General features: G+C 43.8%; 5 protein-coding genes and 1 pseudogene across 7 annotated transcripts; 3 read left to right on the top strand and 3 right to left on the bottom strand.

The window, feature by feature from the left end:
- The first annotated feature begins 6192 nt into the window (after positions 1 to 6192).
- On the top strand, positions 6193 to 8116 carry LOC133893115 (NAC domain-containing protein 46-like). Its single transcript, XM_062334079.1, has 3 exons — positions 6193 to 6578; positions 6669 to 6946; positions 7130 to 8116. The coding sequence occupies exons 1-3, from the start codon at positions 6386 to 6388 to the stop codon at positions 7652 to 7654; spliced, it is 996 nt and encodes a 331-aa protein (XP_062190063.1). The 5' UTR covers positions 6193 to 6385; the 3' UTR covers positions 7655 to 8116.
- A 14004-nt stretch (positions 8117 to 22120) lies between these two features.
- On the top strand, positions 22121 to 23764 carry LOC133893666 (thioredoxin-like 1-1, chloroplastic). Its single transcript, XM_062334754.1, has 4 exons — positions 22121 to 22455; positions 22713 to 22889; positions 22984 to 23148; positions 23238 to 23764. Exons 1-4 carry the CDS (start codon positions 22237 to 22239, stop codon positions 23505 to 23507), a joined length of 831 nt encoding a protein of 276 aa, XP_062190738.1. The 5' UTR covers positions 22121 to 22236; the 3' UTR covers positions 23508 to 23764.
- An 18389-nt stretch (positions 23765 to 42153) lies between these two features.
- LOC133892847 (WUSCHEL-related homeobox 11-like) lies at positions 42154 to 44563 on the top strand. The gene is made up of 3 exons (XM_062333814.1): positions 42154 to 43014; positions 43965 to 44140; positions 44255 to 44563. The coding sequence occupies exons 1-3, from the start codon at positions 42426 to 42428 to the stop codon at positions 44267 to 44269; spliced, it is 780 nt and encodes a 259-aa protein (XP_062189798.1). The 5' UTR covers positions 42154 to 42425; the 3' UTR covers positions 44270 to 44563.
- Positions 44564 to 46155: 1592 nt separating this feature from the next.
- Positions 46156 to 50139, bottom strand: LOC133892743 (cyclic dof factor 1-like). Its single transcript, XM_062333685.1, has 2 exons — positions 49962 to 50139; positions 46156 to 47784 (listed from the first exon to the last, which is right to left on the bottom strand). The coding sequence occupies exons 1-2, from the start codon at positions 50043 to 50045 to the stop codon at positions 46423 to 46425; spliced, it is 1446 nt and encodes a 481-aa protein (XP_062189669.1). The 5' UTR covers positions 50046 to 50139; the 3' UTR covers positions 46156 to 46422.
- An 8030-nt stretch (positions 50140 to 58169) lies between these two features.
- On the bottom strand, positions 58170 to 60756 carry LOC133893493 (myb-related protein 1-like). Of its 3 annotated transcripts, XM_062334523.1 has the most exons (7): positions 60463 to 60743; positions 60159 to 60366; positions 59986 to 60062; positions 59847 to 59904; positions 59675 to 59762; positions 59528 to 59597; positions 58170 to 59093 (listed from the first exon to the last, which is right to left on the bottom strand). In XM_062334523.1, exons 2-7 carry the CDS (start codon positions 60364 to 60366, stop codon positions 58560 to 58562), a joined length of 1035 nt encoding a protein of 344 aa, XP_062190507.1. In that variant the 5' UTR covers positions 60463 to 60743; the 3' UTR covers positions 58170 to 58559. The 3 variants fall into 3 exon arrangements, with proteins under 3 accessions (XP_062190507.1, XP_062190506.1, XP_062190505.1); XM_062334522.1 differs by having other exon boundaries at positions 59986 to 60375; positions 60463 to 60756; XM_062334521.1 differs by having other exon boundaries at positions 59986 to 60366; positions 60463 to 60746.
- Positions 60757 to 63501: 2745 nt separating this feature from the next.
- On the bottom strand, positions 63502 to 64997 carry LOC133893494 (nuclear pore complex protein NUP214-like; annotated as a pseudogene).
- Between the last annotated feature and the right edge of the window lie 5872 nt (positions 64998 to 70869).

Below are 70869 nucleotides of genomic sequence, written 5' to 3'. Positions count from 1 at the left end.
ATCCCCTCCTGCCCTGCGACGATCATGCCAAACCACAGAAAGTCGTAATTTTAAATTGGCCGGGCTTTGGAGTAAAACATTTCCACGGAATCTTCTTTGGACCGGGTTTTAAATGTCATATTGAAAAAATTAATACTTCAAAACTTTGGTTCCAATTTATGTATGATCTTGAGAGGGGAATAGCAGCTGATATGGAGCACTTTTTAATGGCGATGGCACGTTCACTGTTGCTGTCAAATAATGATAAGGAAGCCTTCCCTGCGCTTCCGAACCGATAATGTGGGGACGGTGACTCCGAACAGGTCCAACAACACCATCCAGAGATTCTCTTGCAGCTTCTAGTATAGTTATAAACGTAAGACTATAATTATCATAAAAACAGAAAACCTTTGATACAGCCCCGATCCCCTCATAGCTCCCAACAGGATGACTCGGGGGCGACCCAACCTCGCCGTTCAAAGCCCCGACCTCACATTCTAGTGTGGTGGCGGCCAACGACGGAGCCAAGTAGCCTCTGTCACCGCATCCCTTCCTCTTCTCTTCTCTCCTCTCCACCCCTTCCTTCTCTCCTTGAGGTGTTGGTCTTGCATTGCACCAACGCGTTACCGTTTCTGCTTGGTGTGCCTCTTCTCCAGCGGGTTCTTCGTGCTGGGGCTGGATCCGGGTGCACCGATAGGACGGCGAGGTTCTTCGTGCTGGCACCAGGTTACGTGCGAGGGAGGCCATCTTCGTCTCTGTGACGGTCGGCCCCTTCTCGGTGCCACCGATTCCCTCGTGTTGTCGGCAGGATGTACGCGACGCTGATGAGGTCCGTGCGTGGGCGAGCAAATGTGGTGGCGGTGGAGGTGCTCATGTGCCATGTGGGGCGACCGAGTTTGCCGCATTGCTGGTAGATTCCTGCACAGGGGCGCTTTCCATCTTCGTGGCGATCGTCTTCTTTGCATTGCTGTCATGATCCGTGAGCCGCTTGCATGGTGCGAGGGTGGCCGGATCCACTAGGCCACCGATAGGTTCCGCGCTTGGGCATCGTAGAGCTGGGGCTGAGGAAGTCCTACTCATCGTTGGAGAGTGATGGTGCCGTGTGCGTGTCACGTTGCGCCGCACCAGCCTCAACAACAACTATAAGTGCACCAGCAGGCAGGTACAACAAGTTGAAGGCCACGTGCGACAAGCCGGTCGCGCCCAAGAAGCAGTAGTAGCGGCCGAAGCACCACGTCCATGAGTGCTCCATCAACATTGCAATGCTCTAGCTGTTGCTGTTGCTGCTGAAACTTCTTGCTCATTTCTTCTAGTCGCAAGATGATGGTGATGGCGTCAGAATTTTATTCCAAGTTATGGCACCCTTGCAGCCCTAATTGCTGCTCCTCTCCAGTGCCTCGTGGGATTGTGGCTGTTGGTCCTCCCCTTCTCGTGTTGCCCACATATGGGCCTCCCTCCATTGCTTGCGCTCCTCTCCTTGCTGGATATGTCTCCTTTTCCCAGATCTGGCAAATAGGAAGCCCAGTGGTGGGGCGATGGCTCTGGGATGGCACCTGTAGGTGGGGAAGGCGACCGTTTTCTCGGTGGATGAGTTGGGGGCTTCGTGTGAAAGTTCTGCTCGGCTTTCTACCGACGCCGATGAAGGTGACACCTTCATGCACCACTCCCCTCACTGGAGACGTTGTCGAGAACCCCTTGCCCTTGCACGCACACACGAGGGTTTGGACTCTTCGAGTGAAAACCCAGTTTCGGGCATCTGAATAGGCAATGATGACATCCTTGGAGGCTTCACTTTGGAGGTCCTTCCCTTGCTTGGTTTCGAGCGGCAATTGGCTTTGGCACAGTCTAGGACATTCTTGGCGACGAACTTCAGCACCTTTGGAGGCTTGAAGTTTTTTCTTCGATGGGTTGTTTCCACAAATTGAGATGCTCTCCACCTCACTCGGCACTTGGCTGATGCGCGCTGGGCTAGCTGTGCAGTGATAAAGTTGGAGTTGCTACGTCATCAGGGTTCGACGGAGCTCGGCAACGATGACACGGTGCACGGTTGTTCCCGCGGCGATATCAGTGGTGAACTTTGGGATGTGGGTGTGGCGAGTTTGAGGTAGTTGTGATGTTTTATCGTAGGAAGTCGGAGCTGCTCTCATGCTTGATAATGATAACCTACGATGGACCCAGTCAGTTTGTGGAGTCCAATTAGTTGGTGGTGTGCCTTTTTTGGCAGTTGTTCCGGAGAGAATGTTTGGTGAATATGGGATTTTGCTAGTTTTTCATCGAATTAATCGTGCAATTGTGAGATTTTTTAGCCTGATTTTACTTATAAACTAAATTAATTCTCTTCTTCTAAAAAAAAATGGACAATGCTCTTGCCGTCCTTTTGAAAAAAATTTATCATAAAGACTGGTTAATCGTACAAGTATTTGAAACAGCTTGTTAATTTCTCAGCAGATGGACTGTGCCCACTGGTTTCTGAATTGCGGTGTGTGAGGAAATTTCTGGGTTGCATGCTAATGAACTGAAAATGTCAATACTTATTACTTTAGACACAAAACATACATAGATGACCATTTCTATTACTATTACTATAAATATTTTCAGTTCTAGAGAAGCGGCTCATCGATGAAGAAATTTCGAGGTCATTGCCTGTTTCAAACTCTAGCTAGGTTACTCATGATATACTAATGTGTTGCAGAAGTATTGTCATAGATTTTCCACTATAGTCAGAAATACTGCGTAGGTTCTGACTGGAGCTGACAAGGGTTACAACAAATGCCAACCTTCCACGTGTGACGCAAGAACTTTGCAGCGTCACATAACAGAACTGATGACTGAATTTTCCTTAGCGCCTACTTCATCTGAAGTTAGAAGATAAGAGTATTGTTGGAGTTTATATATGGATGACACTTTCTTCAAGATTTGGTCTTTGCATAATAAAAATATAGGGTGCTTCCGTCTGATCCGTAAACTAATCGCAGAATTAAATATAAGCCTACTTTTGGATTCATTAAATTGTCAATACTATATATCACCCTAGGGTGGTATATGTACCTGTCCTATCTGAACATCTCTTAGTACTTCACCGTTAAGAATATTGTGTATCATCATGTATAATAATACTAGTACAACACAACAATTAGAGTGCTCTATTGTTAAGATTTAGCTGCGAGTCAATCACCGCGTATTGTCTGTTTATTCAGATTATATATTTGTGCGACTAATATGTTTATGAACAACTAGCTAGGTCTACTTAAACAAAAGCGTAGTGAGGTTGATGACTAGAGGAGTGAATAGGTGTATCAATAAATTTTTTAAAATTAATGATATTCTCATATTTAGACCATCTAACGTCATTTAAAATTTAAACGGAAGTAAAAATAGAGAGAAATTTTAACAAGAGAAAATTAAGGCAATACAATTTCACAGATGATATATGAAACATAGGTTCCATTTAAGATCAATCTATATCTTATCACTCGAAAGATCACAACTAACAAAGAAACAAGAAGAGATGAACACCGAGCAACGAAACTCTCTAAATTAATTATCTAAAAGCAAGAGAATTTAAGACCTCATCACACAAGCGTGTGTATGCAAATTTTATATCTCTAGCAATAAGAAAAAATGACCTCATAAGGTGCTAAAATTTAAGCCTAAAAACCAAAACGAAAATCAAATCCGAAAATCGAAAAACTTGCAAACTTGCAAGGGAACCAAAAGAGGAAAATTAGAAGGAGGTGAGCACAATAACATAAAAAAAAACTTTATTGCAACAGATGTTAGACCTATTTTAGTTAGATTATAAAGATTTTCCCCCATAAAACTCTCACCTAATATATAGTCTAAACACTCATTTTTCTCTCATCTAAAATCTATTACTAGGCTCTCTCAAATAGCTAGTTCAAGGGTTTCTCTAGTCCTATCCATCTATTTATAAGACTAAAAAACTTAAACCCTAAGTTTCTTAACTTGTTGCCAAAATATTTTTCTTTTGTAGTACACTCTTGCCTACCATGAGAGTATTTTAGTTCGTTTTTTGCTCTATCCATCGGAAGGCTACGACTTTTTCACGACTTACCTTTGCCTCGACGCAAGCTTCGCGATAATGCCATATGACCCCAGTACTCCCGCGGTTTTGAGGGCGAACGGCGAAACCCTAGCACGCTTGTCAAAGCGTGACTTACTGCCTTGTTTACCCCTTAATCAAGCGCTCCGATTTGACTTGTGTACTCTATTTTACGATCCTGATCGTCGGCAAGTCTCTTCCGCTCTCGATCCCTTGATCGCCTTGTCACTTGCACCACTATCCCCTTTGCTTGACTTTGTTAACACGCCATCTTCATTCAACTTTCATATTTTAATTGACCTCCACGTGTATCACTAGGATCACCCTTGACTCTGCCCGGTCTACTTGATTGTCCGTCAACAAGCACCCCGCTTGACCCTGGTCATCAACCGTCGACCGCCAAGTTGCATCCATTACATACACACCCATAAGATAAGAGCACATGTTTCTCCAAATCATCTTAGGTTAGCTCAATATCAAAATCTTCAATTGAAATCCAATTCAATTCAGAGCACAACGCAACAGTTTTCTGAGCACTAGATGTTTTGGCCTGAACACCGAAACATTCGGTGTGTGCACTATTCTCAACCCGAAGCACTACCACCAGAACATCCGGTCTAGTTCACATATAACACATCGGAACTTCCGGTGTCAAGATTTCCAATTTTTCTAATAACACCATCCGGTGTAGCCACCGTACTCACCAGACCTTCCAATGTATTTATCTCTAATTTCGCTCGAAATATTGCTCTCTACAAGAAATAGTCCAGTAAGTATACACTGCCACACCATAACTTTCGGTAAACATTTGATGTTTTCTGTGTGTGTAATTTTTCTGCGTATAGAGAAAAATTTGCTAATTCCAAACACTGCTAACTCAAATTAGTCATTAAAAAAAACATGCTAACCGAGTTTAAAATAAATTAACTGTTATCAATATCCCATCGCATACAAATTAAAATATTTCTTTACTTGTTTCTTAAAAAGCATGTCTTTCATTACTGAACATTTCGATTCTTTTTTTTTTTTCCTGTAGGGGCATGCAGCAGTACTGTCAATGATAGGACAAGGAGGCTTGGTGAGAAAAGGATATGAACTTTTGGCCTTATAGATGCATGCCTCATCGGCGCGCGATTAGACAGCCGAAACGATAGCTCCCAAATAAAAAATTTCCAGGCTTGTGGTTTGGCCTGTGCAAAAAATCAACTACACGTTAAAATTAAGCTCGCTGACTGACTGTAGGAGAAAAAAAAAATTCTAGCGCTGCTGAATCATTGCCAGCGCGCACACACACACAAAAAAGCAACGAGCTAGATAGAATATGTTGAGATAGATGCAGTGACACGATTCGATTCAGTTCAAGTCATTCCCTCTGGTGCTGAATTTTCCTCGCCGCGAAGATAAGCACTAGCAGCCTGTTTGGTTCTCGCCTCCCTCAAGGAGTAAGGTAGAGTTGAGCCACCTCTCAAAAATTTAGCTTATGTTTAGTTTAAAATTAAAATGTAATCGTGTCCTGAAAAAATTGGTTAACTAATTTTTTTTCTATAGTAAGTTAGATATATAATATTTTGACATTCAAAATGACCATCCTAATTTTTTATTGGCCAAAATTTTGATTTGTTTTAAAACCAAACACTATTTGGTATAGTTAAATTTTAACATGACTCTAGTTTTAACATGATCAAATTTTAATTGCTTCCTGAGGCGATAACCAAACAGCCCAAAGCCTCTGAAAATCAAGCCCGAACGAGCTGAGGCGAACTCTTTAGAAAACTAGTCTTGTTTTTTCCAACCGTAAGCAGAGCAGGCTGGTGTATGTGCGGAGTGGCATGAATTCTTTTTCCAAAGGAAGCCCTTTCAAAGCTGCCGTCCAACCCAGCTGTGTGAAATGTCAAACTCGCTAATTAAAAAGGATCCACTATATACAGCATTAGATGGAGTGTGTGTATGTATGTGTATATATACAGTACCTCTATTAACAAGTTAATTAATCAGTAGCATTAGGACAGGCAGGCAGTTACTCCGGCAGGCCTAATTGCAGTAACAAGTGAGAGCTAGCGGCCGGTAAGTTGCTACGGCTGCTACAGTAGAAGCTTGTGCCTTCCCCCGCACGCCACTCGAACCTTATATAAGAGACCCCTCGCCTCCTCCCCGTTCTCTTCTCCTAAACCCATCCCCCTCTCCGTTCACACCTCATCGATCGAGCTCCCTCCCTCCCTCTTCTCCCTGCAGATTAGTAGTTGTACTTCTCTTTCTAGCTAGCTAGTTCCATTGCTGCAGGTTCTTCAACTTGGAGCCTCATCAGCTTGGAGTTGAAGCAAGGGAAGCGATCGAGCTGCAGCCATGTCGGAGGTGTCGGTGATCAACCAGGGCGAGGAGGAGCCGCGGCTGGACCTGCCGCCCGGGTTCCGGTTCCACCCCACCGACGAGGAGGTGGTGTCCCACTACCTCACCCCCAAGGCCCTCGACCGCCTCTTCTCCTGCGTCGTCATCGCCGACGTGGACCTCAACAAGATCGAGCCGTGGGATCTCCCAAGTAAGAATCCTTTAAATGAATTCCCCACCTTGAGTTCTGAATTCTTGATTTGGGAGAGGCGAATTAACGACGGTGGGATGCCCGGCGCAGGCAAGGCGAAGATGGGGGAGAAGGAGTGGTACTTCTTCTGCCACAAGGATCGCAAGTATCCGACGGGGACGCGCACCAACCGCGCCACGGCGACAGGGTACTGGAAGGCCACGGGCAAGGACAAGGAGATCTTCCGCAGCGGCGGCGTCCTCGTCGGCATGAAGAAGACGCTCGTCTTCTACCTCGGCCGCGCCCCCCGCGGCGAGAAGACGCCATGGGTCATGCACGAGTACCGCCTCGAGGGCAAGCTGCCGCCTCAACTCCCCCGCGCGGCAAAGGTAAATTCTTCTTTAATTTTCCATCTCCTTTTGATTGGCTCATCATGATCTGTCTGTACCGGATGATGATGAGCTGCCGGCCTCATAGCTGGGCGGCTGGACCACGCGACGCGCTCACATGTCAAGCTCTCATTTTTTTCCCCTCTTCCCTCCCTGATGTTCTTTTCAACGTGTTGCGTGCAGGATGAATGGGCCGTGTGTCGCGTGTTCGACAAAAGCTTGGCGGCCAAGGCTGGCCAAACGGCGCCGGCCGGCGACGGCATGGAGCGGAGCAACTCGCTCGCGTTCCTCGACGACTTCTTCGAAACTACCGCCGAGCTGCCGCCGCTCATGGACTCGCCGTTCGCCGACGACCTCATCGACTTCAAGGGCGCCGCCGCCGGAACCTCCAGCTCCGGCGCCGTGGCGGGCATGAGCAGCGGCTACCAAGTGAAGGCGGAGCAGCCAGGTGCGCAGAAACAGTCGCAGATGCTCCAGGACCCCTGCTACTTCTCCCTGCCGGCGGCGAACAACCCAGGCGGCGGGTACTCGCACCAGGCCGGGGACCAGGCGATACGGAGGCACTGCAAGGCGGAGGAGCCAACGCTGCTGAGCCCGTCGCGCGCCGAGACGGGGCTCGCCGGCACGGACATGTCGTCGAAGCTGTACCTGGAGCTGGACGACCTGTGCCCGGACGGCCTGATGGACTACTCCAACATGTGGAACTAGCTGAAATCAAGCTAGCTAGGCCTCGCCGGAGTTGGAGCTAGCTGCTAGGCATACACCACTACTAGTTTGATTTGGTTATATTAATTGCTGCAGCTCGACCGATTAGTTGATTTATTAACTTACAGTTGAGGTTTGGGTTCATTAGCTGACGCGATCGATGGATCGAGTTTGTTGATGCGTGGATGCATGGTCTTAGGGGAATTGAAGGCCGCGCTAAGCTTGCTGACGATCAGGTCTGTTCAACTTGTGCAGACCAGAGTCGATGATGGCCTCCAGCAGGTGAATTGGTTCCTTAATCTTAGGGTGTTACCGCATCTTGGTTGGTTGTTTGGTTGGTTGGTGTGTACATAGCCATGTGATTGGCATGCATGTTACTACAGATTATTACTAGTGATTTAACTAGGCGAGTGATCAGATATAATATACTCCTATACTCTACTCCATTAAGCGTTGATCGGTTCATCCGATTGTGTGTCCGGCCGGCTAGCTCGATCGAGCGTAATGATATAATTGTACTCCCTTGTAAATGTACCATTAATTGTATTCCCCGTGCTAGACATGCGATGATTTAACCTTCAATAATTCCCCATAATTTGCACTGATTACTCATGTTTATGTCTTGGCGCAACTCTAGTGGGTTGATTAGACGACGAGCGTCGTCCATGATCCCTTGCGAAAACGGCCAAGAAGCATGGGGCCTCGTCAGTTCTCGTTCACAGATCAACCCCGCCAACTTGTTGGATGATTCCAAGGCCAAGTCCTTGTCATCGAATCCAGTTGGAGAAGCAGCCGGCAACAGCACGCACGAACACAAGCCGCCGGTCTTAACTAGTGAGAGCGAGAGACCGGAGTAATCCCCAAATCTGCCTGGCGAGTTCAGGCCGGCGCCAGCGCCGGTGTAGCTTGTGATTTTGCTTGGCCTGCCTGCAAATTGCTGGCTCCGAACCGCTTGCTTTCCATCCGACGCAACGAGGCTTGCAAGGCGCGGGTCCAGATCGTCGAACGAGCCGGGAGACCAGGCGGACTTGGGATTGGCAGGGAGCGCCACGCGCAAATCGATCGATTTCGCCCGGTTCCAGTGTGAAAAGTGGGAGGTGGTTGGGGGTTGGCTGTTGGCTTAGGTCATAAGTCTTGAAGTAAATTTTATAAGGTTTTGTAATAATATGTATTTATTTATTCTTTTTTTTTCTTATAGGATCTTGTTTTTTTAAAAAAAAAATCTCCATTAAAGATGTATGGTGTGAATAGAGTCTTACGAGAGTCTTTTTAAATAAGATTCTATAAAATTTGCTTCTTGTAGTCTCACCATAATCCGCTCGTCTTAAAGCTACTTCTGTTCTTGTTCCCATCCCATCCCATTCCTCGTCAGATCATCACCGCCTCACGGACAATTTCTTTGCCACTGTTGTTATACGCAACAAAGCATTTCTTTTTTATGAGGGTATGCATGTGGCCCTCCTGGGTTTGTTGAATTGATTACTAGTGGTATTCTTGCTGATCCTAGTATATGCATGTGATGAGTTGTTGAAAATTGCTGATCCTCTAGTATATACTAGCACGTCAACCCGTGCAACTGCATATGCTAGAAATTTAGTTTACAGCTGAATTGTAGATATTTATGTTAATAATGGTTGTATGCTAAAATATATCAGCTATTTATATTTAAATATTAGAATGTAAAATATAAATATAATTTTTGTTCATAATATTGGAATCATGTTTATTATTTGTGAATAGATATAATTTATAATTTTCATTTTATGTGTTATGCAAATTGATTTTTATTTGTTTCTTGATTTTTCGAAATTATTATTATTTTTAATGTCGTCACCGTATCTCATATTATTTTTTTGAAATACATTATAAATTCTTTGATATTATTTTTATGTGATAATTCGTAATATGTTTGTGTTCTGTTGTTTTAATTTTGTAATGTTTGATTACACGCATATTTAATTGGTATATTTTAATTTATTTAGATAATATGTTGATTGCTAACATAATTTTATTGGACAAAGGGTATCTATAACAAAAAAGGAAGAAAATACAATGCAAGAAGTAGTCTTAGAGCTAGACTCTATGATTTGTTTTTTAATCTTCTATGTTGTTTCGTTGTTGATCTATGGTTACAGTTAGTCAATCAATCAATTCGACGGTTGGATATATTGCTTTTTTATGAGAATTTCTAGAATTTTTCTAGGATTAACGTGGAAGCACTAAAAGGAACCTTCAATTAATAAATATAAGATGGTACCGGCTAGTGTTGGAGTAGCTTGATGTGCAGGTGCGGTTGTGTTTCGGATTGATGCTTGGGAATAGAGTAGACTGGGCCCTGATCTGAGAGAAACTAAGAGCTAGCAAAAGATTTGGAGTCGGATTTCCTCAGGATCAATTATGCAATCACCGGTGTTATTAGACACACGCTTTTTATATTTCAGACGTTGGTGGCCTTGTGAACACGTCACCAAATTAGGGAAGGAGGGTTTTCGAGGTGCCGCTAGATTTAGTGCAGGATTTAGAAGGAGGCTGGGGGTGACGATGGGCAGCAACTTGGCGCTGCAACAAGGCGACAGCGGCGGCGCTGATGTAGCAGGCACGTGGTGAGCAGGGTTGGCAGCCGGGTCACCGCCGGAGACGACTGGAGGAGGTGGAGCGAGCCAGCGTGTGTTGGGTGATTGAAGAAGCTACATCAAGCTGGTGTCAGTGGGAGGCGCATGTCGGACTTGATCTGCTGTCGTCTGAAAAACAAACAAAAACAAGCACTGAAAAAACCAACACCCTATTAGACAATATAATCACGTCTTTGCGGGGTCCCGATCTTTATTAACGAAGCCTTTTTGTCCTAACAGCTTTTTGTCGTGGGATATTATTTTGGGGAATCAGTGTGTGATCAGTGGCCGGCTAACCCAACTGAAGTACAAAAAACTATACTACATCGCATCGCATCGGAATGTGATTTGTGGCCAAATAGACAACGAGCGATCTTATCGCTTTATAATGTGCCACGCAGGTGGACCCTCTCCTTGTCCAAACTCTAGTATATATGATCGGTGTGGAGATAGCAGATACCTCCTATATGACATCGTCTCATCACATTAATGCATGCATGCAAGAAACAAAACAAGATCGTGCCCTACATGACTCTTCTCAATACTACGACCACGAAGAAACGACTGACGGCTCTGCGTGCATGGCTACAAATTTGATCCATGACCTGCTAACGACTCGTGAAAAGATCCATGACAAGACAGCTAACATTTACACGTCTCACGTTCGACCGGACCCTGAAGTTTTCTTTTTCTTTTTTAGACCAAGGAGAAGGAGCTTTATATATATTATATCGAAGCAAACCACACAGCAATGGGCATGCAAGAAAGTTTGAAGGGTGATGACTAGCTACAACTTCTGATCAAGTCTTGTAAAACTTGGTCATTTGTTGATCGTGTTTCAACCCAAGTTGAAATTGATCCGGGCTAGCTGTGTGTAATGTCACCAGTGTCGTCAAGTTTACTTCTTGGGCAAGGTGAAAAAAACAGCGAAGAGTTGGTGTCTTGAAGCGGAGGACTCCTCAATTTCAGCAGTACCAGTTCGTGTTTCTCATCTTTTTTTTTCTGTCTTGCAGAGTACTTAACACGTTAATGCACCTACCCTTCCAGATGCAGTGCATGACAGAGTATAGCATGCTAATTTAGCAAGTGCTAATAACGCTGAAGAGTACAGAGCACTCCGTCGTGTGTTCAAGAGGGAAAAGAAATCCTGTGTGGATGCCAATTAATCGCGTAGAGCCAATTAATCGCGTAGTAATCACGAGAGAATAGCTTTCAAATTACTACAAGTACTACTAGTAGTATTAATGTACTCTAATCTGGCTATCAATCGATGAGTATTTGCTGAGATACTTATGTCTGTACTCTGTAGGTAACTGCAGTACGTGCAAGTAACAAGATAATCCCCAGCGATTTAAGTTCGATGTTGCTTTTGGAGAGTCTGAAAGTGTCTTCAATTACCGGCAGTTCTCCTCCTCTACGTATCCATACAAATAAAGCACCACGAAATTGAGAAAGCACATAAGAAACTAGGAGTCTTTGAGTAGAGATGAACGAAAGAGAGTCCTGCTTCCAACTCAACTCGTGACCAAGTCAGTGACGGCTACGAACAAATTCTAGGAAAAATCAAATAGGCCGGATGTTTTACATTCAGAATGTCCAAAGGATGAATTGAGAAGAAACGGGTTCGTGATGTCGTTTTTTAATCCCATCGATCATTTCTTATCAGCAACTTGCGAAAGCTTTGGATGAAGTACCACATGACGACACGGTTCCTCTCGCATCGTTACAACAGTCGGTTTTTGACAAGACTTGACTGCCGACGCGAAATCCGAAGTTGAGGCCTCGACGCATCGTCGATCGCCGGCTACGCGTCAATCCAAACCCACGTCTGCGTCAATATCCACGTCACCCAACAGATCATCGTCTATTTTTTGATAAAAGAAGTTTTTATTGAACACAAATAATTACATAATGCTGAAAACACTCCTTACATCTACATGATTATTAAGATGCACATAACTTAAAAAACGAAAAAGGAAAACACAATTATAGTTTATCATTAGTGGTAACGGGAAAGCTAATGTGTATCAATCCTCTGTCTAGACCGTCACTTAGCACGTCACAGCAATCAGAATTCTAGAATACAGCGTCTATAATATATCCTAGTTATGAAACCTGTGATGATTAGATGCCACGTGGGCCCATCCGTTTCTCCACCAGAAAAGACGAAGGAATGTATGTACTACAGGTCTACAGGATGATGTATGGTCATGCGTTCAGATACGTTGGATGGTAGTAGGTTTCAATTCATTTCAATGGTGTGACGCGAGTTCAGTCAAAGAACGCCAAAGGAAGAATTACACACAGATAATTTTCCCGCTGTTTTTTAAAGGCTTACTGGCAGTGGACTTTGGAACCAATTCCGTGTAATTACATCTAGTAACAATGGACCATTTTGTATTTTGAAGAAAATAGCCACCTAAAATCCAATGGAGGTCCATAGCACAGAATGGACTGCATGTGAATGGTGGATGTGTGCACCCACGTATACCACACTCCAACCGAGCATGCATGCTTCTTACGCGAATCAGGTTTAAGAGCTGAATTATATTACTCCGTTGTTGGAATTATAAAAGCATGCATACAAGTACATTATATTGTACCACTGTACACTAGTATTATGTCACGACTCGTGAATAATGCTGCAGGTGATCGTTTTTGTAATTAATGCCATCAAAAGTTGCAAATGATCAAGATATTTGCAGTTAGCTGCTACTTCGTCCCATCATAAATACATCCTATTTTTAATAAAACATCGTTAATATATAGTTTTAATCACTATTTTTTATTAAAATATATTTATAAAATATATTAAAATTTTAATGTTATGAAAACATTTTACTAAGACAAATCTACATATATGACTTTAAGATTTCCAAATTAAATATTTTAAAAATCACCGTTAGTCAAAGTTTTAAAAAATTGTTCGTATCTTTTACAAAATAACGTGTATTGATGACCGGAGGGAGTGAAAACTTGCAATCAATCACCAAAGACATGCTTGGCTTGCATGGAACATCTAAATACCACAAAAGCATGCTTCACATGCCTAGCTTATTACCAATCTAAAGTACCACACTTGATATCTGGCAGGAAATCAGGACCACCCGGCTCATTGCATCACTAAAAGTGCCCTAACACATTTGGGGAGGAGGGGACAAGGGCTTTAGTGTATTTTAGAGTGTACCCCAAAGTGCATCTAGTATATGTCCTTCACAATTAACGCTTAGCTTAGCCATGCATATACGGTAGTGTCACACCTCTAGGCTTTCGCTTGCACCAAGTTGATGATCAGGTTTGGTACATCGTTAACCTACCTCCTCTCCTATTTTTCCCTATGGTTTGGTGTGTGCATTGGTCATTGTCAGTGACTGGTTAGGGGAAGGAAACCTAATCAAGTGATATTTTTGTCCATGCATGGTTGATCCAAAGCAAGTCTATGGAATTACTGATGGCTAGTTTCTGTTCTCATGTCCCAGTCAAAATGCCGCGGAAGTAAAAGATCATGAAAGCAACTGACTGGCGTACCAGAGAAAAGATCCAAGGCTAGCTTCAAGTGCATTTCTGAAAACTAATACTCCTGTGATATTCTCAGTTTAATTAAACGCAAATTGGGTGTCATATATAGTTACCTCAAATTGGGTGTCACGTACTCTCGATGCGTCTTTTTTTGTGAGTTGAGAGAAAGCTTTATTATTAATTGAGGATTACTGACGTTACAATCACTCGAACACGTGTCAATTATAATTCTACAGATTACACGTGTTAGATATTTTTTACTGACTTTATTTTTATTTACTTGTCACTAATAATTTACTGTAGCAATTTTGACCGTATGTTTTTAATAAAAAAATTACAAATACTTTAAAATATATAATACTAATAAAGTACATATCACGACAGATCTAATGATACGAATGTTTTAGATATGTATAAATTTTTTGTAAAAAAGTACAAAAGTTATTATAATAAATTATTGGTGACAAGTAAATGAAAACGGGGATAATACCTATCAACACAAAATCAACTGCTGCTATTCATATCAAGAAATTAAAAAGGCATGTGCAAGGAATCTTTTGATGGCTCCCTCATCCAAAGGAGTTTTTTTTTTTTTGAGGTTTCATCCAAAGGAGTTGGGGATATGGTCGACTGGATCTCCTGCTGGCCTGCCACGTGTGATATTGAGTGTGCCACTGGGCACTCCTGATGACGCCGTCCTTTCTTACCTCTTCGGTTAACAAGTGGCAAACGCATGGGGCATGCATGCATCCACCCGCGAAAAACATCAACTACATGCAAGCGCTGTACAAATTATATATATCCTTTCGAGAGTCAGTTTGAGAAGCAAGGGTTTCCATTTTTTAAGCAGATGTTTTCTCCATAACCATAAGCGAGGAATTAAAGCATGATCGTAGAAGAGCCAAGTTAATGCAATAATAGCTATGTATAAAACGAGTGATAGTTCCGTTTCCACAATGCAGTGTTTGAATCGCATGCGGATTATAAGAGGAATTAGGATGCGGTTGAGTGATGCGTTGATGGCTCGGGGAGAGAGGTGTTCAGCCAAGGCACTCAAGAAATGCTAATTCGCCGAGCCCTTGGCCCGCCTATAAACTTGCAGAAATGGACAGCACCTGCTTTTCCCGGGCTTCAGTTCCCATTCGCCTTTCAGGAATATCCTGGTGGAAACACAGGAAAAACAAGTGGAGCCTTACGAAACAAGCAATAGATAGATCATCGACGAGCTGAGTTTGAAGCATGTAGGTGCAATCAGAATCTAATCACAAGCACATTCGTGTAAATGCAACGTTAACGGGCTCGACTGTCATGATGTGTGTACGCAAGATAGGTCAGCAAGAGCTGCAAATAAAGCTACGGTTCAAAGTGTCAAGTGTGCATGTGCAGGTCGTCAGATCGGATGATCACAAGCAGAAGTGACAAGGGAAAGCTTTATTTCGGTGACTCTTCTACCTAGTTTGTTATCGATCTTTTCGGCGTCGCATCGGATAGCGCATCATCACATCCACAGGTGACAGGTATGTAGTCGCAGCAATGCCGGTGGTGCACGGCGGAGGCAGCCGGACCCACGGCCGTAGTAGTAGTGGCTGCAACGCGGAGGGAGGGAGGGAGGCGTCCTGATCCGAACATGGCGGCCAGAGATGCGAGTCAAAAGAGCAATCATATATCAATCCATGGCGTGATCGCGTGGAAGGTCTGCTGTATTTGTGGAGACGGAGGAGGGGAGGGGATCAAGTAAGCATCAAGTGAGCTAGCTTTGCTGGACTCAGCTAGAGCTACGGGCTAAAGTAGCTTGTGCAGGACTGGATATGGTTAAAGGCTTTAAGGCTTATAGGTAGGATCGAGTAAGGCGATTAAAAAAGGTGAATATAATCTTTATCGAATTTTGAATGGTATATTTTAATTTTTAACGGGGAATTAAAAACTGAGAGAAACCAGAATAAATTATACCAAAAACCTCCGTGAAGAATATAACTCTAATGGATGGATATGAGCCTTATGTTCCATAAAAAACTATTCCAATTATCATAGCTTAAACAAACTTACAACTAGAAGAAAAAACAATTAGATCAAAAGAACTAGGCACCAGGTGAAGAAATTCTCTAAAGTGATGGACCTACATATAAGAGATGGTTCAAGGCCAATTTATAGATGATTCTTATTCCCTAGTAATAAGAAGAATAACTTTAACATGATGCAAAATTTCATCTCTCTGACAAAAATGAAATCGCAACAAAATCTAAAAACCTAAAATCATGCGAGGGAGCTAAAACGGAAAATAGAAAGAGATGAATACAAGCGTAAGAGGAAACACGATATTCATTACTTGCAGAAGGAGCGTCCTATTTTCGACGGATTAAAAAGTATTTTTGGATACACAACTCTCACCTAAACTATAGACTAAGCTTCCATTTTTCTCTTCTAAAACCTTAGCACTCCACTCTCAAATGACTGACTAAGGAGGCTCTCACAACCCTCTTCCATATTTAAAGGTATTAGAAGCTTTCTTGTATGCCAAATAATCTAGATTTCTTGCCCCCAAGTAATATAGATTTCTTGTCCCTAAATAAACTAGCTTTTATACTTTCCAAATAACCTTCCTGATGATGACACGTGTATTTTGTCTTGCGACCTCGGCCGTCAGCAAGTCTTTCCTGTTTCTGATCCCTCAGACCGCTTTGTCACATACACGACATCCCTTTCGCTTGGTTTTGTTAACATGTCGTCTTCATCCATCTTCTCACGTTTTGCTTGTTCTCCATATGTACAACTAGGATCACCCTTGACTCTGCTTTACCCTCATTGATTGTCTGCCACTAAGCACCCCGTTTGCCCTAATCATCCACCGTTGACACCAAATTGTATCAATTAGCTACACATCATAAGACAAGCATACAAGTTTCTCCAACTTCATTTATCTCCATATTCATTTAGTCATAATCAAAATTCTCTGTCGAAAGCTCATAAAAAAATCGTGAACACCAGATGTTCCAGCATTAGCAGTAGTACAAGCACCGAAACTTTCGGCGTGTACAACTCTATTTCTCTCATTGAACTGAAGGAACACTTCTAGAAAATACTACAGCGAAGCATCTAGCGTGCATAACTTTAATCACCAGACCATCCGACGTGTATAATTCTATCTTCCATTGAACTGAAGGAATCTTTTAGAAAATGCTCCCGTGAAGCTTCCGACGTGCACAACTGCAAGCACTGGATCATACGGTGTGTAGAATACTTGAACCCTAACTTCTTCGATGCTCTGGTGTGCACAATTTCTCTGACACCGGATCATCTAGCGTGTACAAATACCTCTGTGCCGGACCATCTGGTGTGTACATATTTCTTAGGACTTGTCTGTAGGACCAAGATAGGTGACTAGAGGTGTGTGAACAGGCGTCTTACAAATTTCTTACGAAATAGATAACTTCACAAATTTCTTATGAAATAGATGACCTTACAAATTTCTTACGAACTAGATGATCTACTCATTCAAGACCCTCTAAAATAAATGAGTATATGAACGTTTATGTCTCTAGCAACAAGAAGAACAACTTTCTAAGGTTAAAAAATCACAGCTCAAAGGCAAAAATGAAAATCAACAAGGAAATAATGACTAAAAAAACTTGCAAACTTGTAAGGAAACCAATAGAGAGACTTGAAGGAGGGGAATTCAAGCATATGCAAAAACATAAATTTCATTACTTAAAAAAGTCAGCACTATTTTAGATAGATTAAAAAAAAATCTCTCAAAAACACTCACATATTATATAGACTAAGCATTCATCTTTCTCTACTCTAAAATCCTAGCACTAGGCTCTCAAATTGTGGTATAAGAGGCTCAAGTGACTAGTTCAATCTCTTTCATAGCCTTACCCTGTTATTTATAGGTATAAAAAATATAACCCCTAATTTTCCTAGCTTTTATCAAAATACCCCTTTCTTGTAGTATACTTCTAACTATCACCGAAGGTATTTTGATCTATTTCTTGCTCCGTCCATCGAACGGCTATGACACCTTCACGATTTAGCTTTGCCTCGACGCAAGCTTAACGATGATATCACATACTCCTCCAATCCTCCTACGGTTTTAAGACTCAACCATGAAACCCTCTGCATGATTCTCAAAGTATGAATCGCCACTTGTTTATACCTTAAGCAAGCGCTCTAATGTCGACATGTGTATTCCGTCTTGTGATCCTGACCGCTAGCAAGTATCTCCCGCTCCCGATCCCTCGTGCCGCCTTGTCACTTGCATCGGTATCTCTTTCGCTTGACTTTGTCAACACGCCGCATTCGTTCTCCTTTCATACTTTGCTTGACCTCTATGTGTGCAGCTAGGATCACCTTTAACTCCGTCCGGTCTCCTTGATCGTCCGGCACCAAGCACCCGCTTAGCCCCGATCACCCACCGTTGACGCTAAATCGCATCTGTCACCTGCACACTATGAGATAAGCAAACACATTTCTCCAACTCTAACTCCAGTTAGTCCATAATCAAAATGCTCAAACCAAGCTCAAGCAATCTAAAACTCAACAAACCAAACTGATAACATTGTCAATCACTTATCACATATAAACCAAGACACATTTCAACTTAATTTCTTATTGTCCAATTCAATTCAATCTTTATCCTGACTTTGTCATTTGATGGTTTTTTCATATCTTACATCTATAAGATCTACTAAAGTATATACCTAATAAATATATTAGTCAAATTAACTACGTTATCCATAACCTATCTTATATTTACTAATTGGAGGCTCCTTTTGATGCATCCACGTTAATTCTAGAAAAATTCTAAAAATTATCAAAAAAAGTAAAATATCCAACTGTCGAATTGATTGATTGACTAACTGTAACCATCGATCAACAACCAGACAAAACAATATAGAAGATTAAAAAATAAATTATAGAGTTCAACCCCAAGACTACTTCTTGCCTTGTCTTTCCTTCCCTTTTTTGTTGTAGATACACTTTGTCCAACAAAGTTACGTTAACAAACTCCAACTTATTTACGTTAGCAATCAACACACGTTCCAAATCCATTATAATCAAACATTACAAAATTAAAACCACATAACACAAACATATTACAGATTATCACATAAAAATAATATCAAAGAATTTATAATGTATTTCAAAAAAAATATGAGATACGGTGACGGCATTAAAAATAATAATAATTTCAAAAAAATCAAGAAACAAATAAAAATCAATTTGCATAGCACATAAAATGAAAATTATAAATTAGATCTATTCACAAATAATAAACATGATTCCAATATTATAAAAAATTACATTTATATGTTAAATCCAATATTTAAATATAAATAGTTGATGTATCTTAGCATACAATTATTATTAACACAAATATCTACAATTCAGCCGTAAATTAAATTTATAGCATGTGTAGTCGCACAGATTAATACGCTAGTTATATATAAATAAACCACGTTACATGCTCACTTAGGTTTGTCACTATGCCTATGCATTGTAAAAAGTTGCACGCCATAGCCTTGCATGTACAGGTACGCTATAGTTAGGCTTGCAAGGTCGGTCGTGCTAATGTTGAGGTGACAGATGGATCGGTCTCTCAGGCTAGGAGGACTGCCCATGCTTGGCACAAGAAAGCATGCAGCATGGATATAGAGAGAAGAGAACACGAGGAGGTGCAGCGAACTGATGAAGCCTTCGCACCTGCCTTACGATAAACCGAATGGTACCGTGCGACCGGTTGGAAGCAGCTACAAGTTGGTAGATTCAGTGCTTCTGTGCATGATAGTTGTTGGTCACCAATTGCAAAATGCGGACACAGAGAGAATGGAGGGGAATTCAGCTGTGCAGACTGGGCTGGACTGTGTTTCGAGTTCCGACCCCAATTCCAGCAGTTAGTAGTGTTGACCCATTGGGCTACCCTTTCTTTCTTTCTTTCATCTACAGTGAGACAACAAGCGGTCCAGCCCAAAAAACCATCACTGGCAAGCCCAGCCAAACATTCCTCTCTCCTTCCTCCCATCAAACTCTTGTCGTGCCTGCTCCTCCTGCCCGGGCGACAAAGGAGGAGGGTTTAGTCCGGGTTATTGTATTTTTACAGTCACCTTAAGCATTTGTGGATGAAAGGGGAACGTGGTATGTCTATCGCTTGCGGAGGCAGCACCGTTGATCTCTTCAGTTAACACGTGTATAGGTTATAAATTTAAGATGTATATGAATGCGCGTGTATAAGGTATGGTGTGAATTCATTATACCATAGTGTTGATGTTAAAAAAAAGACAATTAAAAAAAATCACTACTTCTAGTGTTATTATAAGTTTACTATTAAAAAATTATAAAAATAACATTAAAACTGTCATTCGAGTGACATCCTTAAAAAAATAAAAAATCAAAGAAATATTTACAAATGCCTAAAAAAACTCACGTCCACCGACAGGTCGGGAACCATGCCGTGCCATGCCATGTGGTACTGTTGGGTCGTTGAAAGAGAAAGGCAAATGCCGCGCTCCGCTCGCGCGTGAATGGCGAATGCTGTGCTGCTGACTGGCGTCCGAGTCAGAATCTCCATCCATCCAACGCCAATCCTGTCCGCATCTGTCGGCATCTCTGTCATCTATCCGAGCGATGAGAGATACAGACGCATGTGCCTCATGCTTCCGCCTCCGCGCTGCCTGCTCGATCTCGCACCATTTCCATTTGATTTTAATACTACTTTATTCACTTCCGAACGATTCGGTTGTACAGGTAATAACCGGCAGATCTGGATTTCGTATTGCTCTGCCCGTTCTGTCTGTCTCACTGCAGTGATTAAGTACGGCTCACATCATGTCACAGGCAGCAACACCAAAATCCTAACGTTGATGATTGTTCTAGCTTGCCTTTTCGAACAGAACCCCACGGTATCATGCAATGCATGACCGGTTGGCTGGTTGGTTTGCAATCACAGTAGCAAAGAGAGACGAAGGAGAGAGAGAAATCTCAAGGCTGGTGCAATTCTCGTGAAGAAGCTAGGCTGCAGCAGCGCCATCAACGGCGACAGCGGAAACAGACTCTTTTTCCAGCTTATCCAACCCATCGTCCTCTTGCTAAGAACTTCTCCAACCTTCACAGTTAGTTTTTCACTCCTAGCTAGGGGAACAACAACATCGCGATCTTACAACTGAGCCTCTCTAAACTTGGACTGATGCTGAAGTAATCAGTAATGCCTTGCTGTTTATCTGATAAACAGAGATGTTTACTATCAATAGAAGCCATATATATTATATCCAGGCAATAATAGAAGACAGCTTTACTTCCTTTCCCAAGCTGTCAAATGAACTTTACTGGGGTGCAGATGCTACTTGGCAAATGCCAGTGCAGCTAGAATTAGCTCTCGCAAGATAAACGGTGCAGCTAGACACCATGCATGTCGCGTTTACCAGCTGCCTATTTTTGCCTGCCTAGCGCAAATATGTAAACAAAAGTAAACGTGAAAACTTACACTCAGTAGATAAACAATCTAAACATGGATTCCGAGGCCCCAAAACGTGCGGTTCTTCGAAAGCAAACCTTCCAAGGTAGTCAATGGGCCGAAACACGAGCAGCATCAACGCTGAATTGCACTGTTAATTAGAGATTTTTTAGTTTCAGTTCCAATATTTTTTTAAGCTGACCATCCATAACTATAGAAAATCTTGAAGGTGAAGCTACATGCAATTAGAGAGTATTTGCTTGAGACATCTTGCTATTATTTTAAGCTAAACCATATATTTAAATAATTTTATTTTATCCTACACACTCTATATAATATATAAATTTTGGAGCTGAAGTTGTACTAAATAAACGAAAATAAAGACTGAGATGCTGTACATATTTTCTTGAAATACTAGCACAGAATTCCTGCATACAGCAATGCGCTCCTACTGGGTTTTTACAGAATTTACCACCGAAGGAAAATTGGTGGGTCATCCGTTCCACTCACTTTCGCTGTAGTGGGCCCGCCCCTTGAACAAAAAGCGCATTTGCCACGCGCACCCGGGCCCGTACCCCGCAGAGGTATGGATACGTGGCACGTTAACCTCCTGTACCCACCACCGCTCGTGAGGCCCAGCTTTAATCTTATCCAAACTATATCCACTCAGCACGCCTTTTTTTACAGCGGTAAAAGCGGCCCATATCAACCGCGGGGCGTCGCGGCTCCGATCCGTCCGTCCACCCCACGCATCCAACAGCTGTCACGAATTACCGCACGCGGAAGCCGTTGCGGGGGGAGGTAAAACGTAGAAGGGGTAAAAAAAGGCGTGGGCCTTTTTCCCCTCTAAAAGGCGCCACTTTTCTTCGCCGCATCTCCCCATCCGCCATTGTGTCTTCTCCAGTTCTCCTCTTCTCCCATCCATTTCTCGCGCGCTCTCTTCTCTCTCTCCCGAGCGAGCGAGCGAGCTTGCTGCGGAAGGATTCATCCGAGACGGCGAAGCTGCCATGGCTGAGGCGTTGTTCAACGGTGTAGTGGCGTCGCCGTGCGGTGGCGACGTGGGCGCGGGGCTCGCCGGCCGGGTGAGGGGCGCCGCGGCGGCGCTCGCCGAGTCCGTGCCGATCGGCGGGTACAGCACCAAGGGCTCGTTCTCCGCCGGGAGGATGGCGGTTTGGGACAGGAAGGCGAGGCCTCTGCCTCGGAGCCTCGAAGCGGCGCCTGGACAGGTCGGTTCGTCTGCAAAATCGTGTTCTTGTTGAGCTCTCTAGCTTGTTTCATTCATGTTTTGCTTTATTCTTGTATCAGTTTCATGATTCTCAACGCAAAGATTCTTTTTAGATTCAGTTATAGTTTTTGGGAATTTCGCGTAGTCCAATATGCTATTTTTACCTCATTTTGGGCTGGGATTTTAGCTGTTGGTGTTGGAGACAGCTGAGTTGCCGTTGGGTTCATTTTAAAATTTGATTTGCTGTTTGTTTGGCAGATGAACCTGACGATTGCGAAGGCCATGAGATGGTGGGAGAAGGGGCTGCAGCCCAACATGCGGGAGATCGAGTCCGCGCAAGACCTCGCCGACTCCCTGCTCAACGCCGGCGACAAGCTCGTCGTCGTCGACTTCTTCTCCCCCGGCTGCGGTGGCTGCCGTTCCCTACACCCCAAGGTAGGTGCAACGTCACAGCTGAAACATAGGTGCTGCTACAAAAAAGTTGCTTCTTTCTTTGTACTGATGAGGATTGGTTAATTCTGCCGCGCAGATTGCCCAGTTTGCCGAGAAGAACCCGGACGTGATGTTCCTGCAAGTGAACTACGAGACACACAAATCCATGTGTTACAGCCTGCATGTACATGTCCTCCCTTTCTTCAGGTTCTACAGGGGAGCTCAGGGCCGGGTCAGCAGCTTCAGCTGCACCAATGCAACTGTAAGCCTCCCTACATCCCCTCTTGAATCACAAGAATCTGTATATGAATTGCAACGTTGTTAATGTGCTTGTTACAATTATGTCTTCAGATCAAGAAGTTCAAGGACGCGCTCGCGAAGCACGGACCGGACAGGTGCAGCCTCGGCCCTGCACGGGGGCTCGAGGAGTCGGAGCTCGTGGCCTTGGCTGCAAACAGGGACCTGCAATTCACCTACGAGAAACCGGGCCTTGTCCCAATTGCAGAAGCCATTGCGAAGGAAGCTGCTCAACCCGGAGGGCCGTGGGTTCCTTTGCCTGCGACCGCGACGCAGCTGCTCACTCAGGGATCTGAGAGCTCGTTGTTGTCGTCTGGAAGATAGGCAGTGGTTTCATGTCCATTGTTTGTACAGATTTACTAATTCTTGGTCTGATGTATGTGTGACATATTGAGATGCAGATGTGCAGGCTTAGGCTTTTAGTTTATAAGCCTGCTGATTACTACTCCATTGTGTATGTGTTGTAGTAGCTGGTCCTTGCTCAAGCATAAAAGTCCTTGCTTGAGGACCCATGTCTGTATGCATTGAGAATTCGTTCCTTCATGATCGATTATCTATCTGCATGCTTGAGCTACCCGTTCTATTGGGTTTTGTCTTGATGCGAGATTCATATTTTGAGAACCGGAACTCTGACCTTGGTGTTCATGGTGAAGTGTTGGTTCCTGAAGGCACCTACCTTCTATATCCACGGAAGAAGCAAGCAATGGGCTATGCCATTCGTTATTGGGACTTGGAAGGTGATGGTCGATCTAGGTCATGGTCATGGCACTCGACAATGTGTCATCTTGTCATGTGCAGGCCGATATGGTTATAAGGATATTAAACCGTAGGAATCAGGTATCCACTAAAATACTAGAAGAGGAGGAATCAATCGGTTCTGGTATACCCAACGAAGCCATTATATTGCTTTCGATAATAAGGGAGATTCTGGAAACATTCACTTGGGTCAGTAGTTGGACGCGCAGGACGACTCCCTCATGCTCATCCTGTGGGCCGCTCCTTCACTGCAGACAGCCTACCTTCGGTGGCTTCTGATGGGCTGTGGCTTCAAGGCTCTTGTACCAGATTTTACTCCTACTAATGAATGAATAAGCAACTTTCCTGCTATTTCGTAAAAGAAAAAAATAGATTACATGTTATTGACTGGCTGCCTGTGGAAGAAAAGAATGAAAAAATGCTGGATGTTTGTCAAGGTAATACTCCTCATATCGCTGGGAGAGCTACTTTGATCAATTCAAGACTCAATAATACACCCATCTATCACATGTCAATGTATTTCCTACCCAGACCTGTGATCAATAGAATGGACAAGAGTAGAAGAACCTTTTTCTGGCAGAGTGGAAGCACTAAAAGAAATTATCATCTTGCGAAACGGGACAAAATCTGTAAAAGTAAGAAAAAGGGGTCTGGGTATCAAAAATCTCAGAAAAATGAACATCAGCCTAGTATGTAAATTGTGGTGGAGATTGGAAAAGGAAATGGGTATTTGGCAAGACTTGGTCAAGGCTAAATATCTAAACAGGGAGATTGTCAGTACTATGAAACACACAGAGGCAAAATGACTCTCCAAAATGGGCTGACCGGTTGAAGGTCCGAGACATATACTTGAAGGGAAGAAAGATATCGCCTAACAATGGCAAACAAACCATATTTTGGTTTGATAATTGGCATGTTGGTAAGCCCCTTATGTGTGCAATATCCAGCACATTTTGAATTGTGTAATGAAAAACCCATCCTGGTTGATGAGTGTGGAAACAAGCATTTAAATCTATCCTTCCGGAGATGGTTACCATAAATTCAGCGTAATCAATGGCAAGGACTTTGCCTTGAGCTAAACCATCCTAGATTGCCATGTTGTTTCGTGTTTGCCACAAGGCGCAGGCAATCCCTGCAAAAAGAAACAAACCTAGCTTTTGAGAAATTCTAAAGTTCTTCGGCAGTCAACTTGCCCATAAGTCAGCTACCGAAATAGAGAATCCATTTTAGCCAAAGATGTCTCTCCGAGCACTCCAAGCAAATTGTGCTAACACACATCAAAAGAAGATGTGGTTGACATCTTCAGGCCTATTACACAGGCAACATCTTGAGCTCCCTTTCCACCTCCTCTTCTTAAGAGAGGTGGACACCAGGAGCTTGTTGTGTAACATTTGCCACATGAACACCTTAATTCTGTGAGGTAATTTATAGTGCCAGAGTGTCAGCCCCCTTGCAAGACACCCCCCTCAGAAGTGAGAAACTTGTACATGGATTTGGTGATGAATCTCTTTGACTTATCCAGAACCCAAGCCACTTCATCATCATTATCATTCAACTAAATATTTTGTAGCTTGTGTAACAACTCCTCCCATTGGAGCATATTGCTTGAAGTCAGAGTCCTTTTGAACTGCACCTCCCACTCATTTTGACTCCAGCACTCGGAGACCACAGCATTAGGCTCAGCACACAGATCAAACATGTCAGGAAACTGTGTTTTTAGAGGAGTCTCACCTATCCACAAATCCCTTTATAAGGAAACTTTATTGCCATCACTCACTTTATACACAACTCCCCATTGAAATAAGTGCTTAACCTTATGTAAGCATTTCTAGAATTGGGAAGTACCTCTTTGCCTGTATGTGAAAAAATTGTCATCTCGTATGTATTTGGCCCTAAGGAGCTTAAACCAAATGTCCTCAGAGCCAGAAACAATCTTCTAAATCCATTTGAGAAGCGGAAACTCATTCATGATCAAAGTGTTTAGGATGTCAAGACCTCCATAGTCTTTAGACCTAGATATGGCTACCCATTTAGCCATATGATATCTGTTCACATCCTCACCTCCCTTCCAAAAGAAACTTGACCTGATAGTGTCTATTTTATTGTGCACCCCTCTAGAAAGGAGATAGAACCCTATGGTATACATAGGTAAGCTGGTGAGGCAAAAATTTGTCAAAGTCAACCTATCTCCATAGGTCAGGAAGGAATTTGTCAAAGTCAACCTGCCTCAATAGGTCAGGTTTTTGCACTTCCATAGGTGCAACCTTTTGATCATTTTTGAGAGAATCTCAGCAGAGGCAGTAATACCTAAATGATGGTCAGAGAAAGGAATTCACAAGTATTTCAGAGAGAGTTGTCCCGGTTTGCAGCTGAGCATATTTGCCACCCTTTTCTGAACATCCTGCTCCATTCCAAAGGTAAAAATCCCACTTTTGTGAAAATTAATCTTAAGTCTAGAAAGCCATTCAAAGCAATAGAGAATGATTTTTACATTGAGAACAGAGCTGTCAAAGCCATCAATCATCAAAATTGTGTCATCTGCATATTAAATATGGATGATTCCACCTGGGATCAGATGGTCTACAACACTTCTAAGCAGGCCCTTGTTACAAGCTTTGTTCATTAAGACATCTAGAGCATCTGCTACAATGTTAAAAAGTAGGAGGGATAATGGATCTCCGTGTCTTAGATCTTTGTAGGTTCTAAAGTATGGACCCTTTTGGCCATACAAACTCTGTCTCCTTGACAGATTGCATGACCCAATCTATCCACTAGGAGATAACCCCTTCTCTTTCATGACTTCATATAGATAATCCTATTTCACCTTGTTATAGGCCTTTTCAAAATCTATTTTCACCAGCACCCTCTGCTATCTTATTCTTCTTAATTCATGTATAACTTTATGAAGTATCACCACCCCTTCCAAAATATTTCTACCCTTGATGAAAGGCAGTCTGGTTTGGACCTATAGCCTCCTTGGCTACATGAGTCAATTTGTTATTCACCTTGGTGACACCTTTGTAGTCTAAATTGAGTAAGTAGTGTTGGCCTCCTTGACCTTAGAGATCAGTGTTATTACACCATAGTTGATTCTTTTTCAGATCCTGGTTCCTTGCATAGAGGTCACAGAACATAGTAAAGATGTCCTTCTTGACATAGTCCCAGAATACTCTAAAGAAGGTGACAGTGAAACCATTAGACCCAAGAGTAATAATCAGGATATCATTTCTTGGAAATGGACTAAGAATGAATCTTTTTCAGTCAAATTTGTTAGTGAACTCTCACTAGATCAGATGATGGGCCTACACACAAGCATGTATGGAAAGGTAAAATTCCTAACAAAATAAAAAATTCTATGTGGCTTTTAGAAAATTCTGTTGTGCTGGCAAAAGTGAATATGATCAAAAGAAAATGACAAGGTGATCCACATGCTACTTCTGTGACCAAACTGAAACAACCTCACATTTATTCTTTGATTGTACTGTCAGTAGAGTTGTGTGAGGTGTTGTTGGACAATGCTTTGGTGCTAATAATAGACCCATACACCTGGAGCAATATTGGACTTGGATTGCAAAAAGGCTTCCAGGAGGACAACAAGTATATACTTTGGGTGTGGCAGCAATATATTGGGCAATATGGAAAGCTCGAAACAGAGCCTGTTTCGATAAAAAAACTTATTCAACACCCTAGTGATATAATCTACCATGCTTGTTTTTTTCTCCAATACTGGGCAGGCCTGTATGGAAGTGCACTTAAGGATACAGTTCTAACTGGTGTGGAGTCCCTCTTCCAAGCAGCACACAAGACACAAGGCGGTGTACCAGCAGCCAACGCCGATGCTTCTGCTCCCAGCTTCACCGTCAAATGAAGAAGATAGCGAGAAGCCAGATGGAGAGGGGTGGGGGGGGGGGGGGGGGAAGGCGGCAAGGACGAAGAATGACTGATGCTGGAATCGTTCATCAGTAGCTGATCCTTTTATGTAGTGATAAATCTGAACTGTGTCTGCTCTCGTTCTGTAGTTTCAACCCACAATCCGCTTTCCTGAGGTGTAGTTACTTAAAGCAGGTTTATTAGGCCTTTTTTTTTATGGAACAGTAGTCTTCTCCTACTGGTTACATGTTAAAATAAATATAAATATAAATATATATTACAGACAAACGTTATTAAGAACATCAAAAGAAAAAAATGAAGATTTACAAGGAGTCTATCCATACTGCGATTTGAGAGAAATATTTCTTCTTTGCTCTATGGATAACCATTGCGAAAACATACTTAAATCTAGCGTAACAGCCTTGGACTGTTAGATCAATCCCATTAAAGATCCATTCATTCCTTGTTGTCTAAATACTCCAAGACATAAGTACTATAAGGCCTTCCCCAAACTATTTCTCTTTCGTGCTGCTGTTCTGTAAGGGAAACTATGGTTGTTTCTGTTTATGCATTAAATGTAAAAAGGGGTAAGGCCCGATTCGAAAAATAAAAAACACAGGCACATACTTGTTAGAATATATAGGGTTGGCTTATTATATTTGAGCAATTTTAAATAAATCTTAAATTTTCAACTAAGTGGAGACGTGAATATATTTTTTAATCTCATCTTACTAGTCGAGGAGAAGTGAGATCAATTTATAAGGAATTCTCCCCCCCCCCCCACTAACTTAGCATGTACGGATGAGAAGACTAGGGAACACATGCTCATCTTACTGGGGCCGTAGGTGCACGATATCTGCGTGAATGGTCCACTGACATCGGGTCTCGTAGCTTATGCAAGTGCGATTTTATTTTGCAATTTTATTATTTTTGCTATGTGGGCAAACAGATATATATGGTGTCAGTTAAGAATCCGATTGTGACATATAACTAAGTCTGATCGTAGTGCATCTCAACTGTGCAATCGTGACACGACTTAACCGCGCAATCGTGGCAATCGCGTGCATCAACAAACGGGTGAGCAGGTCTTCGAAACTCGTCGTTCTTGAGATCCTGCACCAGAAGAGGATGAATAAGGTTTTTAGAAGAGCACATCATAATTGCTCATAATCTGCTTCCTTTATATCATAGTGGTCTATTTTCTCTACGTTCTCTTTATTATCATGTGCTACATCGCCATCACAAAATCATCTGCATCTCACAGTGGCGACGGGCGATAGATACGTGCTCTATAACTAGTATATAACATAGTCATGTTTACTATGCTGGATTGTTTCATGATGTTCTTGTTAGCGACCATGTATGAGTATTACATATACAGTTTTGTTATCTATATATCTATAATGTACTGTCGCTATATCCTATTTTTAATTCATTAGTTTCTATTCATAATTTATTTAAAAATTAAATTAAATCTGAAAGTCTGTATTTATCCAACAATAAGAGCACGCATTGCACAACTTAATCTAGATGCTAAACCACGCACAAAATTGGAGCCCGGCATGGAGGATGGGATCAGAGCGCTACCTTTCGTTGCGCTCCTGGTTGGTCTTGATCTCCGCCGCGGCGGCGGCGCGTGATGTGCACGGGACCGGGACCCAAAGGGGTATTCAGGCATCATGCCTCGCCATGCCGGTCGTCAGGGTGTGGACAAGCGGGCCAAGGCTGCCGCTGCTGTAGAAGACAGGACGGAAGGGGGAGATCAGGACTGCAGAAGGACGCGGCCGGCGGGGAGGCCGACTCAATCGGGCCCGGCAAAGGGTGCGCAGCGGTGTTCTAACCGGCCCAAAGCCCCGTAGTGACTGGGCTCTAAGGCCCGAGGGTGGACCGGACTCCCAAGGCTGCACCACCGCCGCACATCGTCGGCTGGAAGAGCAGCGATCCGGAGCCGGCCGGCACAGGCCCGAGCTGGGGGTGTGCGCTGCCGAGTACATCCATCGTCTGGAATTTTTTTATATATTTTCAAATATTTTAAAATTACATTACCGTTTGAAAAATAATAAATTCTACCCTACCATCTTCCATTGAACGGATGATAATAAAATCTCGCCTATTTAACGGACGATACTTTGTGAGCTTTAGCTCCCACCGAATTTAATAACCGGAGAGAGATATGTCTCACCCATTTAGCGGGTGAGAACTTGATCTCGACTATTGAACGAGTAATACCTTTATCTTGCCCATACAATAGGTGACATATTTATATCGCCCACCTACGAGCGATATATTCGAATTAATTCAATTAAAAAAACATACATATATATAATTAGTTTTTTAATATAAATTTTGTATTCGGTAAATTAAAAAAATATTACACATTCATTCGGCGAAAAATGGTAGCTATGTATACAGTTATCCAAACAGCTCATTCTATTCTTTATTTTGCTACCTCCTGAAGTAGACATTTCTCGTAGACATCTAAATTCTCAATAATAGCCCTACATACTATGAGGAAGACACAGACAAAAGGTGATGATGTGTTCAAGGAGGAGAACCTGAATAAAGTGTTATCGAAATATCAGACCATGACCCGTTGTTTCTATTTCACCATGGAGGAATGACGGTGAATGGTAAGTTCTGTGATCTTTATGGACCTAAAGACACACTTGTTAGAGTGCCGTCAGAGATATATTAGGGTGTGCGAACTTGCCGATATAGCAAAGTGTTTTAGCAAGTGAGCACACGTCATATTTATGCACGAGGAGCACATTAAGATATGTTCATCATTATTACATGTCTCAGCTATTTGTTTGGTTGCACTTCTAAGACACGTTTATATTTTTATATGCTCTTTTTATACTAGGAATTCCCTCATGATGAAGAGTTGCTGAACCAACACATCGAGAACTTTTTAGGCTGCATCTACTCTTCGGTGACAACCGCCTACCTGGACATAACTAGAGACACATAGGTGGTCATTCGAGACTTTCACATCATTGCGATAGAGGCGGTGGTTCGAGCCACTGTGAAAGAGGTGATCGTTCGACAACCTCCACAAGAGGACATGCTTCTACCACTTCGGCCACAACTGAATGTGTTGGTTCCGACGACGATGAATTTATGCTTACTCCTTAGAGAACTCCACACCGTTGCAAATTCTCTCACGACGGGGCAAATGAATGGGATCCTAACTTTAATTATTTTCCATATACATCGGCATCACGTAGACCAAAATCCCCAAAATATAATTACCATTGGATGAACTGTGAGATAAGACACAAACAACTTCAAGGGCCATTTCGTCCATAATGTTTATGCTAATAATGTTTACCTTAGTATTTTGTTATATTTTCTTGTACCGTGTTATTCGTAATTGAATAAATTGTACCTTGTCATGTAACATTTTATTGTAGTTGCAAGTGTTATAGTAGTAGGGTTTTTTATACGAAGGCTTTTTATTTCGAAAGTTGAAAGTGAACAATTTGAAAGGGGATATGACCGCATGATGCTATACTTTGGGATGGATCAAGAACACAGTTAATAAAAACATGGCTGATAATAAAGATCTAACATAAATATCCAACATGATATGACAACCACATAATATAAATACTAGCATGGAGTACATGTAAAATAGTAACACAGAGTATTAGTACATAACACCACATAGTGTACTTGTACTCTTCCTTAATTTGCCTGATTATGAATCTTGGTTCGTAGTTCAGGTTATTCATAATCTAGGCGTACATCATATATGCGATAAAGGCTGAGGTGATGTTCCTATAGCTATGCTAAAATTCGTCTATCATGCAAGAGTGGTCGACCACAATCGACACCTCCCAATAGTCAACCCACTTCCCCTTGAAGTCGTACACCTGTCACGAGCAACCCTCATTCACGTGCTTAATATCATATATCCTCCTTGCTTGACTTGACAACATAAAACTATCATTGAAACAAAGTCACCCATTGAGTCACAGCATCTTAGCACCTTATGTCACCTCATTCTACGTATACTCTCAGGCCACTTGATTCCTCTCATTCACCACAAGGTTGTTGAAGTTTGGATTGTTTTAGTTTGCGTAAACTGGAACATTGTCCTCATCATCTGAGATGTCATACTCAGGAGTTTCAATTAGAGAAGAGATTCGTTCTCCCTCGTCTATCTCATCGGTTGATTTAGTCGGATAATCCAATGAATGTGCACCATCCAGATCGATATCTTCATCATACTTTTTCTCATAACCCTCCTCCTCCGCATACCCTTCACCATGCATCTCCCCAACTGCCTCCTTATTCTTCTATTTTACAAGCAATATAGGAGACCAACCTCTATGCACAACATCCTGCAGTTACATCTTTTACACTTTATCTTCCTAGAGCGGGAACACCTCCCAGTATACATATTCTCTAAAACGGTTACCCACAATACTAATGGTCATCTTTTGAACCTCGGGGTCTATTTTGAAACCCCACATCAACCAGACATACAAGTGTCTAACACTTTTGTGTATTGTTCTCGATATACCCTTATCCATTGACTTAAATACGGAAAATATTACCCCGGCCGGACCATATAAGATTTTATTGTCCCCATAAAAAATCTTAAACCACCACATATCTGACATATCTAACAACCATCGATAAAAACTATCATTGCGACATAACAGAAAGAATCATGTTAAACTACATCTACAATACAAAATTCAACACAAACGTAACCCAACATGTAATCTATACTGTAACAGTATATTCCCGATTCGCTACATCAAACATATCTAAATTCTACATCTATCATATTAATTATGACTACACTATATCTAAATCCTACATCTAATACCTAACATATATCTAAATACTATATCTAATTGCTAAAATATATATATAAACATGATTTAATTACCGAACTATATGTAACCATAATTGTTAAAATAGATCTACATTTTAATCTACGTCCAATGACTATCTTACCATATTTGTAAACTAAAACCTAGATATAACATCTAACATATATCAAAACATAGAGTAGTTGCTATCCTACCGAGTTTATTAAAAAATAGAAAAAATTTACCTCTTTTTTCCAACAGGGTTTCACCGCACGAATCTCTTTCCCCTCCCCTCTCCCCTCTCCTCTACTCTCGGCTGAATATGAATGAAATGAGATGCTGACGTCGGCAGAACCGGCCGCGTCGGCATAAATACTCAAAAGATCCCGTCCGCTAACAGGTAAGATCTTTTTGGTAGCGTCGCAGCCACAAAAGTCTCGCCAGTTCAACAGACGAGATCAACTTCTTGTCTACTGAACGTGTGAGATTTTCCTCTTTTCGGTTATTAAATTCGCTAGCAATTGAGACACATAGAATCTCGTCTGTTTAACGGGCGACGGTAGGATGGACCTCGTTATTTTTTAAACGGTAATGTGAACTTGAAATATTTGAAAAAATATATAAAAAAATTCGATGGTCTGGTCATCCGAGGCCGGCCGGGCGGCAGATGCTGGTGTGGTGTGGTATGGTCGGCGTAATTGCGGTCCAATTCCCGGCCGTCAGAACGAGCCCAGCGCTTTTGTTCGTGCGGCAGCTCGAATTCCTCCGGCCTCTGCCCTCTTTGGCGCATGCGCGCTAAACGTTAAGGTCTCGGTGGAATCCACCTCCGCGGCGGGGGCGCTGCACTGAATGTCCCTCCCGTTCACATAGCCATCGCTTTGACCGGAGACGAAACCAACATGCACATAGGGTCAGATCAAACTTCAAAGCTCCAAAGGCTCCGCCGCACTGCCCGACAACACCTTTGCTTTTTTTTAGCGTTACCAACATCCACATGGATCGCCTTTACACCTTCGTCACCCACACAATAATTTCGGTCGATGCTATTGCTTCAGATAGCGAGGGGACTACGGTTCTACTTCTGCTAGTGGAAGAACACGGCCAAACCCCAAAGGGAGGCGTCGTCTGACATGCATGCATGATTGTGCGGCACCGATTGACTCGTGCGACTGACAGATACTCGTAAAATATTGCCTCGAGCAAGAACGGAATTTCTCCACGAGGCTGGCCTACCCAACTCTACGCATGGATCAATGCTATAAAGTGTTTTGTGTGGTGTTGTGGACCTCGCCGTGCTCCTCGGTGTGGAGACACGCTAAGAGCCTAGCGAAATGGCTAATGCTACCTGGAGGACCTTTCGCCCGTCGAGTCCATGCCCCTTTTGCGAACGATGTTGGCAGTAGCAGACGGACCGGCCGTCTTATCCTTGCCTACGCCGAACCCCACGAAAACGGCAAAGGCCAAACCTTTGCTTGCTGCTCACCGGCATCTAGTACACTTGCTTCGCTTTCTGTGCTTCTAGATCTGCAAGTTCTGCTCCTGCAAAGTCCTTATCACTCAGAGATGCATGGTTTGTTCAGTTTGAGAGCGTACGTGTAATAACCAGCAATGGTTGTCAGCTGAATAGTTCAGGGCAGACAGCCATGGTCAGTATCAGAGCCGCGCCGACGGGCTAAGCAGAGCACATGTACTTGAGTCATATCTAGGCATATGCTGAACTTGGACATGCCTTGCATTCATGCATGCACGAGCGTTATCTTTGTCACAAACGCGAGCTGTCTGTACAATTGTCGATCGCTCTGTCATTCCATCTCCACATCAATCAAAGAAAAGAGATGCTGCTACACCAAGAGTGGCAAAGTGATGCATGAGCACGACGACGTGTACAGACTAGGCCAAGCAGCATTCGGTGACAGACACAGCTAAGCTGTGCCGCAGAAGTAGCGCATCAAGAGGACGCGCACAGGCGAGGAGGTCGCAAGCACAAAACACATACGACTCCAGACTACACTCCGTTTTGTCTGCATGCTCACTCACTCAGTCACTCTGCTTCTAGTTCCAGGGAACAGCCTCCGGTGCCCTGTCCCTTTCCTCTCCTCCTCCAGCTCTCTAGCTAATATATTCCCTGGCCTCCAAACATCGCACGGCGCTGCCGGTTCAGCTTTTGGGGCGCACAGGGTGCCCCGGCGTCGGCGGGCAGGGAATTCCATTTTCCAGAGCGCGCGCGGCGCACTATGTTTGCCTGTTTTCACGAGCTAGCCAACACGGCGAGCCGGTGCTGTTCCTTGGTCCGCCTTGCTCCGATCCACCGCAAGCTAGAACTGCCACCGTTTGCGTGCGCATGTCTGGACACGACAGCGCCTCGTGCCGTGTTCGCTCGCTTCGCCCCGGCCCCATTGCCGAGCGCGCGATTTTCACCTGATCCCACGACGTCTTGTTGCCTTCACGCTCCAGGTTCCTTCGACCCAGCAACATTGCCAAGATGAGACAAGAGACGATGGACCCATATGGGAGTTTGATTAATACTTACTTGGCTCAAATTGAGAGTAAATATTACTAGTCATCATTGATTGATGTTGCTAATCACTGTAAAGGGAAAATGTACTTAGATTCTCACTGCTTTAGACTTTTTGAGTATTATTTTCTTTTCCTTTTTATTTGGACTCCTTTGTTTGTATGCAGGGGCAAAGGCAAGGTGGTCGAAGCTTCGTTGGATCATGTTTGCCCAAGTACTCGACGAAGCAAGTTTTAAATTGCTTCAAGCGAGGTTCCAGACAAGCATCTCAAAAATGTACTAGTCCCACATGAATTATTGGTTCAGCAATTCGGGGACATCATGCAAATTAAAAATATTACTATACTTTCTTCCTGGCTTATTAGCTTTGGCATGATTCACGAGATGGATGCTTCTTGAGTTAGTAGTGGCTTCGGTCATTTTGAAACGGCTGCCCAGAATGATCTATACAACTGAAAAATTAAAACAGAAATAAGATATATATATATATATATAGAGAGAGAGAGAGAGAGAGAGAGAGAGAGACCTAGTAACAGGCATTAGCTATAGGTGCCAATTGATCTGGACTGAACACCATTATGCGCCCCATGGTTCATTAGGACTACAAGTGACAGCCTAAAACATTAGGTTATTACTACAACATAAAGCCAAAAGTGTACGTGTGTGCACGCGTTCCTCCTCAATTTTACGTTCGCAATATAAGTTGGTGGGAAGTCCACTAATGGTGCGTTTGTGGCCCCTCTCTTTACAAGTAAACAAATTTGGTAAAATTTACCAATTCTTTTGAGTAGTATATATATGCTTTGCAAAGTTGCAAAATGCATGTTGTCACGGCGTTAAAATATTCAGTTAAGCATACGTTTTGTTTGTTACAGTTGATCTCTTCAGAGAGAAAACCGTTACTGGCGGTTGTCTTCCCAGTTCCCACCCATTGGGGAGGGGTGTCTTCCCAACAGACACCTATTCATCCTGTATAAATGTATACTGCTAAATTAACTGAAGTTTACTCTATTTTACTGTGTTCATTTGAGTTCCAACAAATTATCTTGCACTTTTGTTCTTCCTACGCTAATTGACCACTTTTCATCTCAGGGCCTACGCGAACACCCAAGAACAGAGACAAGATCGAGGCACAGAGGACAAAGATGCCACCAACCACATCACTCAGGTGCACCATGGTATTGGCTGCAACTATGAAGCACCAACAGAACGTCCCTCTGTGGCGTTCGTCGGGTGTCTCTCCCGTCAACAGTGACCCCTTGCTCCTCCGAGGCATCTTGACCCCCCTTTTTCACCATCGATAACATATCTGATTGATCCAAAAAGGGGAGACCTTTGTGGCATCTCCAAGATCTTCTCCTCGGTGAAGCTCGATCGGCAGCATCATCCTCTAGCGGTGTTGATCGCCCTCTAATCGACGCAGACCGCGCGGTGCGCTTCTCTTCAAGAAGGCATGTGGGCCTAATTCAGTGGTGGTGCACCGCACCAGTAGTGCTCGCTCTGGCCAAGCCTCCCTCCATGGCGGTGGCCAGACACGTGACTCCTATAAAGGATGAACTGTCGAGATCCGCTGGTGGTCGGGCACATTCAATGGCAAACGTCGACTCTACCCGACATGTGGAGCCGACAGTGATGCTAGAGGCTGGCGGTGAACTGTCGAGATCCGTTGGTTGTTGTTTTTCTTTCCCATTCTCCAAGTTTTCAAAAAAGCTCCAAACTTTATTGAGGCCTTGGCTTGATTTCTATTGGAAAAGGTTCACTATGGTCATATCTACCTCCCCACCAAGTTTTGTGAGATTTGGACTTCATTTGAATTGATTTGGAGCTTCTTTGCAAAAATTGTTTTTCAGGTTTCAGACTCTGTTCATTAGTCTACATGGAATAGTTTGATAGCTCTGTTCTTCAGTAGTTCTCTTCTATAGCCTGTTCTGAGCTACTGAATATATTTTTGCAATACTGATTGACTACATAACTACTGAAGATATCCCCATGCTTATTGAATCTCATTCAATCTGTCTGGACTCTTTACTCAGTAGTTCGCAAAGTGTTATGTCAATAAGTCTTCTTTGGATTTTCAACTACTGACAGTTTGAGCTTTGCATTTCTGAGGTAATTACTAACTGTGTATACTGAAGATATCCATAACTTTATTGAATCTCATTTAGTATGTCAGAACTCTTTACTCAGTAATTCGTAAGTGTTCCTTTAATAACTCTTCTATGGGTTTTCAATTACTGGCAGTCTGAGCTTTCTTTTGAGCATATACTGAGAGATCCATAGCAATACTGAATCTTAGTCAATATGTCTAAACTTTTGTCTCAGTAGCTTGCAGCTTTCCTTCAGTAGTTCATTGCTTTGATCCATTCCTCTTTTGTGTTGCTTCCATATTGCCTTGAGGTCTTTTTAACTTGATTCGTAGGGTCAGTAGCTCTATTGTGAGTATGTGATCTTGATCAGTTAGAAGAAAGGTTCATTGGGTGAAAAATTAAGATATATTGTCCAAGAAATTGATGAGGCTCTTATTCAACCCCTCTAATCGCCTTATCGTCCTTCAATAATGAAGCGCCATGTATGTCAGGAAATTATTTATAGTCCATAGACAATATTGACAATGCCATTATTAGTCTTAGATAATATTGGAAATGCCATTATTTTGATATATTTGGTTCCTTTATCCTATTAAACCTATACGATCGGAAAGCTCCTCTAGCTGCTGCGCTTATAACATGTCACCCCGCTACCAAGACTCATTTCCCTGTAGAAACTACAGTGCCCACCCTGCATCATCCAATCCTCTTGCTCCAGCCATAATACCCAGCTGATGGATGCCACAACATGTTGCCACGATCTGCATCCCCTTCGACCCAAAGCACATGGCACACTCTAGAAACCCCTCTCCTGATCTCTAGCTCCCTCAATATTTTAAGTCTCATTAATCTATAGTATAATCATTTTCTACCCACTAACGCCATCCGATTATCCTCACGGTAGATGTTTATCTCCTTAATGATCATAGGACTCCTAGGATTAGACTATAGGTTAAAAAGACTTAGAATATTAGGGAAAACTTAGATTAATTCTTCTTTTGCTTGATTACAATGATGTGTGGTAACCCTTTATATAAAGAGAAAATTATAATCCTCAATGAATTCTAACTCCCAACTTATCCCCTCCTAAACCTATCTTTAAGCAATACTAATTCAATCTGACTCCTAATTTATCTCTTACCAAACTTATCTCTAAACAAATTATCTCAAATCCTAACATACCAAACTTATCTACTATTACTTAAATAGTGAGTAAAGAGTCCCACGCCCACGTGGTGGGTCCAGTGCTAATGAGTCCTGCCGCCCACTTGGGTCTCATGCACAGTGGTGAGTCCTGTCTTTTTTTTGCATTTTTTTGTTTTTTATAAAGATTTTCTCAGTAAAATTTTTATAGCTCCCGTTACAAAGCATAAATACGTAACTAATCTTCTAATTAAATCCAACTATTACTAAACTTATCTCCTAGCTTATGGTGCTCCTTAGGCCCATACTGACCGCCATGACACACTCGCTCTCATTTGTGGCATCATTGCATTGTCCTTCAGTTGACTGAAAACATGAGACGTCGGTGTTCATCCTTTCTCCTCTTGACAAATCTGAGCTGAACACTTTGCTGACTGGCTCCTCTCCATTGGTAATAGCACAGTCCATGGCGGCACGTGCAGCGTGTAACAGCCTTAAAAATATGTACGTAGTTATAACCTTGTTTCAGTGTCATGGTGAATTGATTATTACAACATGCATTAGGCCCTAATCACTAGAGTAAATTGTAACTATAAATAGTATCAGTAGCAAACTACTATATCCGTATAATTTCTATCAAAAGTTTTTTTAAAAAAAATTTATCAAAAATAAACTTTGATCGTTAATTTCTATCGAGACGTATTTTTTTAAAAAGTTATCAAAAATAAACTTTGATCATTATTTTTTTTATAATATATTATTGATTGCTATAAAATCAACATCATATTAACAATATTTTGAAATATAAATATATTAAAATAAATTTTATATACTAAACATACATATAATTTAACTAACTATAGATTAAAACTTATAAAGATTAACTTTTAAAAAAAATAGAATACGTACGTAACAAAAGGGTGAGCGGCGTTAGGCAGGTTTGCATGATTGGTTTGGCTGAGAGGACAGAGGAGCAAGTGCAGTACTGAGTGTACTGTGCAAGTAGCGGTGGCTGCTCGAGAAGGAATTCCCTTTCCGGCCGCTGTCGGTTTGTCCACTCCACTCCACTCACCGCCGAAATCCATCCATCTGAGCCGATGTGATCGGTGTCGCCGGCTGCAGCTACTTTTAGACTGCCCATCCGTGTACCAGTTGACACGTAACTCCCAAGTACTACATCTCGGGAATGGGTCAGTAATCATCACAGTATACCAAGTTGCTATGGTGAGGACACGTTGTTTAATATAGCGCACAACACAATTATATGTGCGCAATGATCAAAAGCATTTGCAAAGTCCTGCATCTCTGATGCGTTAATGGTGGAGGAATCGACAGGTCGTACACAGGTGCATTCGGCGCCGAGCGGTAACTTTTTGCTCGCAGCCTCACAGCAACCCTGCATGGAAAACCCAGATTCCTTGGGCGGTCGAGCCGAGCGTATGGCAACGATGGGTGCACTGCATCCGCAGTCAGAGGCTCAGAGTTGAGAGACGGTGCCAAGGGACGAGGATCTCCTGATATCATGTGCCGTTGTTAACGCGTATAATTGAGCTCATTCGTCAGCGATGAAATTACCGTTCATCACCGTAACGTAGATATTAAAGGATTCGAATTCTATCAAGGGAGGGAGATGGGAAGGGAAGGGAAGGGAAGGGCAGAGCATGAGCATGAGCATGCAGGGGGCGCAAACGGCTGGGCGGAACCGAACAATGGGCTGATCAGGCAATCAGACACGATTCCTGGTGAGACTTGGAGAGCAGGAATCTGAAGGCTGTTTGGTTCTCGCCCAGGAAACCAAGCCAAAACTTGATCCGATCGAGAGCGATCGCTCCTGCTTATCTTCTTGGGTTGCTGCCTTCAGCTCGCTGTAGATTCCCTTGCCTTGCCTGCGCTGCGCGGGAGTCTAGCGTCCACACGACGTTCGACGTCACTAGTCCTGATCAAAAAAAAAAAAAGTTGAAAAATCCTGATGAACAATTGAGAGAATCTCTCGGTGTACGTTGCAGTGTGCGCCATGGATGGATACGGATTCTATATGCTTCTGCTTCCTGTGATCATTCCTTTCTGACCCGGCCGAGTCTCAGTTGTTGGTGTGTCACCTTCTTCAGAGGCGCGGTAACAACGTTACGACTATATCATGAACACATGACACAGTGCGGCGGGTAGGGGAGCCACGTCCCGGTGCCGCCGCCGCTGGCCGGGTGACGCGCCGGGAGGGCAGCTAGAGGCCGGGGCCGGGGGCGGCTCGATCGGCCGCGTGTGCATGGTGTACGTACGTGCCAGTCCCAAGCGGCGACGATTAGACGATACTGATGGAAAAGCTAGCGTCCCCTGCCGGTGCGGCCAGAGGTCAATGGAAGCCAAACCGTGGGGCACCTGTGTTCCCCCTCTTCCTTCTACGAGCACATGTGATTTGGCCCCTGCATCTTCCTCTGCCACTGCCTCTGCCTGCTATATCTTCTACCTGCGCTGCGCTGTTGGCTAGGAGCATCTGCATCTCTACGCTAAAGGCGTCCACATTGTGCTAAAAAAAATCTAGATAGTAAGAGTTTACTACCTGCAGTAGCTATTGTGGGAGTTAGTCATTAAAAAATATTACCAGCGATAGTGTTGTGATCGGATAGTAAGGAATAAAAAACATTTCACTCTCCCACTCTTTTCTCCCTCTGCCTCCATCGCTCCAAGCAGTTAGGATAAGATCGATTTTTTATAAAAACATAGGCCCTGCTTACTACCTCCTTCTCTTCGTTACACACTGTGCCAAATGGAACAACAAATACCCACTAGCGTAGGATCCACCTCTAATACCCACTTAGATAATATACCTTGCTCTTGCTATAAGCAACGAATGATGTCAAGAGAAAGACAAGTGGACGGACTCATTACTCTATTTGATCCGTGAGTAACCTAATCTTGCATGCGCATAAATGCAGGTCAACAGTCATAATGTACTCCTGCGGTCCTACCATAAGAAATTTAGAAGGAACACTGAACAACAGCACCAGGAATCAGCAGTTGTGAGACCTGTTTGAGGCGTATGGCTAAAAATGGAATTTCCACAAGTTCCGGTAGTACCTTTTAGTGCCTATTTGTAAAGTAGGTTTTGGGATTCAATTCCTTAGAAATCAGTATAAACTTGGACTAATCCTAAAGGTTCTAGAGCTTCCAAACCTGCCCTTAATAGCGTCTCCAACAATGTAGTCAGCTTATTAGCTATAATATTATCCATGACACAGTAGATAGCATAATAAACAACCTCTCTAATAGACTAATTATAGCACACTCTTCGAAACTAATACGGGTCCACATTTAATATGATTATAAAGATTGCATGTGTCTTGAAGTACGATTAAACTTACTACTAGTTAATAGCTAGCTTTTATCTATCCTCCTTTATTCTACCCAGATCGACCAGCAAACCACGATGACCAGTGTAAATTCATGCTTGAAAATGCATGCACGCTCTAGCCAGATCGACCAGCAAACTACGAGTTTTTTAGATAAAAGGGAGTTTTATTTGATTAAGCTAATGAAAATATTTATGTCTCTACATGTTGCCGATAATTATTACAAACGTTATCGCTATGTCGTAGACACCATCCTGGCATCCTCGACCGTGCGCCGTGGAAATGAGCATATGCCTCCACCAGTTGCTGAGAGTTGCACTATGTTTTGCTAGTTCGGAGGGTAGGGCAAGGCACTCCATGTCAAGTAATAACCGGCATGCTACTGTACCTCACTTCAAAGGCGGGGAAAACAGAGAAACCATGCATACATGCATGTTACACACCTTGGCATGCATGCATGCCCAGAAAATCCCTCTAAAAAATGGCATGCCGTTGCATTGCACCCCTAAGCCAGCCCTTGGATAGTTGGATCTCCTCCTATAAGTACGACCTCCCACTCGCAGCAATCGCATTAGTGTGGAAGCAGCACGCAACACTGTCGCCTCTCCTTGCATATAAATTACTGTAGGTGACCACTAGCCAGAGACCAAAGCGCGCGAACATCACATCACCTGATTCCGACCGGTGCCGATCGATCGATGGAAGGCGGCCTGAGCCCGGAGCGGCACGCGGCGGCGGAGCCGGTGCGATCGCGGTGGACGCCGAAGCCGGAGCAGATACTCATCCTCGAGTCCATCTTCAACAGCGGGATGGTCAACCCGCCCAAGGACGAGACCGTCCGCATCCGCAAGCTGCTCGAGCGCTTCGGCGCCGTCGGCGACGCCAACGTCTTCTACTGGTTCCAGAACCGCCGCTCCCGCTCCCGCCGGCGCCAGCGCCAGCTGCAGGCGCAGGCGGCGGCGGCGGCGGCATCCGCCGCCTCCTCGTCCTCGTCGGGCTCGCCCCCTGGGAGTGGCGCCGGGCTCGCGCCCGGTCACCACGCCGGCTCGGCTGCCTCATCGCTGGGGCTGCTTGCGCACGGCGCGGCGTATGGCTCGTCCGCGTCCGCGTCGTGGCCGTCGTCCCCGTCGTCCGCAGGGATGATGGGGGACATGGACTGCGGGGGCGGCGACGACCTGTTCGCCATCTCGCGGCAGATGGGTTACGTGCACGGCGGTGGCTCCGGCTCATCGTCCTCGGCTGCCGTCGCTCAGCAGCAGCAGCAGCTCTACTACTCGTGCCAACCTGGTGAGCGCGGTGCATGTATATTCTGCCGATCTTCATGTATGCATAGTTTTTTTTTTCTTCAACCATCGATTGACTGATTCATCCATGCATGCATCACAAACCCAAAATTCCGTGTTAGTAAGCTGTGCTAGCTTGTGGTTTCATTGCATATAGACACAATCTAGCTCAAAGAATTTATGGAATTGGTATCTTGTTTGATGGTGTTAATCCATTTTCCTTCAGAAAATTTCTTGTTGTTTAATTTTGCAGGTTCAGAAAAAAAAACTTATTCTTTTATTAGCCCTTCGCTGCTCTTTTGGATATACTGCCAAGATATAAGATCGTATTGCCTACTAGCTTGATCCTTTGCAATATATGCATGCAGAGCTAGCTCGTAACTTAGGGCCTGGCCCATAGGGCCCGTTTGGAAGAGGGGGCATATTGCTCTAGGAAATTTTAGGATTTAGATCAAGTTTATACTAACTTGTTGATTGCTCGTTCTCTAATCGTGCCATTGTGAACAACGGTAGATCAACCAGACCACAGAAAGTAGGAGAGAAAGGGGAGGGGCATAAGTCATGTACTCATGTTTCTTTGACTGGAAGCTCACCTGCTAATTCAGACAAGACTGCTTTGTGCTAGGCATGTGCTATTATATGCGGTATACAATGCTAGTAGTTTGACGCATGCGTGCATGAAATATACTAGTACCCACACATGCCAACAAATAACATGTTTCTCTCATGCATGTGCAGCACACGAACGAAATAATAAGTACGAGTAGTGTAGGATATCAGTTATGCAAAAGAGAACTTGTAACCACAAATATGCTAGTTCATCGATCAATACATGCATGCATGGTCAAACTGCCGATCGAAGTGATATATACACTCCCAAAAAGTTCAATTGGCCGTCCAATAATTGAAGTCATTGCATGCAGCTAACTAGGGCGTTACTTGATTTTGTTGCAGCGAGCATCACGGTGCTCATCAATGGCGTGGCGACGGAGGTGCCTCGGGGCCCGATCGACCTGCGGTCCATGTTCGGGCAGGACGTGATGCTCGTCCACTCCACCGGCGGCCTCCTCCCCGTCAACGAGTACGGCATCCTCATGCAGAGCCTGCAGATGGGCGAGAGCTACTTCTTGGTCAGTACTCTAGTTAATTTCTAGTATATTTGCATCCACTGCTTATATATATGATCGAGATGCACATTTGATGCGTGCGTGGATTAATCTGTTGTTTTCTTTCCTAATCGATAGGTCACGAGGGGCTAGTTGAAGATTGATCACCGGTATCAGGTTCGATGTGCGTTATTGTGAGATGCATGGTGTCAGTTAACAGTGAAACGAACTGAAGCTTGCCAGGATATATGCAGCTAGCTGGCCTATGACATCGAAACTTACGTGTGTGATCGAGAAGCGTGCAGCAGTGAAGCATGCACGCATGATACGAGCAGTATATATATAGCAGCAATACAGATAAGATTGTACTATGCATCCATATCATCTATATGTGTAATCAATCATATAAGTCATATCATTGCAATTTGCAACCATTTACGTTCGTTATGTTGATGTCCGTGTCTGTGACCATATCGTGGTTACGATTCTTCGATAGATTTTGCTGTGGAAACTCCATGTCTGGACTGATTCTGAATCGAAATGTAATGCTGATGATCTTGTATGGATCGACGTCGATCGTCAGGCAAGCGGCCGGACGCTGCTGGTCAGGATTTGATCACGAAACGAACGAGGACAGTGCCTAGTATAGTTGTTGTTGCCGAAGGCCGAACGGGAGGCGCCGCGCGACGGCTGGGGCCGAGGATTCACGGCGGGCGGACGTGTCGAACGCACTCGCAAGTGGCGAGCTCACCGCCGCCGCCGTCCAAAAGGAAGGCAGCGCGTGTCCTGCTCCTGCGCGCTGTGCGTCGGTCGTGTTTCGACGCGCGCGCCGTGTTTGGAACCTTGGATCCGGCGACCGGTTAACCAATCAACACAGAGCTCTTCCCGGTTTGGACTAGTCAGTAGTCACTTCGTTTAGAAATATTATGTATAATTGTTTTAGCTCAGTCTACAAAGTTATATTTTAATTAAAGCATTCTTATAAAATATATTATTTATAGCTATAAAACATGTATAGTGTGAAATTATTTGAAATTGTGAACCTATTTATATAATTCATATAATTTGATTCAATGTTAGTCAAAATACATAAAGTTTAACTTTTTTAAAAAATACGTCTACTATTTTTGAACGGAGAGAATACGTGTGATATGACTAATAGTCAAACAAAAATAATTTTTTTTCTTGGCAAAGAAAACTAAAATACTTGGCGCATATTAAGTGAGTGGCAGTAGTCCACAAGCATGGTCTCAACTTTCATAGCGTTATTGCTCTGCTCTGCAATCCTCCCTGGCTCTGCTTTCTGCCTAACACAGACAGGACCGCATCAAATTCCAAATCTGACGAGGGTGATCCCTGGCTGCCTAAATGGCAATTTTAAAAATGGAGTGCCGACAGAGTGAAGCTCTGGAATCAAACAAGCTAGTACTACAGAGAGACAGATTTAGTAGTGATCAGCCTTTTTGATCAAAGACAAACACTGTCTTCGCCGGAGGAACTTGGAGTGTACTATATTTGCATTGCAGAAGAAGAATTTTTCTATATATGTGCCGAGGTGCTCCAGGCTCAAAGCCAAACGATCCATTTCGACCGGTGGCAGAGCAGCTTGTGTAACCCAAAGGGTGGTGGAGCATGATCGAGCACGCATACGAGGAGGGAGGAGCACGCGATTCGCTGCACCGAGTCACTTGTCACATCCACAAAGAGCTAGCGTACTGAATCACAAAGGGAGCTTGACGACTTCAGACTTCTGTACAGAGATGTTGATGTCAAGACGGCGCAATAGAATAAAAGAAGATAAGGGGCATCTCAACTAATCACAATGCAAGTCTTAAAAGCACGGAAGCATTAGTAGTCCTGAAGCTTATGGAGTTGGACTTCTACTCAGTGCTCATCACTCATCATGGATGAAAACTCAGAGCCTTGAGTAGACACAGGCAAGAAAACCATAACAGAATTCTTTAGAGTGGAGCCTCTTGTCAGAGAGGACTTGCTTCTGAACCTTGTCCAGTAAATAGACCATGCATTGGCCACAACGCTGAAGGATCAGCAGACTACAACGATTTAAGGGAACCTATTAACAATTATTTTTGTACAACCAAACACATGCTAAAAACCTGATCATGAACCCAATAGGTTGGTTCATGCTCCGCAAGCAAATCATAGAAACTGTGAGAGAATACTCTTCGAATAGTACAGGTGCGCTGCCCCGGACATTAGCGGCACCTACATTGCCAATCATTGTACAGACTATAGAATTTTCTTAATACAACATCTTTGAATAATATCACACAGGTTCAATAATATCATGCTGTCTCCTGAAAAGATTGCGAGCGCGACATAGCCGCAGGATTTGTTTGCAAGACTCGAGCAGGACCGGATACTTGCTCTCTGCTTTTGGGTTTGGACTGGAATGGTCTGAACATGCCTCTTTCACCAGGTTCAATCCCAAGGGTAGTCCAGATTGAACTCTTTGCAGCTTCATCAGGATCATCGATCCGAAGCGTTTTTGGAATCCACAGGCATCTCTCTGCCTTCTCATCACCTTGAGGTTTGGAATCCCTCGAGTGCTTTCCCAGGACAGGAGAGCCACTATCTGAACATGTGCTACTGCTTGTCGGAGATGATGCAGACACGCTAGAGCTAGGTCCAAGCCATGGTGCACTCCATGCGCCGTTAGGCCAATGAGTAATGAATGGCCAAACAGAAGGTGGCATTACCGGAAACGGAATCGGCGGACCACAGAAGCCTGGTGCCATTACTGGCACCATTGGTGGCACGCTCCATTGAACATTACTTGTGTTGCCATTTTCTGAAGAATTTGCTGCTTCAGCTGGGGCTGGGTATACCGGTGCTGACATGGCAGGAATGCCATTCCATGCTGGACTCCATGGGTACACAAAAGGACCAGAGAAGCATGGTATGGGATGCATGGAAGTGACTCCATTACAATGCCCAATAACTCCATTTTGATGTCCACTAACTGTTCCTTTAACTGGTTCACTCCGAGGACTATCTGATGTTGTTGTCGAAGGTGCACAGGTCTGGTTTTCTTCATTTCTGGGTTGCACTGTTGAGGCAGGGTTCGCACTCTTACTCTGCTCTCCAATCTTAAGCACAGAGGCCATGGAGTTGCAGAGAGGGGAATCAGGCCCAAAATTAACTGCTGCTTGGTTTCCTTTGCAAGATAATGGAAAGAGGGAAGCATCTCCAACAGGAGTTGCTAGACTGCTGCCTGGAATCAATATGCTGTGGCAATTCGCACTGGAGCTCTTACTCTTGCGCCTACCAGCGCCGACAGGGATGTTCCTCATGCTTCCACCTGCAGTCCAGTACCTCTGACAACTCTTGCAAAAATGCCTTGGTTGCTTAATGTTGTAGTTGTTGTAGTAGCAGAACTTTGTATCCATGCTGTTGCAACGAGGACATGGCAGAATTTTGTCTGGCTTCTGAAGGACCTTCTCTCCGCTCAATTCATCACCCTCGGTCCTAGTTGTTTCCAGTTTGGACTCTGATCCAGTCATCTCATCATTGCTGGGCGTCGGATTCTCACACTCACTGGAACTATTCAGGCTAGAACTATTCGTTTGACCAAGTTCTAACTCCTGATCTGTGCATGACTTTTCCTCTGTAATCGTCATCATGTCTTCTGTGTCTTTGCATGAATCCTGACATATTCATAAATACGAAGTAAAACAAGATGTATTGCAACAGCCGCAAATATGTTCTGTCAGAAAAATAACTAAAATCATAGAATATAAAAATCCCAAGTACTAGAAGCAAGCACACATTGTTTATATCGAAGATAATACGTATAGTACTTGCTTAAACAGCACACAGTTGCGATACCCTCTACACTACAATCAGTGATTATCTTTAACACATGCTTTGCATATGCTCGGATTCTTGGCTTGCTAAAGTTCAAATGTTCTCAAATAACAAATTAGATTGCCTCAAAGATCAAAGTAGGTGGATTTTTAGTGTTGTATCACAGAGATCGCCATGGAAACCAAAGCATCTATATATATTCCACAAAGATCTGGCCAATGACGACGATGTCATTATCTTCATTGCAGCTAACTATATCTTAGTTGTGGCATTATTAACAGATTTTTCCCTCAGCTACAATGTAGTGGCTGTTAGTACTTTAAACACTGTCACAGCATATGGTTTTCACTTCTCAGGCATGGTTTGTCATGGTGAACTCCAGCAATTGCATTGTGGGTGAAAGTTTCAGACTTAATTCTTCATATTTTTGGGAAATATGAGCTCAAGTCAGCACACTGCGGCAACTGAATCCAACACCATAAATGGTACTCCCTCCGGTCAAAAATACATGATGTTTTTTACTTTCACGGTCTTCGACATGCAACTTTGACCACTATTTTATATTAGAATATAATTATAATATCTAATAAAAATATAGTATTATGAAGTATTTTTCAAGACAAATCTACATGTATGATTTTTATGTTTCTAAACTAAATATTTTGGAGGCTATTGACAGTCAAAGTTTTAAAAATTTAATCTAATCTTGGTCAAAGCATCAAGTATTTATGACCGGAATGAGTACTATGATTTTTGCTTCCGACCTATCTAAGGTTTCACAATAGTTGAGCTCTATGGCATCAACTTTTCTAACTTAAAACTGTTTTTTAGATAAAGGAAGTATATGTTAGAACCCGTGCCGAGTCTGGAACTTGAACCAGGGCAGACAAGACAGATTCCACACAAAGGACCCTAACCAACTGAGCTATGCTAGTTCACTAACAGAAGAATTGTTAGTGAGATAGAATCGTCCACAATTAACAAACTGATCTTTTGTCTATGTATTCCTAGCTGAACTGAAGCATAATATGGCAATTAGCAGACACAAAACACAGTTGAAAATTGCACCAAGTAGCTAAATCCAAAAGTCTAACAATGTGTCTATCAACCCTAACCTAATCACCCTAGGATATGCTAACCAGTACAGGAGTCGAAGATATGGAGTAATTATCCACCCCTATAATCATCAACACGGAATAATCAGAACTTGTCTTCCTGTACTAATCGGACTATTCATGAAGAGAAGATAGGCTATTTAGCATCGAAAGGTTTCTCGGATTCGGAGCCTAGTACACATTAACACCACCGAAAGTGTCCAATCTTTACCCCTCCGTTGATCTTTCCGTCTTCTAATCGCATTTACCTCTTCCCTTGGCCCTTCTCCATGGAGCACGTCCACGGATTATAGATTATAGGCCACAGACCCCCCTTCCGTGTCGCGTTCCTCGTCGTCGTCACCAACGGTGCACGCGGCCACCGCCATGAACTCGTCCAGCGCCCCCGCCGAGATCGCCGCGCATGTTGCGCGCCAACAGACCCGCCCTCGTCCCCGCCGCGCGCGACAACACAGGAAAGCTCCGGCCTTTGCGCGTCCCGGTCATCCTCGTGCTAGAAAGCATCCATCCTGCCGACGCCCTCACCCGCGTTGCTCGATGCCGGCGCTGATACGAAGGGTAGCCGGCCCCGATGGTGGGCTAGGGCACCACTGCCGCCAACTTCTACTCGTGGATGACAGGCGAGTAGAGCAACCGAGCAAAGACTTTTGGTGCTCGTGCACTGCAGCCTCATCGCCATGTTGGATTCTTTGGTTCAGGCGTCGAGCAGGTCGGGAAGACAAATTACAGCCGTCGTAGAGTAGAAAACAGGCAAATATGCTCGGATAGTAAAAACCACACTTTTTCCTCAAATCAAATCGCGGAAAAGAAAACGACGGAACAGTTCATGGACTGAAAGGGGCAAAACAGAGCAGGCTTTGATGAGAAATCAAGAGAAACAGTATGAATTGACACGAGCTCACCTTCTCCGGCGGCTGCGGAGGTGGACGGGGCGGCTCCAGGTGAGATTCCGGCGACTGAGGGGACGTGGCTCCGGCGAGCTCCATACCATATGGGCAAGATCCGACTAGTGGAGTTGGCACAGCCAGAAAGGGGGGAAAGATTTGCCCATTTGGTCACGCGTTGGTGCAGCCACACCCCTGCACTGTTACTGGAATTGCATAGTGGTCCTGTTTTCTAACGGGTCGGATGCAAAGCCTATACATCATGTTAAGTTTGTATTGTTTGTCTTTGTCCCTACTAATATTTCTTGGAAAAAATTATCTGCAGCAATATGGATCTAAGAAGAATGAAATAAGTTGAGTAGCACATACGATGTCCTTTTTTCTCCTGATTCTTGTTATTCAAAGCGTCAAGAGCCGTCGACGGCTTGCGCTGAGAACAGATATCTAAAATGAAAACATTTGCACTAGAGATTTTGCACATTTAACATAATAAAATGACTGCTCTCGATTCAAATTTGGCACTTCGAATTTTGCTATTATCCTTTCAACTTAGAACTCTAGCTTTCCTCATGAGTTTGAGCAGCTGATAGTTGGAACTTCGCTAAGAAAAGGCAGAGGCCAATTGCAGGACGTATCTATAGAGTAAATTTGGGCAACCAAATATATCATTAGAGTTGTTGTAGAGCCGTCTTAAGGGGACACTACAACAAATCTACTTCGGCAAATATGGTGCAGGACGAGCTTTAAGAGAGGGGAGCAAATGAGATGAAAAGGGGAAAACACACTGCATGTGTAGGAATGCCAAACGTTGATAAGTTTTTAGGGGATGTGCAGATGGAATCCAATGTAGAATAAATAGCCTGTACTGAGAATCTAGCAAACACAAATTGCAAATGCTAGTCCTTCACAGGCGTTCGCATTTGGAGAATAGACATGGACAGAATAGCGAACCGATTGAAAGTGAACCGGTGAGTTATCGATACTGGTGTCCAAAGGATTTGTAGTTATGAAATAGTGAAGGGGCAGTTCAACAAAAGAGACGCCTGTGGTTTTACTTCACCGGGAGAAGCCGGTGCCCGGCGACCGGTTGGCTCCGAGTCAGCAAGCGGGGAGCAATCCTGGGCCACGAGTTCTCCCTCCCGCGGGGCCCATGCGCGCCAAATCACCAGGTGTCCAGCGCCCGCGGCTGGCGAAACTTCTTCCCGGGGAAAGCGACGTCGATGTTAGGTGGGCCCGAGGATGCCTTGGACCCGCATGTCTGCGACTCTCTTTGGAATTTCAGCATTTATTTTTTGTATGGCATGTTTGGTTGTTATGCAAACTTTACCTGTTAATTGATAATATATATTACAACATAAATTAATGGAAAAGTATATTTTTAAAGATTTTTTAAAATCATATTATGCTCTATATTTTGGAATGGAGAGAGAAAGAAATAAGGCAGATGCTATATGTTTTTTCACTCTATAAATGTCAGTAGTTCAGTTGCAATCAGACAGTTCTTAGCTCGTATTTTTCCTCCCGCTCCTTTTCTTCTCTACATGAAAACAGAGCAATGCTCCCCCACCTCGCATGCTCTCCCACCATATCCACACATATCGCCCACCGCCGTGCTAACTGCCTCGTTTTGGAGCTTCTGCCCCTGCATCGGCCCATTTGATAGTTCCATCGTCCGCGGATGACAACATCCCCGCCACCTAGTCACCTCGCCCTTACGCCCACCTACTCCGTCAGACCAACCTATCGCTTGTCGATCTGCTTCTAAACCTGAAGATAGTGAATCCCACCGGAAAAAACCTCACCCTCCCTTAACCCCCCTGTCAGGTGCCAATGCGCCATTCTTCGTCGCTGCACAACATCCGGCGTTTTCAAACACCTGAAATTTAGAGAGTGAAGAAATAAAGCAAAACAAAGACCCATTAGTAACATACGAGTTGATGGATGTTGCGGCAAAATTGTTCCCATGTTAGCCATGCAAACCAAAGAAGGTAGGGTCCTTCATGCATCCGGATATGGGCACGCATGCCTCAGTATTCAAGCACGGCCTTTTTTATTTCTTGCTCCATGCAAAATCATTTTAGACCTTTTTGGCAAAATTTGTTGCGTTTATCTATCCACACATCCATCCTGGCTTCCCTGCAGCCACACAGTAAAGATCTTTTTTCATACAAATTGCATGTTACAACATGCAAGGGTACTCATCACACGATCACACGTTCACAGTAAAGATCTATATGAGATCTATCTTTACACCTTTGCAAGTTTAGGGTGTGTAGTCTGATCCTATATGAGATCGTGCAGAAACAGATATGGTACACGCGTTTGGTTGGTTAAATCGTCTAGAATGAAACCTCTTAGAGATTGCAGCATGCTGAACTGCTGGGTAAACCAAATTTGGTCGAACCACGCATCGTCCACGAAAGAGTGTCCGCTGCAAACAGTGATATGATAATCAGTCTTTTTGTTGCTTTAAAAATTCTAAAAAATTGTATGTGTTTCATAATTCATGTGCAACCCATTTTAATTAGATTTATTTAAAAATATTATGTAAAATTTAAACTAAAATTCTCTAAAAAAATATTACTTTAATAACTTCTAATAATTATTAGTGCATCAAATAAATTCCCAAAAAGCTAGAAAATTTCACTAATATTCTTCTTATGTAATTGACTAATTTGTAAAATTATTTTTAACCCTAAGTTATATGATGAAAAAATAAACTCCTTTATAATGCTTCATTTATATACAATATTATCATCCTCTGTAGCCAACACATTCACACAACCAAATGGAATCGTGTGCCAAGCTATTTTATCTCATACAATCAACCGAACAGATTCTCAAATTATCCCATATATATAACCAAATAAATTGTTTATACCACCTTATTCAGGATCATTTCATTTAACAACTAAGCGCTACCTAAAAGACTGAGGCATATAGTGCACACTTGAAGTCAAGGATCTATTGCTTAGCAAAACTGTTTTTCTCGTATGGGTGCAAGCGTGGTTATGCACTTGTTTTAGGACATTGGTTATGCAATTTAGCTCTTGATCAAATATGTGTGTTCTGGATCACGAAAGGAATGATGTTATAGCCGCATGCTGCGAACGAAGAAGGTTGATGTGTCGATATATGATCCGGATTCTGATATTACTGATGGTCCAATGGTAAGCGAAACTGACAGAGAATCTTGAACTTTTCAGTCGACAGAGGACTAGCATATCCATCGTAGAATAACATATGAGAAGTCATGCCGTTCTCAAAAGAAAATGGTGAAAATCATGCTTCAGACATACTGAGAGTACCGCTTATTTTATTATAAAGTGGTTAGCAGTCAAAGAAACAAAGCCCAAAATGAAAAAAAAAGGTGAGAAAGAGACTGGTGGATGGAATATGGCCATGGAGAAAACAAATCCACCACAAACAACAAGAAGCAAGCAGTGTCAGCGTTGGATATATTTATCTGGCCGAGGAAGGAGCCACTCCAAACTGCCAATCCGCCCCATATTTTCATTTCTGCATCTTGGAAATAGCACAATGACCAACAGCACTCAGCAGCTGTATAGCAGCGCTCGCAGCACGGAATTGGAGAATGCAAGTGGCACTGAAAAAGGAAAAAATATTCGTGTGCATCCGCTCTGAGCTTATCCTTCCCGAAAAGGTCATGATTCATAAAAGGAGTGGTCATATACAGTGTGCTTTCTATTTCTATTGCCATGTTGTTAAAAAGGTCATGATTCATGCCGTAACAACTGTCAAGGATTTTTCTTTATTGAATAAATAAACTGGTAGAATAGGCCGATGTGAGCCCTGCCAACATGAATCAATCCATCTCAATAAGAGATGAATTTTTGTGAGACAGGTAGCAGCCAATAAGCACTCTCACTGTATTTGGTGCGCATCACCTGTCTGCTTATCTCAAGTCTGAACAAGGTGTCACACTATTCACTACACTTCCATGTACCTATCGATCACGAGGGCCCGGATGCCTACTGTACATTCATGTGAGAAGCGCATCCGTACGTGTGTATGTACAATGTAGTACCCGGAAATCCAACAAGAAATCATATATATGCTCAGATATCTAGAGTATGTACACTAATATGTACAGTTCCTAGACAACCTAGATATGGACTGCTGGAGTATGGACAGACAGTTCTGCTTAATTCAGTCTCAGCAGAGAGATTGTTCATCATTAACTGAACACAGAAGACGTACGGCATATGCTGCAATTCTTTGCTCGGCGCCACGCATCCTTCAGTTCTTCCCAACAGGTTGCAAGTGCTGGAACAGGCTGCCAATCCAAGGAACAGCATCGGACTTATCAAATGCCAAGGTCAGCACACTGATGTCAGGAAAAAAGAAACTGCTACAGCACTTCCAAACCGTGATCGAGATTTGCTAACCACCTTGTGATGTGGGGCGCCGCGATTGGGAAAGCTAAAGCAAATAGAGTCAATGTGACAAGAACAGATGTCCTGACATCTATCATACACAGCTATAGGCCTACAGTTAAACAGCTGTAAGAGGAGAACATATATCTGCCTGTGGCTCTCAAATGCCCTCATCGAGAAAGCACCGTGTAAGGCTGTTCAAATGGCCACGCCTGTTAAGCTGGCCCAATGTTCAACAACCTAGGTTCGGCTTAAACACGGTATGGCTGAGCCAAGTTGGGTCGAGCTAAGTATGGTATGGGGCCACAGGTCGTGTTCAAGCTAAATGCACGGTACGACCCGACTGTTTTGAGTCGGCATGCCTCGATCCGACTAGACACGATCAGCCTGTGCAAGCACGCACACGGAAGCGGTCCACTTGCCCGTTTAGGCAGGCCGTGGCATAGTTGGACTGTCTAGAAGCCATTATGTGTGAGGTCGACCCGGTTGGGCACAAGTGACACGGGAAGACACGTGGGAGCACTCGTTATTTTAAAATTTTATAGTCTTTTTTTATTATTTGGGCTAAAAAATCAAAAAATTACAAAAATCATTATTTTTCACTATACATAAGTGATCGATATGCCCTTACATTTCACACCAGAAATAATATTTACTCTCTTATTTCATCCTCTCATTCTTGTTTCAAAGTTCTCGAGAACTTACGATAATTTTGCAAAATTAGTTTGAAGAAATCTTGGTGATTTTTTCCTTAGTTGTTTTTCTTGTTTTATTATTTATTTTATTATTTGATTATTTTTAATTTTGAATTTTTGAATTTTTTAGTGTCATTCGACGTTGATCATGGATGTATGTGATCATGATCGTAATACATGCATCGATCTTGATTTTTTTCTTTAATAACTCATAGGGGACTACGTCCTCTTTGATAGCAGTTCTACAGGTGATGATGGATCCAACGGTGAACCTCCAATTGGTTCATATGCAGTAGCACCTCCATTGTTAGGCTCTACAAGTGTGCATGCATCAGCAAGCACCGGTACTAAAAGATTAAGAGCTAGTACTTCTGAAATTTTACAAGACTTTGAAAGGTTCTACATATAATAAGATGGGATAAGTGTCAAGTATGAAGTGTTATATTTGCAACCATGAATTATCTATATAAAAAAACCATCAAATGGAACAGTACACTTGAAGAGACATGCCACAACTTGCAAGCGAAAGAATGAAATAGTCATGAAGTAGACGATATTGCAGTACAACCCCAACAGCTCTATTAATCATTGGGATATGACTCTGCCAATGCTTGAAAAGATATATACCGCTTTATTGCAAGAGCGGATCTACCACTCAATATAGGTGAATCTGTTGTATTTAAAGATTACATTAAGCAAACTCATAATCCTAGATTTACGTATATTTCTAGATAGACAACTACTAGAAATATGGTAAAATACTATAATACATATCGTAGCAAGGTTAAAGAATTGTTAGAAACATGTATATTTTTAGTTAAGTTTATCAAGAGTTTGTTATCCAATATGTTATTTAGTAGTGCGTAATATTATTAAAATTGCTACTCATTTAAACAGTTATAAAAATAACAATCTTCTAAAAGATTATGTAGTTTCTATAAAATCTAAAATTTTAAAATATTGGGAAAAAAAATCCTTTCTGGTATGTCTTTGCCTTTATTTTAGATCATATAACTAAAATCACATGTTTTTTTAGAGTCCTCACAATTTTAGGTGATGCTCTTGACCATGATTATTCTACTTATTATACTAATATTCGTTCTAAATTATTCTATATTTATAGTAAGTATGAAACAAAGTATGTCGTAATTTGCCTGCAACGCCCTCCGCTAGTACCCATAACAAGCAAGAAGATGACAATGTGGAGAACATATTTGGTGGAGGTTCTTCATCAAGAAGTTCAGACTCTTTATCACGATCATCTATGAGTGCTAAAATTCCAACATTCGAAGGGGAGCTGACTATCTTCATCGACAGCGATATTATCATTCATAAACAAAAAAATCTCAACATACTACAATGATGGTATGAACATAAGACGAATTATCCAGTGCTTTTAGCGTTAGCACAATATTTATTAACGGTTTCCGTATCTACAATTTTTTTTGAGGTTGCCTTCAGTTTTACTGAAAGGATAATCGAAGAGAGAAGAATAACTCTATCAAGTGAGATGGTGAAAATACTTACCATACTAAAAGACTGGAAATAAGCTAAAGCACGAATACAACATACTGCTGAGAACACTGAGCTTGAAGCTTCATTCAAAAATTTGTATCTAGATGCTAATGAGCATGTATAATTTCTAATTTTTGAGCTAGGTTATACTTTTTTTTCTTTTACTAGAAATATTTTTAATGAGGTAACCTATCAATAAAGTTTATTTTTAAATTTATTATATCCCCTATTATTTCTATTTTTATTTTATAATTTTTTAAAAATGGTATGAGGCCGTCACCCTCTCTCATCTTAGTCTATAAATAGACACCATCGGTCCATGCCAAACTCTCAGACTCCTAGAGATCTCATTCCCATCTCTCTTTTTCTACTTACTAGCCAAAGCTACTTGTCTACTTCAACAAATCAACTTCATATTTTCATTTATGGATCAAGATATCGAGAACTCGTGTGCATGGTTATGCCTGTAATAATATTTTGAAAAGATCTTTAGAGAAATTAATGAGGAACATGTAAGATTTGCTAAGTGCAATATATGTAGGTATGAATTAGATGCTAGGTCTACAAATGGAACGAGCTATTTCAAGAATCATATTAAACATTGCAAATAAAATTATGGGGTTTCTAATAAATTCATGTAATTTTCAAAGAATAGTCATATGTTGTACTCTTTTTTTTTCTAATAGAAAGATTTTTAACGAAGCAATCAATGAATAAAACTCATTTTAATTTATTTTCTATAAAATTTTTTATCCATATTAAAAAAATTGTAGCTATTATTTTTATTATTTTTATTTTTGAGTGCTGCCGGAGTGCGGGTCGACTGTGCTCAGCCATGTTGATGAGCCGACCGTGCGTTACTGTGCTATCGGGCCACCCATGCATCATGCCTCCACCGTGCCAGTCAGGTCACCTATGCGGTATGCCTCCATTGTGCCCACCAGACCGCAATCGTTCTTGGCACGATATGGTGGCTGATAGACCATGTCATAAGCCGAGGGCGTAGCATGCGAGCCGGTATAGCACGATTCATTACAGTAGCTAGGTCTATCGGGGCAGGCCAGATGGGCTCATACCGGTCCAGCCCGATAGGCCTATTTGACACCTCTGCCGTGGTGTTATTTGCTGCACCACAATGCCATTTGCACACCAGGTAGCGAGCTGTAGGCGTGGATACACAGGTCCTGCCTCAGTTACCTTCAGCTAACACTGTCTTACAAATTCCGGAGCGTATTCTTCAACGCCGGTTGGTGACGTGTGGGACAACTACCATCGCTGAAGTGCTCGTCAAGTGGTCGTCTACACCGGAAGAACTCGCTACCTGGAGGACGCCAAAGCTTTGTAGCAGCGGTTTCCGTATGCGCTAGCTTTGGGGACAAGCTGGTTTTCAAGGGCGAGGGACTATCAAGGCTCGTCCGCCAACGGCGCTACCACAAGAGGAAGATGCAACTGCGCCGAGGAGGACGGGTCGCCAGACTTATCCCAACTCGTGTGTGTGTGGAGATGAGTGGGCTCGGTGAAGCATTGTAATGAGAACGATAAATGGCAGAGTGGAGAGAGAGAGTGGGCAACGGATATGAACACTGGATATTTCCCTAAATACAGCTATCTCTCCCGCCTCTAGCTTCTTCTTCCTCGCGCATTCTTCTTCTCCCAGATGATCTGCAAGCTCTACCGATCCATCCACTAGAGTTACCCTAACATACAGGTCTACAGTTAAAATAGTGTCAGAGGAGAACATACATCTGCCTGCGGTTCTCGAATGCCCTCATCGAGAAAGCACCGTGTGGTGTTATTTGCTGCACCGCAATGCCATGATAACCGACAACTAACACAGCTAGTCCATAGTAGTTCTACCCAGATCTTACTACAAATTAATGGTTGACATGGCAATTTTACACCTCATCTCGTTCGTGCTTTAATTTGGTCACTCATAGGAAGGAAGAACTGTCCATTTTCACTTGCCCTTGCTGCTACGAGGAGGAAGAGACCTCGCCTTGCCTGCATGATCAGTTCCAGCTCGACCCATTCAGGTCAATCTTTCCACGATCGCGAGGCCGCCTGCTGCTTATGCCGTTGATGTTGAGATCCAGCTCTTGTTGCTCATCCGAAGCAGGTCTCCTGCTCGGCTCTTCAAGAAATAGGTACTCCTCGCGGCTCGTGCTTGCTCCTCCTCTGTCGTTGCCTGACCTCGCCGCCTCAGACGGCAAGCCTCTCGGAGTCGGAGCAGACAGGCCGATGGACAGCATGTCATGGTCCCTCTGGGACTGGGACCCCTCGCACGCGGTCAGGCAGCTGTCCACCGATCCGTCCCCGACGCCGAGCTGCTGCTGCTGGTGGTGGAGGTGCTCGTGTTGAAGGCGTTTCGTCGCCGAGACTTTCGACATCAGCTCAGACAGTTGCTGCGTCTCGGCAGCAGCTTCTACTTCTTGGCCATCATCAACATCGATGCTCTGCTTGGCAAGCGCCTCCTGCGCCTTCTCCAGCACCGACTGCAGGTACTTGCCCTGCGCTTCGATCCGAAGCTGCAGATGTCTCTGCACCTGTTCGATCACAATCCATCATGCAATGCATCACTTCACTTGTAAATTGCTTTTTAGTTTTTTGAGGATACTCAACTCGTCGACTTGTAAATTGTAAAAAAGCCGCACGAGCGTAAATACGCCAAAAAGGAAAAATAAAACAGGTAAATGGGCCCGTGGCGAGTCCATAGCAGACCCCAGACCAGAAAAATGGAATTGGGCTGAATCTGAGCCGCACGTCAGGTCGATCAAACGGTGCAGAAAAGCCCAAGTTGGTACCCAACTCCTTCCTCTCTAAAAAAAGGAGGAAAAATGTAGTGTTGAAGCAACGTGGTAATTGACTCTTAATGTGGTTGTTATCGGTGATCTTGATGCTCTGTAGTTGTATTGCTGCATTGCTTATACTAAGATTACAGTGTTAAGCAGAGGATTTAGATTACAGAGTTGGTGCGTACCTCTAGTTGCTCATGCAGCCGTCTCTGAACTTCTATTTGCATTTGGAGGGCTTCGCTTAAGTGCATTGACCTGATAGAATTTCTAAACTATGTTACCTTGTGAAAATACGACAAGAATGTTAACAGCTAACAAACTTCACTTCTTACCTGTTTATCTGGGGCTCTATGTTTGAGTAATTAGATGGTGATCCATTCCCTTCACATGGTTTATCTGTTGACATCCCGCAGCCTAATACTGAGACATGAAGGCAAGTTTACTATCTCACTCATTGCAGAGCTGGTACTTTAGTTACTTCAGATGTAAGAATCCTGTACTTACCATTCTTTGCATTGACAGCATTAGCGTGAGCTTGGAGATGCTTGCTAAGTCTGTACTTCTATGAGAAAAGCAACCGGCTTAGTTTGAGGCTGCAAGACATGTATCATGCAAGACAAATAGTTAAAAACTCCATATGTACCTGAAGATGACTCTTAAGATGGTACAGGGTTAGCCCAGGTATCCCCATGAGCCTCATAATTGTTTTCGGCGTAGCTTCTGCAAGAGTTCCGCATGCGGACTTCAGAATGTAATCTACCATCACTGTGTTTCTGCTATGTATGACATATATTTTTCGATCATATATATACTCACTGTCAGGCCCTCCTAGCTGATTTACTGCCTCCACAAAACGTTCATGCAGCTCGGGTGTCCATTTCAGCCGAGGTTTAGCGTCAGTGGAGAGGACGAGCCCTGAATCTCCTCCTCCTTGCAGGAGAAACTGCTTCTCAGGAGGTAAGCTAGACCTTGAGGACGGGTGTTGGTTATGGCTGTGGAGTTGTTGCTGTTGCTGATGATACATCTGGCACCACTGATTTCGTGTTAGTACACATCACAGGTGAATAAAAATCTTATCTTCCTTCGTTCAAAGAAACTAAACAGTAGATGCACATCTCACCTGTTCAGTTCCTGTTATGTACTGAAATGACTGCTTGCAGGCTGCACATTCCTGGGATCCTTTGCAGCTTTATCAGTGTTCAGTGCCTCTATTTCTAGCAACCAGAGAGAGAGAGAGTTGGGCTGTGATTTTCCGGGAGTGAGACAACCTTTGGCTGCTCAAACTAAACTACCTACCTCTTGTCGAGATCTAACGCAGAGTCCCGTCTTATAAGGCAGAGGGAGAATGTCGAATCATCTGAACAAACACTCAAGCCTGCCTGACTACCCAATCTTTGCAGCAACTGAAAAGAGATATTATCCTTATTCCCTTGGGGTATCTGTGGACCCTATCCTTATTCTCTTCTGTTCTGATTATACACTTGCACCAACTTTTGGTTGAAATTACTTGCCACATGAGAAGGGCGAAAGTGAAGCACAATCTTTTCTCCTCTTTAATTTTCTTTTGAAAAACTAGAGGAATGGAGCACCTTATTCTCACGACTCACGAGAGCTTTTGGGCTGTGGTCTGCAATCTGTTGTCTAGAAATTGCCAGTCTCTTCTATCAGAACTAATTCCAGTCTCCACTGGGCCTCTGTTTGCCGAAGTGAAATGAAAAGGCAACATTTGTGGCCAATCAGTACTTGTTAGAATTCATTATGGTCAGTGATCACATGAATTGTTTCATCCTACACTGGTGCAGTGTATATATTCAGAAGCATTAGACGCACTTCGGCTTAGGAATATCAGTTATGTGGGCAAAAGCTTGAAACTTCCTTCTTTTGACTGCTGGCATCCAGAAGAAGAATTGCTTCGAGCTTTGCGTAGAGATAAAGTGAAGGTTCCCATTCTATAACTCTTTGATGCCTTCTTGGGACTGCACAAAGGTAACGAATAACGGAATAAGCATAGAGTTCCCCTTTGTCTCCTTTGGCAAGCTTGGCACCTCTTCATCTACTAGGCCCAAGGAAGGTTAGTAGGGTAAGGAAATCTAATAGGCTGTATCCGTGGTGAACTTTGAAGCCAGTGCAGTAACTTCACCGTTCTATATACGGCATGCAAAAGTGAGCTTAAAATGAATTGTTAGTTCTCCGGCCGGTTGTGTGCTGTATCCTGCTTTTGCTTTACGCTTGCACTTGTTCTCCCCATGATTTGTCCTCCATGCAGATGCTTCTTACATGAGTAAATTGCATGCCTTTGCCTTTCAGATGGCCATGTCCCACAATGCTATCTAGTTATGATGCATCCGTCGTGAACACGCATGATTGCATCAGAAACACGCATGATTGCATCAGCGTTTCTAGTCCTTCTAAAGACCCGGGCATGTGAAGAATAAATGGAAAAGTTTAGCTGCAGCATCTCTAGGCTCCGATGTTTCTCGTAACTTGGTGAACCGAGTGCGGTTTCTACGATAGTATAATCAATCTTCCTTACGAACTCCTGTTTGTGTGATAATCCAGTTAACCTTGCATGCTATTGTCTCTCTCAGGGTTCAGGCCTTCTGCGCTGGACCCAGTGTGATAACTGAACTTTTGTTTGCATTGGACTTGGTGTGATAACCCAGTGTGCTATCGACAGTATTTTGCCACTTACAGCTAGTGCTGCTTCAGGCTGTGTTCCAAGGTAAGGAAGCCACACGTGCAGCAAGAATGATAACTCACACCAGATTACGTACTGCGTTCAGGTGCTAGCTGAAAGATCTTGGCGAGCTTGCTTGTGCACAGGTTCTTCGAATATATGCTCGTAGCTGCTACGTGGATCGATCAAGCAAATCTCTCAAAGTTGGCAAGCGAATCCTTGTCAGTAACCAGGTACTGATGATAGATAGCACTTGTACTAAGATAAGCAAATTAAGAGCCCTTGCGTGATATGGTATCTATACATGTACTTCACTGTTGAAGGTAGACTCGAAGTGAGGCATGTTTGCATATGTTCTATTCCAAATAGCGGCTTGATTCCTTCAGCAATGGCCGTGCGTTGTCAACAAAAGATGACGGATTGATGATCATACGAAGAAACTTAAACCCACGTATATATTCCTTGAGCATTGGTTCGCGAAATAAAGATGAGATGGAATGTGTTAGGCGTATGCTTCATGGAACGAATGAGCCTGAGCAGGAGGATAGCCTGGAGAGAAACCGGGAATCCAAGGCCAACCGTTGTCAGTGCAAGGGCCATGGGAGAAAGGCAGAAGCAGCTGTGCTTCTCTCTTCTGGGGTTATGTATCCACCAATAATTTAGTTAGCATTTTTTTCTTTTTTTTAGTACACCGCCTGGTATGAGAAAGCATGACTCATATATACGAGATTCCGCCTCATTCAGCACAAAACAAAGGCCACAGATTGGCCTTTGCTGCACTACTGCTGCTACTACCATGCAGCAGGAAGAGGATCAAGGTGCCAACCAAGACAGGGTCCCAAATCGAAGCTTGTGCCTCTAGGGCGTTGCTCATCAAACCACAACTGAAACAAGAGGGACACGCAGCATGTTTCCTTAAAATCTGGTGACAATATGGTAAGTTTATTCGCTCCTGCAACAGCAATATGATTTCCTTCCTTGCAACAGTCAACTGCATACATTTCAAAAACATAGCTGATTTAAGTTTGAGAACCAAGACAGTGATGATTAACTTCAGTTACAGCATTGCATCAGTGATGGTTAGTAAAGAATCATCTTAGGAAGCTTGCTAAAGCTTCAAAGGAGAACGCATAATAACCACAGAAGTGAAACCGCGACTAGACGTTAGCAATGTATCCGAGATTTGCATCACTGTTTATGTACAGACCTCTTACAAATTTAAATTGGTTATTCTTGTAAATAGTAAAGGCTTTGTTGTTGTTATTGAACTCTTGTTAAGTGTAACCATTAGCTAAAATAGATCATGGAATTACTCTATTGATTGCGTTTGCAATTCCCAAACAAGAGAAATATATCTTAGATTTCCTTAATTTTGATCCTTGAAATGTAGCATGTAGAAGTAATGGACATCTTTTATTAACCTGTATCATCTATGATATAACATTTCGAAAATAATGTGTGATAAACAACTACAGAATAATCATAGAAATTCTGTCCAGTCAGAACAATAGTACCATTCAGACCATTGAATTTCACTTAAGTCAAAATTAAAAAAGTTCTATAGCGTTAGTATTTTTAGTATGTCAGTATATGCCATACTTCACATCCTGCTTTAAGAAAATTCCAGTGGAACTCATAGCAGCAACTAAAGGTATGTGCCTCAAATTTAAATGCGGCAGGAATAATAATAGGAAAAGACACGAACCAGCATCAACATTTTCCATCACATCCTTCAAACCTTCACCTAAACTCCCATGACACAGCAACCCACCATTCCAGAGTACAATATATGCTGCGGAGGCATGATTTAACCACTTAAAATCTTTAACAGTGCCATATTGTTCCAGGCTACATGAAGAGGATGGTTCCACATCCTGTGTACCATAATTGTTAAGCAACGTTATAATCTTGACAAAAACAATTATTACATCTCTAACAGAAGCATGCAAACATGTTGATGATGCTGAAAACAAATCAGATCAATAAACAGCACAATACAGTGACGAGGATGGTTCCTTATCCGGCAACTTGAAATCAGCAAGCTGTGCCGAACTACCACAAGTCCTAAATACTCAGTGAGAAGCACATGCGAGGACATGCCCTTAGCACATTACTAACCAGCTTGTTCTTACATGAAAAACTCACTCAAAATTGTTGGGAAAAACTACAATTTAATCAGTTGCAGCAAAACTCATTCTCTCATTTCATGTATTACTGTACTAGACTAGATTGAAATCTAGCATACACGCATACTGTTGAAACTGAAGAAAATAGCATAACCTTATCAGTGAGCATGAAAGCAGACGAGAAGAACTGGATCTCACGGTCCATGCAGGCAGCTAGCACGGACTCGTCACGGGAGAGCGCAAGGAGAGAGACACCGGGGAGGGGCACGTCCGCGACGCAGCGGGTGCTCGCCTTACCCTTCTCCCGCGCCTCCTTACTGGCTTACGATCAACTCCGTCGTCCTGACAGCAATAAACCCTGTAAACAGAATGAGAAACCCTAGGTGGTGAGATCGAGACGGGAATGCTGAGCAACCCCTTGTTCGGTGATTCACTGCGAGATGATACCATTGGGGTGGGCGAGGAAGACAGCGGCGTGGGGGCCAGAGACGGCGAGGGGCAGGCGGGAGGGGACTGGAAGTCGAACAGCGGGAGCGGGGAAGAGGCGGTCGGGAGGAGGGGGATGGGGTCGCCAGCGAGGCGGAAGACGATGTCGGTGGTGCCGTCCTGCTCGCCCTCCACCTCGTCCGAGAGCTCCAGCTCGCGCGGCGGAGGCGCCATGGCTAGCCGGCGCGCGGAGGCGGTGGAGGCTTAGGGTTTTGGGCGGGAAGTGGGAGGGGAAGGATTTTTGGATTCGCGGCGAGGTTTAAGTAGCGGATGGCTTAAGCAGTGTGAGCGCCGCGGCGGGGCGGAGCGGGGGCGGAAGGATCCCGGCGGTGATGGTGGTGGGATCCTCCTTGCTCGTGGGGGCGGGGGCGGAAGGAACCACGGAGTAATGGACCTCGTAGTCGTGGGATGGGTTTCTGAGATGGGCTGACCTTGGACCTTTTCTTTGACCGGGCCACAAAGCCAGATGGCCCGGAGATTATTTGGGCCATCCAAACAAGGCCCAACTATATATTAGGAGAATTTATTTATGGATAGTATAAGGGGAAATGAATTGTTACCTGACACCTGTATTTAATTTTTTTTTCAAATCGGACACCCCAAATTTGAGGCGGATTCTGACTTATATTTCGTATAGCCAATTTTTTTTGCCCAATCAGACATTCATATTTGAGTCAGATTTTGTCACGTCCCGAAATCCATAATTGTGTGTTTTAATCCTAAAACATGCAATTTCAGCTTCATGTTCCAGTTTGGGTCACTGGAGCACTTCACTTTGAGTCAATGAGGTGGGAGAAGGAAAAACTAAGAGAAATAAAGGAGCTGGAAGCAAGTCTGGACTTTCCGCTAGGTAAATGGGGCCCACTTGGGTGGAAAATATCTCTCTATAAGTGGACAACACTCTCTCTCCCCCTAACAAGCTTGCCCATACGTACTACTCACCCACTCCACCAGATAAGGCTTTTTGAGGAAGCAAGTTGGAGTTGGCTGTCTCTCACTCTCTCTTTTAGGCTCCATTTTTCCCCTTTTGGATCCCTACCTCTGGGAGCAAGATCAAGGTACGTATGTGGTACTCACCTGACCACCAGCTCAAGGACTACTCGTCCATCCAATTCATTTTCAGTTTCCCCGAAGGAATTCGAGCTGGTTCTGAACTTGTTTGGTGTTCTTTGGGAGAAGCAAGGAAGCAGCAGTTTTTCCTCTCTTCTCCAAGCCATTTTCCGTCGTTTCCTCCTTCAACTGGCGGTCACCAACCTCAGCAAAGGACCTTAGGTGAGTCTGCTAGGCTCCTATGGCAAGTATGCTCATTTTTGGTTGGATAGATCTTGATTCTGGAACTAGGGTTGCAAAGTTCTTAAAGTTCTGCAGTCTGGGAACAAATGAGGATTTATGTGGACTTGAGTTAGGAATCATGTTGCTAGGCGGTTGAGCAAAGTCTAGACCCTGTACACCCTTCTAGGCATTTTTACTTTTGATTTAGAGAGACTCCCAGGTTAGTTTAGCTCGGTTTTTCCCTTCGTAATGGCTGCTGTTCTGGAGCTGCGCGAGGCTGATTTTACTGTAGCGCCGAGTACTGTTCACCCGAGCACCCCGGGTACTGTTCACCCGAGCACCCCTGATACTGTTCACCCGAGCACGAGCTCAGTTACCGCGAGCACTCCCGAGCACCCCGGGTACTGTTCACCGACGACCCCGGGTACTGTTCACCCGAGCACCCCTGATACTGTTCACCGACGACCCCCGGTACTGTTCACCCGAGCACGAGCTCAGTTACCGCGAGCACTCCCGAGCACCCCGGGTACTGTTCACCCGACGACCCCCGGGTACTGTTCACCCGAGCACGAGCTCAGTCACCGCGAGCACTCCCGAGCACCCCGGGTACTGTTCACCGACGACCCCCCGGTACTGTTCACCCGACGACCCCCGGGTACTGTTCACCCGAGCACGAGTTCAGTCACCGCGAGCACCCCGGGTACTGTTCACCGACGACCCCCGGGTACTGTTCACCCGAGCACCCCCGGGTACTGTTCACCCGACGACCCCCGGGTACTGTTCACCCGAGGACCCCCTGTACTGTTCACCCCGAGCACGGTCGACCCCGACGACCCCCCTGTACTGTTCACCCCGAGCACCCCGAGCACCCCCCTGTACTGTTCACCCCGAGCACCCGAGCACGGTCGATCCCGAGCACCCCCGGGTACTGTTCACCCCGGGTACCCCCGTGAGTACTGTTCATCCCGGGCACCCGAGCACGGTTTATCAGGCTTTCCTGATAGCTGATAGCTTGTAAAATTCGTAGTTAATTCGTAGGAACTCCAAACTTTTGAGACCACTTGGAAAATTCTGGTTTGGACAGTACGATCTTGGAATAATGTTGTCATGTATTGTGGAGCATATTTTTCCTACATGATCGCATTTCATACATGCTCATTACATTGCACGCGTTGCTCTCTGTAGTGAACGCCGATCCGTCGATCCCGGAGGCCGTGGGCGATCGTGAGGCGTCCCACCTTTCTGATTCAGGGCAGCAAGGCAAGCATCGTTCATATTGCACCGTGTCTACTCGAAATTTTAATATGTTATCTACGCTTATGTATACATTGCATGTGTCGGGTACTGAGTTGGGTAGAACCTATGCCGATGCATTATCCCATTTCGGTCACGTGTCATGTGTTGTTCCTAGGAGCCTAGTGGTGTCATCGAGGTCTAATTTTAGTTCGCTATGCTTAGTGGTACTTAGGCTTTCCGGTAGAAGTCGACGACGGCGTCCACCGTTGTCGCGAGCCTAGGACTTATTACTTGTTCGCACTTATGGTTGTGTTGATGATGAGTCGGTTTGGTGAGTGGTGAGTTGAGACGAGGTGTGGGCGGTGTTAGGGGTGTCATCTGCTCACGAGGAGTCCTCAGGCAGTTCGGGGAGGGAACCCGGACACCGTAGACCGCTTGCACCGGTTAAGCACCGATCATCGGTGTAGTCGGCCTTAGCACATACCTTACTCACCACATGCTGATATAATGGTAGGCGAGCCGATTACCTTCGCAGACGTGGTCATGTGGGCCTCGTCATAGACGGTGTGAGTCCGGTTTGAGTCCGGGCTTTTAGCGGTATTAGTTTGCTCGGGGAGTAGTTCTAATACCGCCGTGCCGAGCTATGGTTGATCCACATGGTTGGGCCTGGTTGGGAAAGGTTGTCACGGGTACCCCCTTGTGCGCATCTTAGCGGGTGGCACAAGCCGTATGGTCCCTGTGTCGTGTGGGTCCAGGAGTATCCCCCTGCAGGGTGTAAAATCAGTTCGAGCTGCCGCGCTCTCGGTTATGAGCATCGCTATCGCTTATCTCCACCGAGCGACCATGTTTTGGTCGTAGAGTTTCGATGTGGGTTGTGGCATGGTTGGATTGGGGTGGTTTGGTCGGTATGTGGTTGGTGGTTTGGTGGGAATGGTTTACCTTTATACACTTGTTGTTACATATCTGTTTCGATCAGGTAGTTGGCAGGGTTTGAGTTGGTGGTTGGTTAAGTCAGTTGCTTACACCTAGAGTCTAGGTTGCTTACCGCTTAATGAACTTAAACATGTCTTAATCCTTGCTACAGCTTTAAATGCATGATCCTTGGAGTCGAGAATATATATACTCATACTGTGTAAGACTTGCTAGTACTTTCGTACTAAGGGTGCTGCCCTTAAGTTGCTTTCAGGTTCGCAGGTCGGCGAAGATGGGGCAGTGTTCGGCTACTTTGTGCCTGCCGATCAGGGTGGCAGGCAGGAGTAGCACCTTCTACTCCGAACTCCGGCGCTTTTGGTATGGAGCCTAAGGGCATACGGCTCCATACTCTTTTGTTGTATAGGTTTTTCTTCCGCTGCGTAGTAGTTGTTGTTGTTCCTATTTTGTTGTAAATTGTGGAAGCAGTTGCTTGTTTAACAATGGTAATCCAGTTTAATTATTTGCTCTCTATTAAACTGTGTTGTGATATTTGAGTTGGAAGGCATGTGTTCCGATCCTGGGCACAAAGCACGTGCCGGGACTACCGGAATGGTATTCTGGTTAATCGTCGAGGTTGTGATTATGAATAATGATCCTCCTGATGATTAATTAGAATACTATTTGGACGGTTCCTCACAGCTTGGTATCAGAGCCTGGTTTAATTTAGTAGCCTAAACATAATTAGTGCGTTGTTTAGTAAGTCGACAACTTCACCTAAACAACCCATAATTTATGTTTATGCCTCTTCATGTTTAATATGTATTAAACTGCTATCGTTTATGCCCCTAAGTTAAAATTCGTATTATGAGTGACGTCTATATGTCTTATACCACATTGTTTTGCTTTCGACCCTGCATTGATTCATGTTGAGCATTGCATCTTCGGCTTTGCATCGTCGGAAGGTAAGGCACGACGCTCGGTGGCGGTTAATCACCGAGGGCTCAGCCGGATGCGAGGCAGGGGCCCGGCATGTTCCGTACGGTGATCCGTACGGGAAGTGAATACGCTAGCAATAGCGTATGAACATCCACCATGCGATGGGAGACATGGTCGTCTACTCGTGTGGCGTTTACACGAGATGTCCCGTAGGGTCTACGGGAAGTGAATACGTCGTTGTCGACGTATGGATTGTCGCTTGTACGGCATGTGGTACAAGGGCCGTTCGCGCTCTTACTCTTTCTAGCGCGAAGGGTACGTTCTGGATGTTATAAACTGCCTGTGATTTTGATGCTTGCAGGTGCGGTTCTTATTTTGAGAAAGAAGCGGTAGCTAGGTTCGAGCATGCATCATTTCATGGCATTCATGCATGCATTCATATTTATACATGTATTACGGGATTCTAACAATATATCCGGCGAATGCATTATGCTGAGTCGGAATTTGACGTTTCCCCTTTTAGACGCCCCAGGGGCCAAAGTTTTAATCAACCAGTGTGTGAATAAAGCGGCGGTAATTGTCAACGGAGTTCCCTTCTTTGTCAATCTGTTAGTGATGAACTCGAAGGGAATTGATGTTATTTTGGGAATGAATTGGCTCTCCAAGAACAAGGCTGTGTTGGACTGTGCTCAGCGGACCGTCACCCTCAATGGTCTGTCAGGTACTCGGGTCCAGTTAAAGCTAGAGGATGTCAAGTCCTGCCTGTTCGCCGTAAAGGCTGTCCCCACCAGGATTATGGAGACCATTCCTGTGGTGTGGGAATTTCCGGATGTCTTTCCGGATGAGTTGCCTGGAATGCCGCCTGGTAGGGCAGTGGAGTTCTCTATTGATCTCGTGCCCGGTGCGGCCCCGGTTTCGAAGAAGATGTATAAGATGTCGCCAGTTGAGCTAGTTGAGCTGAAGAAGCAGATCCAGGAGCTGCTGGCGAAGGGTTTCATTCGTCCTAGTTCCTCACCTTGGGGATGCTCGGCTCTATTCGTGAAGAAGAAGGACGACACTCTCCGGATGTGTGTTGATTACCGTCCGCTGAATGCAGTCACTGTGAAGAATGTGTATCCGCTTCCTAGGATCGACATCTTGTTTGATCAGTTGACTGGAGCCCGAGTCTTCTCAAAGATTGACTTGAGGCTGGGCTATCACCAGATCAAGGTCCGACCAGAGGATATTCCAAAGACAGCGTTCTCTACTCGATACGGCTTGTATGAGTTCACCGTTATGTCGTTTGGCTTGACTAATGCGCCGGCTTTCTTTATGTACCTCATGAACTCGGTATTCATGGAGGAGTTGGACAAGTTTGTCATTGTTTTCATCGACGACATTCTGATATACTCCAAGACTGTACAAGAGCACATTGGGCACCTCCGTATTGTTCTGGGCAGGCTCCGAGAGCATCAGTTGTATGCCAAGTTCAGCAAGTGTGAATTCTGGCTCAGGGAGGTGGCTTTTCTGGGACATGTTCTATCAGAGAACGGAGTGGCAGTTGACCCGAGCAAGGTGCAGGATGTGCTCGACTGGGTTCAGCCCCAGAATGTCAGTGAGATCCGGAGTTTTCTTGGACTTGCAGGCTATTACCGTCGGTTCATCGAGAACTTCTCCAAGGTTGCGAAGCCGATGACTCAGTTGTTGAAGCAAGGCAGCGTGTTTGAGTGGTCAGATGCCTGTGAGTCTGCTTTCCAGACATTGAAGAAGCTGCTCACGACCGCTCCAGTGCTTGCTCAACCTGATGTGACCAGAGGATTTGATGGGTATTGCGACGCGTCCGGCATCGGTCTCGGCTGTGTTTTGATGCAGGAAGACCGAGTCGTTGCATATGCATCCCGAC

This window comes from Phragmites australis, chromosome 15 (genome assembly GCF_958298935.1).
Source record: "Phragmites australis chromosome 15, lpPhrAust1.1, whole genome shotgun sequence".
In the NCBI taxonomy this organism is placed as follows: domain Eukaryota; kingdom Viridiplantae; phylum Streptophyta; class Magnoliopsida; order Poales; family Poaceae; genus Phragmites; species Phragmites australis.
The sequence above is the reverse complement of the archived record's forward strand: the minus strand, read 5'-3'. Positions and strand labels throughout refer to the sequence as shown.

Excerpts from the sequence above, each read along its gene's own strand:
- LOC133893493 (XM_062334522.1), bottom strand. The coding sequence starts at position 60,366 with ATGTATCATCAGCAACAGCAACAACTCCACAGCCATAACCAACACCCG. Across the intron at positions 59,763-59,846 it reads TGCTGTCAATGCAAAGAATG|TATTAGGCTGCGGGATGTCA; the intron begins GTAAGTACAGGA and ends TTCATGTCTCAG. Across the intron at positions 59,598-59,674 it reads ATAGAGCCCCAGATAAACAG|GTCAATGCACTTAAGCGAAG; the intron begins GTAAGAAGTGAA and ends AAATTCTATCAG.
- LOC133893115 (XM_062334079.1), top strand. The coding sequence starts at position 6,386 with ATGTCGGAGGTGTCGGTGATCAACCAGGGCGAGGAGGAGCCGCGGCTG. Across the intron at positions 6,579-6,668 it reads CGAGCCGTGGGATCTCCCAA|GCAAGGCGAAGATGGGGGAG; the intron begins GTAAGAATCCTT and ends TGCCCGGCGCAG. Across the intron at positions 6,947-7,129 it reads AACTCCCCCGCGCGGCAAAG|GATGAATGGGCCGTGTGTCG; the intron begins GTAAATTCTTCT and ends TGTTGCGTGCAG.
- LOC133892743 (XM_062333685.1), bottom strand. The coding sequence starts at position 50,045 with ATGGAGCTCGCCGGAGCCACGTCCCCTCAGTCGCCGGAATCTCACCTG. Across the intron at positions 47,785-49,961 it reads CTCCGCAGCCGCCGGAGAAG|GATTCATGCAAAGACACAGA; the intron begins GTGAGCTCGTGT and ends TGAATATGTCAG.
- LOC133893666 (XM_062334754.1), top strand. The coding sequence starts at position 22,237 with ATGGCTGAGGCGTTGTTCAACGGTGTAGTGGCGTCGCCGTGCGGTGGC. Across the intron at positions 22,890-22,983 it reads GCCGTTCCCTACACCCCAAG|ATTGCCCAGTTTGCCGAGAA; the intron begins GTAGGTGCAACG and ends TCTGCCGCGCAG. Across the intron at positions 23,149-23,237 it reads TCAGCTGCACCAATGCAACT|ATCAAGAAGTTCAAGGACGC; the intron begins GTAAGCCTCCCT and ends TTATGTCTTCAG.
- LOC133892847 (XM_062333814.1), top strand. The coding sequence starts at position 42,426 with ATGGAAGGCGGCCTGAGCCCGGAGCGGCACGCGGCGGCGGAGCCGGTG. Across the intron at positions 43,015-43,964 it reads CTACTACTCGTGCCAACCTG|CGAGCATCACGGTGCTCATC; the intron begins GTGAGCGCGGTG and ends ATTTTGTTGCAG.